The sequence below is a fragment of the Gopherus evgoodei genome, unplaced genomic scaffold (assembly GCF_007399415.2).
Source record: "Gopherus evgoodei ecotype Sinaloan lineage unplaced genomic scaffold, rGopEvg1_v1.p scaffold_45_arrow_ctg1, whole genome shotgun sequence".
Classification (NCBI taxonomy): domain Eukaryota; kingdom Metazoa; phylum Chordata; order Testudines; family Testudinidae; genus Gopherus; species Gopherus evgoodei.
The window spans coordinates 495969-549267 of record NW_022060066.1 but is presented as its reverse complement, the minus strand read 5'-3'; the positions used below and the strand labels follow the sequence as shown (position 1 = coordinate 549267).

The 53299-nt window shown below is 50.2% G+C and overlaps 2 protein-coding genes and 2 pseudogenes across 2 annotated transcripts; 2 read left to right on the top strand and 2 right to left on the bottom strand.

Annotated features, from left to right (window-relative positions):
- The first annotated feature begins 4751 nt into the window (after positions 1 to 4751).
- Positions 4752 to 13091, top strand: LOC115642810 (tetratricopeptide repeat protein 5-like). Its single transcript, XM_030546511.1, has 10 exons — positions 4752 to 4828; positions 7716 to 7848; positions 8258 to 8469; positions 8770 to 8920; positions 9320 to 9411; positions 9520 to 9576; positions 9971 to 10117; positions 10212 to 10426; positions 10865 to 11009; positions 11836 to 13091. The coding sequence occupies exons 1-10, from the start codon at positions 4778 to 4780 to the stop codon at positions 11953 to 11955; spliced, it is 1323 nt and encodes a 440-aa protein (XP_030402371.1). The 5' UTR covers positions 4752 to 4777; the 3' UTR covers positions 11956 to 13091.
- Positions 13092 to 26155: 13064 nt separating this feature from the next.
- LOC115642738 lies at positions 26156 to 27156 on the bottom strand (annotated as a pseudogene).
- A 6308-nt stretch (positions 27157 to 33464) lies between these two features.
- On the top strand, positions 33465 to 39229 carry LOC115642737 (annotated as a pseudogene).
- A 2730-nt stretch (positions 39230 to 41959) lies between these two features.
- LOC115642736 (olfactory receptor 1509-like) lies at positions 41960 to 52575 on the bottom strand (the record flags this gene model as incomplete). Its single annotated transcript, XM_030546453.1, is given in 4 exon segments — positions 41960 to 41981; positions 51107 to 51440; positions 51443 to 51933; positions 52553 to 52575. Coding segments are annotated over 4 exon segments (870 nt in total), but the record flags the coding sequence as incomplete, so codon positions are not given.
- Between the last annotated feature and the right edge of the window lie 724 nt (positions 52576 to 53299).

Genomic DNA, 53299 nt, shown 5'->3' with positions numbered 1-53299 from the left:
AAGCAGAGGTGATGGTGCTGTGGGGGAGATATACTTGTATCACCCCAGCATATCCTGCTCTCCTTTGTCCGTTCTTCTGTGCTAGCAGAATGAAGTGTTTCAGGCCTGCAGCCCTCCTTTGGCCGTTCATAACAGTGCTGCTGCCAATGATGTACCACTCACAGCTTGTCTTCAGAAGAGGTTAATTCTTTAAGTTTCTCAAATTTCTTTTCAAATCCTTGCTTCTTCCTGCTTCCTTTTTCAGGGCATCCCGCTTAGAGGAGGATTTTCCCGGTCTTTATATGCTTTTGAGGCTTGTTGAATCTCTGTTTCTAGCCTGAAGCATTGCTTGAGGTCTGATCATGAACTTTGGTGTGTCTTCATTGATATTTCCAGTTTCTTCTTTTCCCTCTGTATTCTAGCAAAAGGGTGGCTGGGCTAAGGGAAGGACAGGTCTGCAGAGTAACTTTGGGTTCTCCAGGAGCTTGGCTTAAAGGCAAGAAATTAGGTCCACAGCAGCTTAACCCTCCTTTTGTCCTCTCTCTCAAAGGAAATCTGTTGAATGGAGTGCAGACCGAAATCATGAAGCCATCAGTATATATGGGTTTAGGACAAGAGAGTTCAGAGTCTTAACCCATTCGTTACCCTTCCATAGGTACAAGATGGGAGTATTCCAAGCTGACGAACATTTCCCTGATACTGTTTGAAGCCTTATTATCCAGAAGTAAAATGCAGGGTGGCACTTTACACTGTACAGTATATTTACAGAGCACTTTCCATTTCTTTCTTAAACAACATCACATTCTTTGTCCTTCTTACAACATGCAATATACCTTCATGCCTACTTCCAAAACTGTCTTTCCTATTTAAACAACTTTCCTTTTCCATTCTCTATCACTACTCTCTGCTCTTCACTCAAGCCTTCTGCAACATGCTTAAAACCTTCAGCTCTTATTCACACAGTTCTCTTTTAGTAGTCTAGGACATACACAAGCAATTTGACTTGCTGCATTGCTTTAGAATTTACTACAAAATCCATCTGTGAATTTGTCCACCTGCACTTTTACTTGGGGTTCCAGAGGTGGAACAGTCTGCTTCCCAATCCTCTACTTTCATCATAGAGATGGGCCTCCCGTTGGGACACTCGTTTTTCCAGTGTCCCTCCTTTTGGCATACGACACATTGATTTCGGCCTAGACGCCTTTCTTGTGGGCCAGGACGATTTCGCCCACGGTTTTCCATTCCCAGGCCTTGGCCGCAGCCCTGCGGTAGGCTCCCTCTGCCCGCTTGCACTGTAGCAAACATCATTTCTGCCTGCCCCTTTTTCTTTTCTTTCTCCCTGAGGGCATAGGTATAATCCCAGTGGTCCTTGGGGTTCCACTGGGGACCTGCTAAGGGGATCGCTCCTACGGGGTCTGGAACATTAGCTGGGTTCCCTTCATATCTCCGCTGTGCCTCCTCCCTTGCCTTGGGAATAGCTTGATTCCACTCAATCTCAGAGATTAAAGTTTTTAAGAGGACCTGACAATTATGAGTCAGGTGTTTAAGATTTGCTAGGCATTCTAAGCTTACAGGATCAGACTGTATTTGGGTAGACACTTGCCTGGTGGTAGCTTGCTGCGCTTCAATTTCTGGCCTAGCAATCGCAGCTTCAGTAACAAGGGGAGATAGGCCCGTATCTAAGATGGCTGACCCGTTCTGACTATACAAGCTGGCCGCCCTATCCTGACTATACAACCCCTCACAAGATGGCTGACTATGTGTTGCCTCACAAGGTGGCGGAGCTGTGGCTGAACAAGATGGCTGCATGGTAGTAGCCGAAGGGGACACCGGTTCTGGCATTACAGTTCTTAGGGGAGTTTCAGTCACTACAGAAACACTGACTGGCGCTCCAGTCACAACCAAATTACAAGTAGACAACAAATCCAACCTACTCCTTAACGACATAAACAACAATACATACATACACTCTTCCCATTTACCAGCACACTGACAAAACAACAGCAACTGCAGGATCGTGTTGTAATTAAGGGATCCTCCGGGTGGCCACCTCTCCTGTTCCTCGAGTTGATACTGAGGCCAGTCAACTGTACAAAGCTTCTTCAACTGACCTTTCGTGATCACATTTGACTTAAAGATCTTCTACCGCCTGAGAATGCATTCTAGCGGAGTACAACACTGTACCTTCTGCCCCACACCATGCCCTTGACCCATTGTATGACGCTCTATCGTCCAATGGGAATTACAACGACTGGACGTCCCCAGCCTCGGGCAACCACTCCAGATAGCCTGGGACACCAGGAGGCAAACAAGCCAGGAACAAACCAGACTGGCCTTACTTGTCCAAGGGTGGGGGACCGGCTCTATCTCGCTGTACACCCCGCAATCTGGAGGGACCGGTTCTCTACTGACGTCTACCTTCCATAGGGGAACCAATCTACCCTAACTCCCTCTTACTTCTCCACTATATGATTGCGTTGCACCGTTGTATCCTCCGAGGTCGGTCTGACGCGTTTCTGCCGAGACCCCCGGTAAACTCACGGGTGCCAGCTAGGTGTCGGCCGCGACCGCTGTCCGTTGGCCGTCAGAGGAGTTCGGCCAAGGCACAATTTTGCCTCGAGCCCCACGTTGGGTGCCAAAAACTGTTGCCATCACAGAGTGCCCGAGGATGGCAACGGTTGGGTCTGTTGCCCGGTGTGCTTCGCAACCAATTAAACACACCAGGGTGGAGAAGTAACCAACCTTATCTGAGCTCAAATAAGACGCCTGGAGCCACACAGGACTCAGATCAAGCGGGCCAAACAAACAGCTTACCTAACTATTTATACTGGAACCAAAACTGATACACATTATAACATGATCTGCCATTCACACTGTCCCCACCCAAGGCTGAGTCTGCCTAGTAACAGTTCAGTTTCCCGCTTAAAGGTTAAGTCTACCCAGCAACAGAGGAGTAGGAGTAGCCCCTCCCAACAAGGGCAACCTGAGGTCAAACAGTGCAGGAGTAAAACTCAAAATGGAGGAGCTGGTACACTATGGCTCAGAACAAGAGAACTTCATCGGCTCTCCTGGCCTTCCATTCTCCCGAATTACCTGGGTTATGCCAAGTGCGTCCCCAACAGGCTGGGAAGCTGGGGGTATCTTGGCTGTAGCCTCTCTGTTGCTGTTGGTTCGTGCAGTGTTTGGTCAGCCTGCATGTAACTCAGCTGGGTGTGTCCCTGCCTGTGCAAATGCTGGTGAGAGTGTATGTCTGGGAGTGGTCTACAGCTTATCACAGCAGCACAGTGTGAGAGGGAGCCCGGGCTGGTGTGTCAGAGGGCTCAGTGGAACTCCAGTTCCAGGTGGCACTCCAGGGGGAACCCGTCACAGCTTCAACCCCATGTACCAGGAGTCAGCGCACAACGCCTGGAGCAGGGAACCAAGCTCAGCCAGCCCCACAAAACAGGAGTTGCTTCAACCGGGACATGGCGGTTGAGGTCAAAAAATCAAAGCAGGGCAGTCCCACAAAACCCAAGACTATTGGGAGGACTGTAGGGCTGCCACCTCTGAGATGCAAAAACACGGGACAGCTACGATGGTCCTGAGCCCATCATGCTGGACAGCTGGTAGCTCCCAGACGTACTTCCCAGGACGGCTATGAAGGGACGATCCTGGAGAAACATAGACACTGGCAACTCTAGCAGGGCATGGAATTAAAAAGGGATCCCAGGAGTGGGCGAGGTGGGCAGTGTGGGGATCCCAGGCTAGGCTGTAGAGGGCTGGTAAATGGGGGGAGGTGTGGAGACCAATGCCAGCAGTGTGTGTGTGTAGAAATGTGGGGATTGTGTGCGGGGGGGGGGGAGGAATGCAAGGGCTGTGTAGGATGTTGCAATACAACAGCTGTGGTGGGAGGGAGCAATCAGTGCTCTTTGTGTGTGTGCAGAGCAATGCAGAGGCTGTGGAGCCATGTGTGTGCAGAGCGATGCAGGATGTATGTGCGTGTGCTGAGCAATGCAGGGGCTGTGAGGGGAGTGCAGTGCAGGAGCTGTGCGTCTGCAGAGCAATGCAGGGACTGTGGGGGGTGCAGTGCATAAGCTGTGTGTGTGCAGAGCAATGCAGGAGCTGTGGGGGGTGTAGTGCAGGAGCTGTGTGTGTGCAGAGCAACGCAGGGGCTGTGCGGGTGCAGTGCAGGAACTGTGTGTGTGCAGAGCAATGCAGGAGCTGTGTGTGTGCAGAGCAATGCAGGGACTGTGCGGGGTGCAGTACATAAACTGTGTGTGTGCAGAGCAACGCAGGGGCTGTGGGGATGCAGTGCAGGAGCTCTGTGTGTGTGCAGAGCAACGCAGGGGCTGTTGGGTTGCAGTGCAGGAGCTGTGTGTGTACAGAGCAACGCAGGGGCTGTAGGGATGCAGTGTAGGGGCTGTGTGTGTGCAGAGCAACGCAGGGGCTGTGGGGTGCAGTCCAGGGGCTGTGTGTGTGCAGAGCAACGCAGGGGCTGTAGGGATGCAGTGTAGGGGCTGTGTGTGTGCAGAGCAACACAAGGGCTATGGGGTGCAGTGCAGGAGCTGTGTGTGTGCAGAGCAACGCAGGGCCTGCGGGGTGCAGTGCAGGGTGTGTGTGCGCGCGCGCGCACAGAACGATGCAGGGGCTGTGAAGGGGGATATTGCAAGGGAGGGGCTGCGTGCGGGGGGGGGGGGCAAGTGCTGAGTGCCGCATTCCCCCGCCCGCCCCGCTGAGGTCCCTGCTGTCCCGCAGCCCGGCCAGGCTCGCCCTGGCAGCGCGCTCACGCCGAGGCGGGGGGGGGCGGAGCTCGGCGAACATGGCTGCGGAGGGAGAAGGAGGAAGCCGCCAGGCCGTGCAAACCCTGCAGGTACCGGCGGGGCTGCTGCGGCCGCGGCCGGGGGGGCGAACTCTGCGTCTGCCGGTTCCTTGGGGCTGTGAGCGACAGCGACACACGCACAGAGCATTGCACTGATACACTGACCCCCTGATACACACACACACACACACAGAGAGCATTGCACTGATACACTGACCCTCGGATACACACACAGAGCATTGCACAGATACACCGACCCCCTGATACACACACACACAGCTTTGCACAGATACACCGACCCCCTGATACACACACACACACACAGAGCATTGCACTGATACACTGACCCTCGGATACACACACAGAGCATTGCACAGATACACCGACCCCCTGATACACACACACACAGCTTTGCACAGATACACCGACCCCCTGATACACACACAGAGCATTGCACTGATACACCGACCCCCCGATACACACACACAGCATTGCATAGACACACCGACCCCCCAATACACACACACACAGCATTGCACAGATACACCGACCACCTGATACACTCACACACACACACACACACAGCATTGCTCAAATACACCGACCACCCAATACACACACACACAGAGCATTGCAAAGATACAACGACCCCCCTGACACACACACACACAAACACACACACACACACACACACCAATGCATAGATACACCAACTCACCCGATACACACACACAGAGCAATGCACAGACACATCGATACACACAGAGCAATGCACAGATACACCGACCCCCCCGATACACACACACAGCATTGTACAGATAGACATACACACACTGATCCCCATCCCCCGATACACACAGACACACAGAGCAATGCACAGACACTGATACACACAGACACAGCAATGCACAGACACACCGATCCCCACCCCCTGAAACACACACAGAGCAATGCACAGATACACTGATATACATACATGCACAGACACACCGATACACACAGAGCAATGCAGAGAGACACCGATCCCCCGATACACACACACAGCAATGCACAGACACACGGATACACATACACACACCGATCCCTACCCCCGATACACAGATAAATGCACACATATACAGACACACACAAAGGAGTGCACACATACGCACACCAGGCCGTGCACACACACGAGAAAAGCACAGATTCACACTGATGCCTGCACACACAGTGATACATATACTGATCCCTGTGTGTACACTCACCCTCTCTTATCCCTGCACACACACCAGTGCACACTGATCCCTCACGCATACGATGCAGCCACACAATATACACACACACACTAATCACTGTGCATCCACACCAATACACACACTGATCAGTGCACAAACACACAGAGATGCACACACACACACCCACACAGCCTCGCCCTATATCTCCCTTACACTGCCATCTACCTTTGCAATTCCTGTGTCAGAATTAACCTCTCCCTTTTGCCATATGTTTTGCCCTGCACCCTCTCTCTGAGCATCTGGGTGGGTTTAGCCATTTTCCTTTTGCTATTTAAAGCCCCCAGCCCAAGATGGGTGCAAATAACAGGCCTGTAATGGGAAATAGCCTGTAAAATGCCCTGGGATGTAACATTTATACAATGCCTTGATTAACTGTGCACTTGGTTTGTAATTAAAATCATTAGCAGAGGGAGGAGGGAGGGCTTTGACTGAGTCACTGAGACTTGGGGCATTAAGAGGCTGGCTGGGGCACTGGACTTGGGTCCTGTTTCCACTTCCACCATTAAGCTTGGGGAAGTCACTTCCCCTCTGTACCTCACTTTCCCTGTCTATAAAATGGGGATAATGGACATTTCTTTGCCTGTTTAGACAGGGGAGCTTTTCAGAGCAGAGTCTGTCTCCCACTGTGTCTGTGCAGTGCCCAGCACAATAGGGGATCTCTGTAGGGGTCTGTGCAGTGCCCAGCACACCTGAGGGTCTCTGTCAGGGTCTGTGCAGTGCCTGGCACAATGGGGCCCTGATCTCGGTCAGGATCTCTGCAGCATCGGGCACAATGGGGCCCTGATCTCAGTTGGGGTCTGTGCAGCACCCAGCACAATGTGTGCTCTGACATTGGATAAGCGCTACCATAAGACAGATTATTAATAATAACAGTGGTGAAAGCCATGAGAGGCAGCAGTGTGCGACGCCTGTACATCAGCTGGTAGGTCTCATATCTACAGCTTGATCCTCTGGGCACTTTGAGTGACACCTAAGTGTGTTCACGTCCTCACTGGGTACCACACAAACCCCTAATAAGATCAGGGTCCTGTTCTGCCAAGTGCCTTGCAGACCTTGACTGAAGTGAGGGCCCTTGTGCCGGGTGCTGCACAGACCCACAGTGAGCCAGTGCCTCCCTGAAGAGCTTGTCATCTAAAATGGATGAGATCAGAACTGCGTATTGGATTGGGAAGCCCAGTTTCCATTAATTAGCTCTCTGGAACTGGGATGCTGTTCTGTTCTGTGCTTGTACAGCATCTAGCGCAGAGGAGCTCTGGGCCATGACGGGGACTCCTAGGCACTATGGTAAAACATCTAATAATGGGAACTGATTTCCAAATTCCTCAGCCAGCTTTGAAAATCCCAACCTAGGCAGGAAACTGAGGCACAGAGAGATTCAGTTACATGGATTTGGAAATAAGACCAAAGGAGTTAGCCCAGTTGGGTTTCAGTATCATTTGGGGGCCTCATTCCTTTAAAATCCCTAGCCTAGTGACTTACCCAAGGTTACTGGTATAGTCTCTGGTAAAACTGGGCTTTGAACCCTGGTTTCTTGAGTGTTAAGCCAGTGCCTTAACCACCAGGCTATATGCCCCCTTAAGTAGCTGTGGCTGCTAGGGTGTAGTTTACCGATGTGATCGTTCCCACCCCTGCCCCTCTCACCCACCTGTCCCCCATCCTCACAGGAATTGGTCGATGGCCTGTACTATTTCCGGGATCACTACTTTGAAAGCCACAGTGTGGAGGATGCTGGGAGAAAGCAGCAGGATGTGCTGGAGGAAATGGAGAAAACACTACAGCAGATGGGCGAGATAGATGGTAACTGGATATAAGAGGGAAATGCACCCCCTGCCCTAGAGCAGAAAACCTGGTGCCCCATTCCCTATCAGCTAGCCAGACCTTGGACCCCCTGGGGCTGCATTGGAGCTGGAGCCCCCTAGAGGGGAAAAGCTCCATGCCCTATTCCTCACCCCCTGAGCCAACTAGTCCCCCACCCTGGGGCTGGATTGGAGCTGGTGACCCTAGAGGGGAAAGGACCAGTGTTCCATTCCTCACCTCCTAAGCCATCCAGCCCCCTGCCCTGGGATTGGAGGCGAGCTGATGTCCCCAAGAGGGGAAAGGCCCCTGCCCCGTTCCTCACCCCCTGACCAAGCCAGCCCACTGCCCTGGGGCCAGAGGGGATTTGTGCCACAGGCTATGCCCTCCCTTTGTGGCTCTTTCTCTCCAGGCTGTTCCCAAGGCCGGGCTTGGGCGCTGATGCTGAAGGGGAAGGCTCTGAACATTACACCCGACTACAACCCCCAGGCTGAGGAGCTGCTGGCCAAGTCTGTGAAGCTGGACCCAGAGCTGGTGGAGGCCTGGAACCAGCTGGGCGAGGCCTACTGGAAAAAGGGAGACATCACAGCAGCCCATACCTGTTTCTCTGGGGCCCTGGGGCATGTGAGTCCCACCCCCAGGCATCCCGATGGGCAGGTGTGGCCGATCCCGGGGGTAGAGAAGGGAGAGACCCGGTTGTCCGATAGAGGGCTGGGTAGCTGGAGCCAATGGGCCGATCTGGGGGAAGGAGTAGGGGGGCTGATTCCGGGAAGGGGAGCCAGGGCTGGCTGGGCCGAGGGGCCGATTCAGGAGAGGGGAGGGAAGGGGAGCCAGGACTGGTCAATCTGAGGGCAGAGAGGGCGTGGATGAGGAGGCAGGAGGCCGGGCTGAGGTGCTGACCCTGGCTCCGTGTCTCTCCCACAGCGGAAGAACAAGGTCTCACTTCAGAATCTGTCCATGGTGCTGCGGCAGCTGCGAGCCGAGAGTACAGAGCAGCACACCCAGAACGTCATGGACAGTGTCCGGCAGGCCAAGCTGGCTGTCCAGATGGACATGCGGGATGGTCGGTCGTGGTGTGAGTGACAGCCCCTTTCTCTCCTCCAGGCACTGCTCCTGCTCACTCCTTGCTTCAAGGGACACTGGGACCCCACATGGCACCAGCTGGGAGGGGCTCAGGCTTCTCAGTGTGCTCTGCAACTTCCTGCCCGTCATGTGACTCGGGGGAGACTAGTATACCCCAGCGATATCCCTACAGCCAACTCTCCATTCCCAGCTGTAGCCATCCATTCCCCTCAACTATATCCCTCCACCCATCCATCCTCAGCTATAGCCATCCCTCCACCCATCCTCAGCTGGAGTCATCCATCAGTCCTCTATTCTCAGCTATATGCCTCCAACCAGCCAGCTGTTCATCTTCTTTGACGTCCTCTGTCCATTTGTTCTCTGTGCTAACCTCTGTGTCTCTCTGCCGCAGACATCCTGGGAAATGCCTACCTCTCGCTGTTCTTCAACACAGGCCAGAACCCCAGTATCTCCCAGCAGGCCCTAAGTGCGTATGCCCAGGCGGTAGGTACTGCCCTATCTTCTACTGGTTGCAAGTGAGCCTTGTGCTGCAGGGAGCAGGGCAAAATGCTCAGTGGGGGTGATCTGATGTAGATTTCCTCTCCACCCTAGGAAAAGGTGGATCCTACAGCATCCTGTAACCCGGACCTGCACCTCAACAGAGCTACGGTGAGAAGGTGGGAGGGAGGGGAGTGGAGGGTGTGACCAAAAGGTGTCAAGGGCTCAGAAGGGGCACTTTCCCCTGGGAGGCAGTGCCAGCATCAGTTCCCCAGTGTGGTTTTAGGGGCCCTTTGTCCCTGCTGGAAGGCATGAGCTCTCTACTTTCTGGTCTAACCATTAGACACCACTCCCCTCCCAGAGCCAAGAATTAAACCCAGGAATCCCGATTCCCTGCACATGCTACTCTAACCTAGTGGGCTTCCCCCTATACCCCTCACACCTTGAGCCAGGAATGGAAACCAGGAGTCCTGGTTCCCAGCCTCCTCACTCTAACCCTCTAGAGTCCTTGTGCCAATACCCACTGCTAGAACCCTAGCACTGTGCTGTGTTTCTCTTGGGTCAGCTGCATAAATATGAGGAGAATTATACGGAGGCCCTGGAGGGGTTTTCCCGTGCGACAGCCCTTGACCCAGCCTGGCCTGAACCCCAGCAGCGCCAGCAGCAGCTTCTGGATTTCCTGGAGCGACTCACCAGCCTCCTGGAGAACAAGGTAGAGCATCTCTCCTCCTCCCTGCTCTCCCCTGCCTGCCCTACAGGGAGACATGTCTCAGTCAGTGACCCTGCCCTCCTTCCTCCCCCTGCAGGGCAAAGTGAAAGTTAAGAAGCTGCAGAGCATGCTGGGAAGCCTGCGCCCATCCCACCTGGGCCCCTGTGGGGATGGGTGGTATCAGGGGTCCTCAGGCCAGAAGGTGGCACTGGAGCATCGGCTCCTGAGCGCCTTACAGCCGGGTGTGAACTCTGGGGCTGTAGTGCTGGGCAGGGTGGTCTTCAGCCTCACCACAGACGAGAAGGTGCCCTTGTGAGTACCACCTGTCCATCCATCCATCTGTAGTGCTTTCAGTTGATGTTGCCTATCCTCCTGCTGTCCATCTGTCAGTCCTGAGCTATGTTCATCCATCCATCCATCCTGCTACCCATCTGTCAGTTCTGAGCCCTGTTCATCCTGCTGTCCATCTGTCTGTCCTGAGCTCTGTCCATCCTTCTGTCCATCTGTCAGTCCTGAGCTCTGTCCATCCTTCTGTCCATCTGTCAGTCCTGAGCTCTGTCCATCCTTCTGTCAGTCCTGAGCTCCATTCACCCACCCGTGTTTCCTCAGTTCTGTACACCCATCCAACCATTCTCATAGCCATCCATGTGACCTTCGATCCATCCATCTATGCATCCTCAGCACCATCTGTCCGTCCCCTCACCTCCTGTCCCATCACCTTACTCACAATCTCGCCTGGTTTTCTGGCAGCACGTTCGGCCTGGTTGACTCCAAGGGCCCTTGTTTTGCTGTCACTGTCTATAACATGGTCCAGAGCTGGGGTGTGCTCATCGGTGATTCAGTGGCCATCCCTGAGCCGCACCTCCGGCATCACCACGTCCAGCACCAGGGCAAGGTGAGTGTAGCCCAGTCCTCCCTGCCCCAGGCTTAGTGCTGGAGGGATTCCTAGGCCTGGCCCTGCGGGAGAAGGGATATGGGAAGTCACCAGAGATAGATTGATACAGAACTGTAGCCCTTCTTCAGTTTAAGGGTTAATCCCCACTCTTTCCTCATGCCCCTCTCTCCACCTGTTGTTTCTTCCCACCTCCACTGCGGTGGCGAGAGGCATGAATGAACTCCACACTTCCTGTCTGCTAAGTGCATCACTTCCTATGTGAACTGTTAGACCTCAGTTACAGGGCCACGGATGCCAGAGTGATGGGGCCTTTCTCACAGCACGGTGGGGGCGATCTGTCTTTCCCAGCCCCCTTTATATAGGGTAGAGGAAATGCCTTTAAATTGGGGGAGAGGGGTTGCAATTCCCTACCCCAATATTCACCCACACGTCCAGGGAAGCAGAAGCCCACTAGTTGCCCAGCAGGTAAAGAGTTAATTTTGACTCTTTTGCTGGGAGACTGGGCACCTGCTTCCTCACTAGAGCACATCTCAGTCTTCTGCAGGAAGGTGGGAGGGCGACACACTGGCTCTTCAGGTTTTTTACAGCTGCCTAGGGGATTTGGGCTCCTGACACCTGTTAAATTTGGGCACCCAGATCCCCTAGGCAGGTTTGGAAACATCAGCACATGAAATGAAAATCACCATCAATAGGAGTTAACAGTGGAATTTGCCCTGCTTCATAGATGCGTTGGGAAATTTCAATCCATGATGTGCAAACATTCATCATTAGGATTCAGAGCTTACCACCCTTCTGACTGACTTCTCTGTCTCCACGGTACCCCCAGAGCTTCTCCTTCCCTGGGATCCGTGTGGAGACCCCACTCCTGCTGGTGGTGAACGGCAAGACGCAGGGACCTGGCACCCAGGCGGCAGCTACTGTGGCATATCGAGTGCAAAGCGAATGATGCCCTGGGGAAGGAATGTGCAAAGATAGCTTCTTGCCCTCTGATGCGGCTGCTGGAGGGGTCGGACTTGTCCTGCTGTCTGCTGCCCCCTGGGGGATCCCATGAGTATAATGGCTTAGAGAGGCTTGTGGGGCCGGCAGAGGATTTACAACTGGGTATTGGGGCAAAGGATGGGGACTGAGAATGGGGTGATTCCCCCCCTCCCCCCACAAAGAGGGACAGAATTCTCTCTTTTCCCATTCTCTCTCCACTCAACATGGTCGTCTCTCCCATGGAAATGAGCTCTACCCAAGCTCTGCCCCTGGTACCCCAATAAATCACTCCAATGGGCTGATCCCAGGTGTGAAAAAATTGCACTTGGACTAGGAGACCCCTACCAAGCCCACCAATGCCTCCTTCATCAGCACCTGTGCTCTGCCCTTTCTCCTCCTCTCGTTTGCCACACTCCCCCTTCCTGTCTCCTTCCCATGTACTGGAATCACTGGCCCTGATCCCCCTCGGTTTGTCTGGCTTATGACGTGGGGACAGTCAAAGGTGATTAAGGGGTGTTGTAGGTGCCTAGTCCCTGTGGGTTTGGGAGTCGGATTTTTTTAGGGCCCTTTCACAGCGGGTCTGGCCCGAGGCCCTGCTGTCTGTGTGTGTACAGAACGAGTCTGGCCCGGGGCCCTGCTCTGTGTGTGTACAACGCGGGTCTGGCCCAGGGGCCCTGCTCTGTGTATGTACAGAGCGGGTCTGGCCCAGGGGCCCTGCTCTCTGTATGTACAGAGCGGGTCTGACCTGCGGCCCTGCTCTCTGTGTGTACAGAGGGGGTCTGACCCGGGGGTCCTGCTCTGTGTGTGTACAAAGCGGATCTGGCCTGGGGCCCTGCTCTGTGTGTGTGCAGAGCTGATCTGGCCCGGGGCCCTGCTCTCTGTGTGTACAGAGGGGGTCTGACCTGGGAGCCCTGCTCTCTGTGTGTACAGAGCGGGTCTGGCCCAGGGGCCCTGCTCTGTGTATGTACAGAGTGGGTCTGACCTGCGGCCCTGCTCTCTGTGTGTACAGAGGGGGTCTGACCCGGGGGTCCTGCTCTCTGTGTGTACAGAGAGGTGGTATATTTATTTTGGAAGGTTTGTTTTGTTTTATAATTTTATATGTTTAAAATTTGTTTTCTTTCTTTTGTAATTAATAAAACCTGTTATCGATGAGGTTCATGGTCAGTGAGTCGTGTCAGTGCATCCATCCCCCTACACAACCACCTGTCAGTCTGTCTCTTTAACTACTGTTCGATGTTCCCAATGTTTCGATTATTTCTCTTGGGAAGGCAAATGGAGATGCAGCCCCAATTAGCTCTGACTCTGAGCTGCTGGTCAGTCCCCTGGGATTAAGGCAGCCCTATAGGGCAAAGGGAAAACTACTCAGCTAGAAGAAGTGACTCGGGCAGATGCACAGAGAGTTTACGCAGCGAGTAGACATGAGCGGCTGGCCCATGTCAGTCGACTCAGGCTCCTGGGGCTCAGGCTGCGGGGCTGTTTCACTGCTGTGTAGATGTCAGGGCTCTAGGACCCTGTGAGATTGGAGGGTCCCAGCTATCTAGTTGCTGTGTAGACATACTCTTATATCCTCCAAATCCCCCTCAGCCGCTGCCTAACCTGATGGGTCCCTAAACTGCGGTCAGTGGGCCTGCACCAGTCCCCTCAGTCCTGACCCCTTACTCAGTCTAAGCCCTGGAGGAGGAGACGCTTCTGCGTACTCTAGAGCAGCATTTCTCAACCTTTTTTCATTGGCGGGCTCCTAAAAAATTTCAAATGGTGATGTAGACCCCTTTGGAAATTTTGAGTGGCGGCATGGAGTCCATTGGCAATCTATCGTCTGTATATATAGCTTGATTCTGGTCAGTCCGTTTTCAGTCTAAGTCTTTCGGCTACCCTGGATATTTAGTCCATAGGTCCCCCCCAGCACCGGATGGAGCACTTACCGAGGATGGGGGAGACCCCAGTTGAGATCCTCACTGTAGGGCCCTGCCTGCTTGGCAATTAGGAGGTGAGAGGATCATTCTGATCCAGGTCTTTTCTCAGCCTCCTGTGGATGTCAAATAACCAAACAGCCACAAGCTGGTGGGACTGACTCTATAGGCCAGTGGTCAGGGCATCCAGCCGGGAGGGGGAAAGTCAGGCTCAAGACCCCGAGCCAAGGGCTGCATCATACAAAGCGGAACAGCAGAGACCAAGAATCAGCCCTGCTGCACAGCCCAGCACCCCTGCATAGTAGGAGATCTGCAGACAAATATCCTGGAAGTTCCCCCTTAGTGGGTATCAAGGTTCCTCCCCCACTCTGAATTTTAGGGTACAGATGTGGGGACCTGCATGGAAACTTATAAGCTTAATTATTAGCTTAGATCTGGTATCACTGCCACCATCCAAAAATTTCAGTGTCTGGATCACTTCCTGTCCCTCCAAAACCTTCCCCTCCCTGGGCAGCCTTGAGAGGCTTTTTCACCAAGTTCCTGGTGAACACCGATCCAGCCCCTTGGATCTTAACACAAGGAGAATTTAACCATCCCCGCTGCTTTCCCCCACCAGTTCCTGGTGAGTCCAGATCCAATCCCCTTGGATCTTAAAACAAGGAAAAATCAATCAGGTTCTTAAAAAGAAAGCTTTTAATTAAAGAAAGGTAAAGATCATCTCTGTAAAATCAGGATGGAAAATACTTTACAGGGTAATCAGATTCATATAGCCCAGAGGAACCCCCTCTAGCCTTAGGTTCAAAGTTACAGCAAACAGAGGTAAAACCCTCTCAGCAAAAAGGAACATTTACAAATTGAGAAAACAAAAATAAGACTAACACGCCTTGCCTGGCTGTTACTTATAAGTCTGAAACATGAGAGACTGATTCAGAAAGATTTGGAGAGCCTGGATTGACGTCTCGTCCCTCTTAGTCACAAGAGCGAACAACCCCCAAAACAAAGAGCACACGCAAAAGACTTCCCCCCCACCAAGATTTGAAAGTATCTTGCCCCTCATTGGTCCTCTGGTCAGGTGTCAGCCAGGTTTACTGAGCTTCTTAACCCTTCACAGGTAAAAGAGACATTAACCCTTAACTATCTGTTTATGACGGTGGGCTGGCCCCAAGCATCCACCCAGCTCCACAGGGCCAGGCTTCCTCGTCCCAGCTTGAGGGCGACAGTGATCCCTGTCTCTGGGGTTCCCTGGCTGGGCCAAACTCCTGGAGGAGGCTTGTTCAGATCCCTGCAGGGCGCAGTGTCCTCCGGCCTGCTCTGCAGCAATACCACGGAGCCTTTTCAACCCAAGGAGGCCCTTATCAGTCCTCTGGCTGCATGCCGCCAGGCTTTGGGTTAGTAGGAGGGAGGCAGGCTTGGGTTACAGTTCCTGTTAGTAAGAGCCAGGGCCTGTCCATGCCCTGCTCCCCGCACCCCATTCTGCTCTCTTTGGCCCTCAGTCCCAGGCACACAGAGTTACCTAGGTGAGCACAGCTCCCGTTGACACAGTCACCTGCCCCCCCATGTCTTTGTCCTCCAGACACAACCGCCAACACATTCAGCTGGCTCTGCAGTTAGAGGTTCGTCTTCAGTCCCTGAGCTTCCCCGCGTCTGTCTAGGATCTTCCATCCCAATGCGTTGGTTCCAGTCCAGAAGGTCCTAGTGGCTCTGTGAATACCTGGCCTGGTCTGTTGTGGCCCAGGGAGAGATCTGATTCCTTCCCCTAGAGGGCAAGTGCCACCAAGTGGATCAGCACAAAGCCGTACAGATGGTTCGTAAAAGGATTTAGGCAAATTCACAGGTTCATGCTAGATTCCTGCCTCCCACAGAGGAGTGTCAGCTGTGAGAGGTGCCAGCAGCACTTTGGCCGCATCCCTCTCCTTGGCATTTCCCTTTGGTTAGTTTTGGTGGCTCCGAGCTGTAGGTACCTGTCTAGCCCCATGTGTGGTCTATGCAGCCTGGGCACCTACCTAGGGGCTCTGGATTGCAATAGGCAGCAGGAACCTAAATGTCAGGCGCTGCACCACTGGCTGTAAGTTCCCTGTGTGGATCTAGCCCCTTATGTCTCCAGATGTGGGAGGGAGCCTGGTAACTAGAGGAGCGAGGTGTGCAGGAATGACAACAGGGGCATGGGAACTTTTCAAGGAATTTCCTCCCCCTGCTCGTCTTTGTGAGCTGTCAGGTCCTGGGTTCATCCCTGCTGGAGCTCTTATCTCAGATGGGGAGTGAGAGTCTTCCTGCCCCTCAGGATAGTAGCTGACTGTTCTACTGTGCCTGAGGTCTGTTCTACTGTGCCTGAGTGAGACGCGTGGTCCCAGGACGGGTCTCTCACCCCACTCGCCTTGTGCTGGACCCTCATGAACTAGGCCCCCTTTCAGTAGTGTAGCCCCTGCTACACAATCCCCAGCTTCGTGTGCAGATGGCGGAGTCCGCCACGGTGCGCCAGAGGCTGGTCTTGGCGGGAGTCACCAGGGTCGGAGACCTCCTGGACTACAACCGGGGAGACTGGCTGGATCCCCTGACACTCGCTCAGCGCACGGGGCTCTCCAGACCTCGTACTCCCCAGCGTGTACTTCAGGAGGTGAAGGCCGCTTTACTGCCTGCTGCTCGGGCTTACCTCAACCAGGTCCTTCGAGAGGCCACGCGCCGTCCACCCTCCACCCCAGGCCCCGTGGACATTTTTATCGGGCCCCTGCCCCGTGGACCCAATCGGCCCCCTCACCCTTTCACTGCCAGCCGGCTGCATGATCTGCAGCTGGTTCTGTTCCAGACCGCACCACGGAAACATCTGTACACGCTCATGCTCCATACCCTTCACTACCTCACCCTCGCGTCCCGCCCCGATACCAAATGGTGGGACCTCCTGCCACCTCTCGAGGGTCAGAAGCCCCGATGGGCCAGCTTGTACTCTGCCCTGGTCCCGAGGCCTGCCGGGGATATTAGTTGGCGGCTCCTTCACCGGGCCATGAGCACGGGCGTGTACTTGGCGTGGTTCACCTCTGTCCCTAGCACCTGCCATTTCTGTGGCGAGAAGGAGACCTTGGCGCACATTTATTTGGAGTGCGCCAGGTTGCAGCCCCTGTTCCGACTCCTCTTGAATATTTTCTTGTGTTTTTGGTTGCACTTTTCCCTTCACCTTTTTATCTACACACTCCCCATCTGTGGCCCCACGAAGTCGCAGGATCTCCTTCTCAACCCCCGCTGGATGCCAATAGAAAAAAAAACAACCAAATTTGTGCCCAGAGGAACATCCTCTGTGTTTTGAATCTGTTGTCTGTGAGAGTAGCTGGTATGCTAATCTCTCCCAGAAGGTTTTCTTTTACTTTTCTTTTCTTTAATTAAAAGCCTTTTTTCTTAATACCTGATTGATTTTTCCTTATTTTTTTTAGATCCAAAGGGATTGGATCTGGACTCACCAGGGATTGGTGGGGGGAAAGGAGGGGGGATGGTTAATTTCTCCTTGTTGTAAGATCCAAGGAGTTTGGATCTGTGTTTACCGGGGAATTGGTGAAGTCCCTCAAGGCTACCCAGGGAGGGAAAGTTTTGGGGATACAGAGAGTGCTCCAGACACTGAAATTTTGGATGGTGGCGATGATACCAGATATAAGCTAGTAATTAAGTTTAGAAGTGTCCATGCAGGTCCCCACATCTGTACCCTAAAGTTCAGAGTGGGGAAGGAACCTTGACAACCCTGGAGACACAGCTCCTGTGTCCGCCTGGGAATCCCAGTCCTGACCCACCCCGTCCTGACCTACACCCCCACCTATCTCCTAGCACTTGGATTAAAACCACTGGCAATCTCAGCTCAGCTTTTTAATTGGCTCCACCAGCAGCCCAAATCAGTTCAGATATCAAAACAAGCTAATTACGCTGAGGGATTTACAGTCTGGTCCATGTGCTTTAAAGTGGCTCAAACTCCCATGAAAGATAATGGATGGACGCCCCTCAGAGATGGACAGCCCCCATTTATGCCTAAAATTGACACAGCGGGGGTGTGGGTCTAGTGGTCAGAGGGCTGGACTGGGAGCCAGGACTTTGGGGTTCTTTTACCAGCTCTCAGAGGGCAGTGGGGTCCAGTGGCTTACAGCAGGGAGGGATGGGTAGTCAGCACTCCTGGGATCTATCCATTATTCTTGGAGAGGAGTGGGAAAGTGGGATCCAGTGGGTTAGAGCAGGGTCTGGAAGTCTGGACTCCTGGGTTAGAGTTTAAGGCTACAAGGGACCAACAGATCACCTTGTCTGACCTTCTGTAGATCACAGGTCACCAACACCGACCAGCAGCTGAAATTAGACCAAAGTAGGAGAGCCCTCAGGAAGCTAAACTGTTATGTGCCACAGGCAGAGAATAGCAGGGACTGATGGGCACTGGAGCCCCAGCAATAGCAAGGAAAGGGTTAAGTGAGATACACCCAGATAACCCTGATGAATGAGCTACATCCCACACTGCAGAAGAAGGAGCAAACCCCCCAAGGTCACTGCCAATCTGATCTGGGGGAAAATTCTTTCCCTGCCCCACACAGAGCAATCAGTTAGACCCAGAGCATGTGAGCAAGAACCAGCCAGCTGAGCACCTGAGACAGAGAATGCTGGGTGCTACCTCAGAGCCCTGGTCCACCCGACCCGATGTCCTATCTCTACCACTGGCCATCCCTGATGCTTTGAGAAAGAGACAACAACACAGGCAACCCCTTCCATACAAAAACCCAAACTCAAACCAAACCAAAATGGTTTTCTTGGGGGTGGGGTTCCCTTCCTGACCCCCACAGGTGACTGGCTGAAACCTGGAAGCGTAAGCTTATAGGAACATCAGACATGAACCAGAAAGGAGCTTCAGGGCTGCCAAACCCTGCCCTCCTCCCCATCATAAGCAATCCCATCATGCAATCCCACTCATCTATTGGCCTAGTTTTCCCTTAAAACTAATAGTTTACCCCCCTTGGAAAGCTGTTCCTGATGGTTAGAGACCTTCTCATTTCTGTCTCTTGCTATGGGATGGGAGTGGTGACTAGTGGGTTAGATCAGGTGGGCTTGGACTCCCTGGTTCTATCCCTGGCTGTGGGAGGCAATGGGGTTGAGTGGGTTAGATCAGTGGCTCCAGTGCCCATCAGTCCCTGCTATTCTCAAAGTAGTCAACCTTTCCAGACTACTATATCCCTTTCAGGAGTCTGATTTGTCTTGCATACTCCCAAGTTTCACCTCACTTAAAAACTACTTGCTTACAAAATCAGCCATAAAAATACAAGTGTCCCAGCACGCTATTGCTGACTTTCTCATTTTTACCATATAATTATAAAACAAATTAATTACAATATAAATGTTGTGCTTACATTTCAGTGTATAGTATATAGAGCAGTATAAACACGGCATTGTCTGAAAATTTAGGTTGTACTGACTTCGCTAGTGCTTTTTTTATGTAGCCTGTTGTAAAACTAGGCAAATATTTAGATGAGTTGATATACGCCCAGAAGACCTCTGCATATCCTCAGGGTACACATACCCCTGGTTGAAAACTACTAGGTTAGGTCAGGGTGCTAGGATGCCTGGGTTCTTCTTCGAGTGATTGCTCACATCCATTCCAGTTAGGTGTGCGCGCCGCGCGTGCACGTTCGTCGGAAACTTTTTACCCTAGCAACTCCAGTGGGCCGACAGGTCGCCCCCTAGAGTGGCGCCGCCATGGCACCTGATATATACCCCTGCCGGCCCACCCGCTCCTCAGTTCCTTCTTACCGTCGTGTCGGTCATTGGAACTGTGGAGCGCGGCATAGCTGTCCTCCACGTCCCTAGCTCTCCTTGTTCTACGGTTGATAGTTGTAATTAGTAGTTAAGTGTAGTTAGTTATATAGTTAATAATGTAAATAATATTGTAGATATTTGTTAGCCGGTTTGGGCGGTAGCCCTTCCCGGCACCCGGCACCAGGCTCATGCCTGGTTCGCCGGGCTTCAAGCAATGTGCGGCCTGTAAGAAGCCGATGCCGACCAGCGACCCTCACGACGCGTGTCTAAAATGCCTGGGGTAATCGCACAGATTGGACAAGTGCCACATTTGTAAGGCTTTTAAGCCTAGAACAAAGAAGGAGAGAGACCAGAGACTTAGGACTCTCCTCATGGAAGCAGCACTCTACCCGGCAGCTTCGCAGGCCGTCATCTCAGCGCCGGCACCGGATCGCGCCGGCACCAGAAAGACTCCCCAGCACCGACCTTCCCCGGCACCGGGTGCAGAAGCAAGACCCTCGAAGTCTGCAACTCCATCCAGGCAGACTCGAGTGGAGCGCCCGGCACCGACATCTGCCGCAGCGCTACCGGCACCGTCGACTCCAGGCCCGGAGGGTCCGTCGAGTCCGGTCCTGCCGAGCTTCCCCATAAGATCTGGGGTTGAGCTATTGGTCCCATCGACGCCGGAGACCTTCGCCTCGGCACGGGACCTCATTGCCCTGACTGAGTCAACTCAGCCTCCACCCCCGGTACCTCCGGTGCGGGTAGCGTCCAGGGGCAAACCTATGATGAGAGTGCCGTCTCGGGACTCACGCTCGCTGTCGAGGTCCCGACACCATGGTCGCTCAAGATTCCGCCGCCGCTCGCAGTCCCGGCACCGCTCCCCTCGGCGGTACCGGTCGTACTTGCGGCACCGATCGGCCTCCAGATGGTCACGGTCTGGTTCCAGCCACCGATACCGGCACCGGGACTCTAGGAGCCAGTCCAGCCATCAATCAGCGCACCGGTCAACCTCCCGGCACCGAGCTGGTGGCAGATCCCGGTCCCGGTCGACCTCCCGACACCGCGTCGGTGGCAGGTCCCGGTCCCGATCCCGGCACCGAGTCAGTGGCCGGTCCCGGTCCCGATCCCGGCACCGAGTCCAAAACAGACCCCGGTCCCGATCCCGGCACCGGTATGACTCCCGGTACCGGTCCCTGGCACCGAGAACATCTTCGGCGCCAGGACGCGGAGACTCTTACCAGCCGCAGTCGGCCCCTCCATGGCCTTCCAGACAGCCGTCGGTGTCGTCGCAGGCGGACAGTGTATATGCGCTGGGCACTGACAGACAAGCGGCCCTTTTTCAAGACCCTCCGCAACAGGACCAGGGTCCGCAGCAGTGGGGGTTCTGGACACCCTGGGCGTACCATCAAGCCCAGGGCCCCCAACAGCTTCCTCCTAGGCCCGCAACTGCAGAGCACAGGGCGCCGGAGGCGTCGTTGTCTCGCCCCCCTCCCTCCCCGGACGGGGAGGACGGGTCAAAGCAACAAGACCCTGATCTCCCACCTGAGCCAGAGGCGAGGGCTGAGGCGGACCCCCCGCTGGACACTCTCTTGCCAGGGGTCTCCTCATCCTCTTCTCCCGATGAGGCGGTGGCTGGCACTTCCTCTAATAGCCCTCCTCCGCTAGATCTCAGGGCACATCAGGACCTCCTCAGGCGCGTAGCACAGAATTTGAGCCTGCAAGTTGAGGAGGTCTCTGAGATCGAGGACCCCATTGTCAGCATCCTCTCCTCCGATGCTCCCACCAGGGTCGCCCTGCCCTTCATTCGGACAATCCAGGCCAACGCCAATACGATCTGGCAATCGCCGGCCTCCATCCCCCCTACTGCACGGGGCGTCGAAAGGAAGTACATGGCCCCCTCCAAGGGCTATGAGTACCTCCATATTCACCCGACACCATGCTCCCTGGTGGTACAGTCGGTGGACGAGAGGGAGCGTCATGGGCAGGAAGCCCCAGCCCCCAAATCCAAGGAGGCCAGGTGTATGGACCTCCTCGGCCACAAGGTTTATTCAGCTGGGGCCCTTCAGCTCAGGGTTTCCAATCAGCAAGCCCTTCTTAGCCGCTACGCCTTTAACTCTTGGGTGGCAGTGGATAAGTTCAAAGATCTGCTGCCACAAGAGGAGCGTCAAGAATTTGCAGCGATTCTTGACAAGGGCAAGAAGGTTGCACGAACCTCGTTGCAGGCCTCCTTGGACGCTGCAGACTCGGCTGCCCGTACCCTCGCCTCGGGGGTGACGATGCGCCGCATCTCCTGGCTTCAGGTTTCTGGCCTTCCACCGGAGCTCCAATACACCATCCAGGACCTCCCGTTCGAAGGCCAGGGCCTGTTCTCGGAGAAGACAGACCCCAGACTGAAAAGTCTTAAGGACAATCTGGTCTTTATGCGCTCCCTTGGGATGCACAGGTCTGGGACGCAACGCAGACCCTTCCGGCCGCAGCAACAGCAGCAGCGTCGGCCGTACCCCCAGTTCCGCCAGCGGCAGGACCTTAATAGGCGCCGCGGCAGAAATGGCAGGCGCAGGCCATTGGGCAATCAAGGGGGGCAAAACCAAAGCTCTTCTAAAGCCCCACCTGGACCCAAACCTTCGTTTTGAAGGTGCGCCCGAGGGCGTAGTACCAGTATCCCCCATGGATCCTTCCCCCCCGTTTTCCAACCGCCTTTCGTTTTTCCTCCAGGCGTGGTCCCGGATAACATCCGACCGCTGGGTCTTACGCACGGTGCAGACAGGATACCGTCTGCAGTTTGTATCTTTTCCTCCCTCCCGCCCCCCACCCTCGTCCCTCTTCAGGGACCCCTCTCACAAGCAATTCCTCCGCCAGGAGGTACAGACGCTCCTCGACAAAGGAGCTATAGAGGCGGTTCCGGAGAACGAGAGAGGCAAGGGGGTTTATTCCTGCTACTTTCCGATCCCCAAGGCCAAGGGAGGCCTCAGGCCTATCCTCGACCTGCGAGAGCTCAACAAATATCTAGTAAAGTTGAAGTTCTGCATGGTATCCCTGGGGACCATTATCCCATCCCTGGATCCTGGAGACTGGTATGCCGCCCTCGACATGCAGGACGCTTATTTTCATATTGCCATATGTCCACACCACAGACGTTTCCTTTGGTTCGTGGTCGACCGCCATCACTACCAATTTGCGGTCCTCCCATTTGGCCTTTCTACGGCTCCGAGGGTATTCACAAAATGCATGGCTGTCGTTGTGGCGCATCTTCGGCACAGTCGCATTCACGTGTTCCCTTACCTCGATGATTGGTTAATTCGGGGCACGTCGGAGCTGCAGGTCCGCAGCCACGTCCGCAGGATCACCGGCCTGTTTGCTACCTTGGGCCTCATGATCAACGTGGACAAGTCCACCCTGCTCCCCTCGCAGAGGGTGGAGTTCATTGGGGCCGTCCTGGACTCCACCGTGGCCAGGGCCCTTCTGCCGTTGCCCAGGTTCCAGTCGTTGTCGGCGATCGTTCAGCGCTTGCTGGCAGCCCCCCTGACATCGATACGGACATGCCTAACCCTGTTAGGCCATATGGCAGCCTGCACGTTTGTGACCGGGTATGCACGGCTCCGCATGAGGCCCCTCCAGTCTTGGCTCATCGCACATTACCGGCCGGCAAGGCAGTCACTAGACATGCTGATCACAATCCCCAGGGGGTGTTGGATTCTCTCAGTTGGTGGCTAGACCAGTCCATCGTGCGTGCGGGGCTCCCATTCCACCCACCCCAGCCCTCGGTGTCCCTAACGACGGATGCCTCAGATCTCAGCTGGGGGGCCCACCTGGGAACCCTGAGGACACAGGGCCTGTGGTCCCCACAGGAGGTGGAGCTACATATCAACATGCGGGAGTTGAGAGCGGTCCGCCTTGCTTGTCAAATGTTCTGTCACCAGCTTCGGGGTCGTTGTGTCACGGTATTTACCAACAACACGACGACCATGTACTATATCAACAAGCAGGGTGGCACCAGATCCTCTCCCCTATGTCACGAGGCGATGCGACTCTGGGACTTTTGTATAGCCCACTCCATTCACCTCACGGCTTCCTTCCTCCCCGGAGTATGGAACACGCTGGCTGACGGTCTGAGCAGATCCTTCCTCGCGCACGAGTGGTCCCTCCGCCCGGACGTCACCCTCTCGATTTTCCAGAGGTGGAGTTGTCCCCGCGTGGACCTCTTCGCGTCCAGGGGGAACAGGAAATGCCAGGCATTCTGCTCTTTTCAGGGCTGGGAACCCGGGTCTATAGCGGACGCCTTCCTTATTCCGTGGATGACCCACTTGTTCTACGCGTTCCCCCCGTTCCCGCTGGTCCACAAGGTCCTTCTGAAGGTGCGCAGGGACAGGGCCCGCGTGATCATGGTAGCCCCGGCGTGGCCCAGGCAACATTGGTACCCCATGTTGCTGGACCTGGCCATAGCCGACCCAGTTCCACTGCCCCTTCACCCAGACCTGATCACCCAGGACCACGGAACTCTCTGTCACCCGGACCTCCAGTCGCTGCACCTAGCAGCGTGGCTCCTGCGTGGCTGACCAGTTCTGAACTGCGCTGCTCCACCCCGGTACGGGAGGTACTCTTGGGCAGCAGGAAGCCTTCCACTAGAGCGACGTACTCGGCCAAGTGGAAGCGTTTCTCCTGTTGGTGTGTGGAGAAGGGTCTCCTCCCGATGGAAGTTTTGGTGGCCAATATTTTGGACTATATTTGGTCCCTTAAGCAACAGGGCCTGGCGATATCGTCCCTGCGGGTCCACCTGGCGGCTATCTCCACCTTTCACCCGGGTGGGGATGGCCGCTCCGTTTTCTCTCACCCGACAGTGTCTAGATTCCTTAAGGGGCTGGAACGTCTATACCCTAACGTCCGACCCCCTGCCCCTACCTGGGATCTTAACCTGGTGTTGTCTCGGCTCATGGAGCCCCCCTTTGAGCCGTTAGTGACTTGCTCCCTGCTCTATCTTTCTTGGAAGACTGCCTTTTTAGTAGCTATTATCTCAGCTAGACGGGTGTCGGAACTCCGGGCTCTCACGGTAGATCCCCCGTATACAGTCTTCCATAAAGATAAGGTGCAGCTGAGACCGCACCCTGCCTTTCTCCCCAAGGTGGTCTCAGCCTTTCACGTCAACCAGGAGATCTTCCTCCCAGTTTTTTTCCCGAAACCTCATTCTTCACGCAAGGAGCAATAACTCCACTCGCTAGATGTCCGTCGGGCTCTCGCGTTTTATGTGGAGAGGACCAAACCGTTCCGCAAATCCCCCCAGCTTTTCGTGGCAGTAGCGGACCGCATTAAGGGGCTTCCCATTTCCTCGCAGAGGTTATCCTCGTGGGTAGTGTCCTGTATCAGGACCTGCTATGACTTGGCTCACGTTCCTACGGGCCGTGTGACTGCGCACTCTACCAGGGTGCAGGCGTCGTCGCTGGCTTTCCTCGCCCTTGTGCCCATCCAGGAAATCTGTCGGGCAGCAACCTGGTCATCGGTCCACACCTTTGCTTCCCACTACGCCCTGGTCCAGCAGTCCAGAGAGGACGCGGCCTTCGGATCTGCAGTGCTCCATGCCGCTACTTCTCACTCCGACCCCACCACCTAAGTATGGCTTGGGATTCACTTAACTGGAATGGATGTGAGCAATCACTCGAAGAAGAAAAGACGGTTACTCACCTTTGTAACTGTTGTTCTTCGAGATGTGTTGCTCACATCCATTCCACACCTGCCCTCCTTCCCCACTGTCGGAGTAGCCGGCAAGAAGGAACTGAGGAGCGGGTGGGCCGGCAGGGGTATATATCAGGTGCCATGGCGGCGCCACTCTAGGGGGTGACCTGCCGGCCCACTGGAGTTGCTAGGGTAAAAAGTTTCCGACGAACGTGCACGCGCGGTGCGCACACCTAACTGGAATGGATGTGAGCAACACATCTCGAAGAACAACAGTTACAAAGGTGAGTAACCATCTTTTCTATCCCTGGCTGTGAGTGGCAAGTGGGGTTGAGTGGGTTAGATTGCAGGGGTTGGACTCCTGGGTTCTATCCTTAGCTGTGGGAGAGGAGTGCAATCCATAACCTACAAGATAGCATTGCTATGAATTGGGTTCCAGCTATCAGTCTCTGGACATCACTAGAGCTTCTCTGGATGAACAGCAGTGAAAAGGTGGGCAGAACTTTTCCATCTGGCTCTAAGCATGAGAGAACACATTGATCCAGGTAATCGCCTTGACATACAGCTGCACAAAACAGGCAGAGATGCGAGCCAGCTTCCCTGCACATACACACAGTTTGTTCTCCTAACCCCTGCAAACACATACACTGAGCAGGACTTCCTTCCTCCAGCAAGGACACAAAAACACACATACCCTGCTCACCTTGTGTTCTGGCTGTATCAGTCACACAGGCATTTTTTATGCTATGAGGGACCCCTAAAGGTCATGCAAAATGCTGTGTTTGGAAGGTGTGAGCTAGTACCCCTGGAGGAGAAGGGCCCCATATCCCATTGCCACCCCCATTACCAGCCAGTCCCTGCAGGCTGGGGACAGAGCAGAAGCCCATACCACTTCCCCAGCAGCATCCTCCTCAGAGCTTCCTTCCTCTCCTTGTTCCTCAGGCTGTAGATCAGCGGGTTGAGCAGGGAAGTCCCCACTGCGTAGAAGAGGGCTGCGATTTTCCCACTGCCCCCTAAGGCTGCCGGGCTGATGTAGTTGACAAGGCCAGAGCCCCAGAACAGGCCCACAATGGTAAGGTGTGAGGAGCAGGTGGAGAAGGCCTTGTGCTGCCTGGCCCCTGTGGACAGCCGCAGCAGAGCCCTGATGATAAGCCAGGAGGAGGTCAGGGTGAAGATGGCAGCACCAAGGATGACAAAGGGGATCAGGGCATAGCAGGAGTGTTCAGCCTTGGGAGCTGGAGCTCAGGAGACAGCCAGCAATGGGGCTGGGTCACAGACAAAACGATCCAGGGTGGACCCGCAGAAGGAGAGTTGGTTGATGAGGGTGACAGGCACTATGAACCACAGGAAGCCGATGAGCCAGCAGGAGGCAGCCATCACCCAGCACCTCTGTGTGGACATCAGGACAGGGTAGCGCAGGGGGTGGCAGATAGAAAAGTACCTATCCAAGGCCATGACTGAAAGGAAGAGGCACTCAGTGGCCCCCATGGAAAAGAAGATGTAGATCTGCAAAAAGCAGGCCTGGAAGGAGATGGGGACACCAGGGTTTACTAGGTCAGAGAGCATCCGTGGCACCGTGTCCGTGACATAGCAGGTCTCCATCCAGGAGAAGTTCCCCAGCAGGATGTATATGGGTAAGTGTTGGGGGGGGGGTCCCTCAGCACGGCCCACATGATGCACAGGTTGTCTGCCAGCGCCCCGACATAGGTGCAGGAGAGAAGGGCACACAGGAGATTTCGGCTCAGCTGGCCCAGGGAGGGGAAACCCGTCAGGATGAACTTGGTCACTGTGATGGTGTTGTTGGCTGGATTTATCGGGGAACCCCAGAGCTGAAAATAAACCATCAACAGGACACCAAAGTTCTGCCCAGAACTCTGGGAGGGGAGATGGGTCTAGTGGTTACAGTAGTAATGACTAGCACACATACAGTCAGTCAGTTTTTCTCATACATATCTCATCCAAAACTCCACCTCAGAGACCTGGCCCACCTCTCAGTGTCCTATCTCCAGCCATGGGCATCGCCTGATGTTTCATATGAAGCAGATTTAAAAAAAACAAAAAATAAGCCACCAAAAACTCCTCTGAGAATACATGGGGTGCAGAGGTTAAAAATCCCTTCCTGGCCCCTAAATCCTGAAGCATGAGTTTTAGGAACAAAGGATGGGAATATCAAGTAGAGTCCTGCAGGAGTCAGTTCTGGGTCCAGTTCTGTTCAATATTTTCATCAATGATTTAGATAATAGCGTAGAGGGTACAATTATAAAGTTTGCGGACAGTACCAAGCTGGGAGGGGTTGCAAGTGCTTTGGAGGACAGGATTAAAATTCAAAATGATCAGGACAAACTAGAGAAATGGTCTGAAGTAAATAGGATGAAATTGAATAAGGACAAACACAAAGTGCTCCACTTCAGAAGGCACAATCAGTGGCACACACACAAAATGGGAAATGACTGCCTAGGAAGGAGTACTGCAGAAAGGGATCTGGGGGTCAGAGTGGACCACAAGCTAAATATGAGTCAACAGTTTAACAGTGTTGCAAAAAAAGTGACCATCATTCTGAGATGTATTAGCTGGAGTGTTGTAAGCAAGACACAAGAAGCAATTCTTCTGCTCTACTCCATGCTGATATGGCCTCAGCTGGAGTATTGTGTCCAGTTCTGAGTTCCACATTTCAGGAAAGATGTGGACAAATTGGAGAAAGTCCATAGAAGTCAACTGTCATAAACAGATGGCTAAGGGTTAATGTCTCTTTCACCTGGAAAGGGGTAACAAACAACACCTGACCAGAGGACCAATCAGGAAACAAGACTTTTTCAAATCTGAGTGGAGTGAAGTTTTGGGTGTGAGTCCTTTGTTCTTGGTCTATTCTCTTTCTGGGCTCTGAGAGTGACCACAGAAATCTCCAGGCTTTCTAATCTTCTGTTTCCAAGTTGTAAGTACAAGGATAGTAAGACAATAGATTTATATTGTTTTTTTGTATTTACATGTGTGTAGTTGCTGGAATGTTTTAAATTGTATTCTTTTTGATAAGACTGTTTATTCACTTTTTCTTTTAAGCAATTGCCCCTGTATATTGTCACCTTGATACAGAGGCCAATTTTATGTCTTTCTCTTTCTTTTTATATAAAGCTTTCTTTTTAAGACCTGTTGGATTTTTTTTTTAGTGGGGGCTCAAGGAGATTGAGTCTGCAGCTCACCAGGGAATTGGTGGAAGGAAGAAGACAGGGGGGAAGAGAGAATCTCTTTGTATTAGATTTACTAAGCCTGAATTTACATAACCTCTGGGTGAGGGGAGAGAAATATTTGATTTCTCGGTGCGGTGTTTCAAGGACTTGAAGCAGGGAATCTCCTAGAGTACCCAGGGCGGGGAAATCTGGGAGGAGGTAAAGAGAGGGAAGGGAAATGGGTTATTTCCCTTTGTGGTGAGACTCAGGGCATCTGAGTCTTGGGGTCCCACAGGGAAGGTTTTGGGGAAACCAGAGTGAGCCAGACACTGGAATTCTGGCTGGTGGCAGCGGTATCAGATCCAAGCTGGTAATTAAGTTTGGAGGTTTCATGCTAGCTTCTCATGTTCTGAACTCTAAGGTTCAGATCTGAGTAGGACAGTTATGACATCAACAAAAACAATTAAAGGTCTAGAAAACATGAGCTTTGAAGGAAGATTGAAAAAATTAGGTTTGTTAATCTGGAGAAGACAAGACTGAGAGAGGACATAATAACAATTTTCAAGTACATAAAATGTGGTTACAAGAAGGAGGGAGATAATTGTTCTTCTTAACCTCTGAGGATAGGCCAAGAAGCAATGGGCTTAAATTGCAGCAAGGAAGGTTTAGGTTGGACATTAGGAAAATCTTCCTAACTGTCAGGGAGGTTAAACACTAGAATAAATTGCCTAGGGAGGTTGTGGAGTCTCCATCACTGGAGATTTTTAAGAGCAGGTTAGACAAACACCTGTCAGGGATGGTCTAGATAATACTTAGTCCTGCCATGAGTCCAGGGGACTGACTAGATAACCCCCCGAGATCCCTTCCAGTTCTACAATTTTATAGAATATTAACTGGATGTGAATTCCAGGACTGTGGAGTTCTGCCTTGCACCATCACAAGCAGATCCATCATACACTCGCACTCAAACATTTTTCTACATCTCTTTAAACTAATGAAGTTGTGTCCACCCCGACCCCACACCCTGCCCCACAACTCCGACTGGGAGGCTGTTGCAAAACCTTCCCCCATTTGAATGTTAGAAACCTCCTGCTAATTTCCAGCCTGCACTTGTGCATGGCCGGGTTAGTGGTTGGCGCAGGGAGGGGTGGGCAGCAGAACAGCAGCAGCCAGGGAAGAATGGAAACTGTGTGTGAAAACCCACCTGCCTGTGAGATCTCAGCGTCCTCTCTCCGCCTCTGCTGTGAAGGGAGCTGGGCAAGAGGGGGTTGATATCTGCTCTCTGAGCTCCTGGGTCCCTCTTGGTACTTGGTCTCTGGGGTGTGTAAGAGCAGCCAGACCTGGTTTTGATCTCTGGATGAACTGTGGGCACCCAGGGGAATGCCGGGCAGAGTCGCCCCCATGCCTTCCACACAGCCCCAACACAAACACCCCACACCAGATATCCCCTCACACATACTCACTGCCCCCACATTACCCTTTGTCACACACAGCCTTCCACAGACCCTTCCCCACCAGCGCTCCCACATTACACACTCATACAGACCTCCTCACCACATACACAGCCCCCACCCCCACAAACAGGACTTGGCAGGTGTCAATATGAGGACCACATTGAAAGCCCCAGTGCCAGCCCCTTGGGCACATGGCGAATTGTGATCAGAGGGTGGCAGTACTAAGGCAGTGCTCTGTCTTCTAACAGGTGCTGGGTTCTCTCTCTTTCCACACACAGTGCAGGGTTCATTCCCTCCAGCAGGCAGCATCAGGGCCACACCCCACCCCTCAGTGCCAAGTGAGCCATCTCCTTGGGATTTTCTTTACTGGCTGCTCCCCTGCCAGCCTTCCCCAGAGCTAGCTGCATCTCAGCAAAAGATAAACCATCTCCGTGCAGTGTCACTGTGTGGCTGTTACCGAGCTTCCGTGCACCAGAGCTGGTTGCATCTCACTTGTGCTGTGTACATGGTCAAAGGAGGAAGATGCTTTATGAGCCCAGGCCTAGTGTAGCCCTCACATTGCAAGGGGATGATGTGTTTCTCCTTTGCCAAGCGAAGAGAAGAGCAAAACTCTTTATGGGATCTCCATTGTATGGGTCCTATATTCAGCTGGCCCCTCGTTAATCATTATTATTAATTAGCTAGGAGGTTGCACACTTCCCTGTTTCTCTAGATCAAGCTGTTCACCCAGCTGGGCCCTGTCCCCACTCTGGTCAGCCTCCAGCCCCCACTCTGGTCGGGACCCAATGGACAAGGGTGAAAATTGGAAAACTGGATAAATTCACAGTTTAAAATCAGGTTTTTTCAGTTTCTGCCAAAATAAATAGGGTAATCTCCTGGGGGCTGGCTGGAGTGGTGGGCAGGGCCTGGTGGGGGTAGGGCCTGAATGGAATGGGGGTAACAGGCCAGGCTAGGGGGCTGGGTGAAGCTGGGTGATGGGCTGGCGGAAGTGGAGGTGACGGGGACTGGACTGGACTGGGTGGGGTGAGGGGTCTGGTTGGAGAGGTTGGGCAGATTGGGGGTGAGGGTTGTGGCTGGGGGTGTGATGGATGGAGTGGGGGAGAAGAGTGTGGCTTGTGTAGCTATGCTGGGGGATATAGACTGGGGAACTCAGAATATGTCGACCCCCCCACAGAGAGGAACTTGGGCACCTGGGGGGGGGGCATATATGGGGAGCTCAGAACAGAGCTGTCCCCCCTACAGAGAGGGACTGCTGTTTCTGGGATGTGAGGCATAGAATGGGACCTTAGAATGGGATGATCTCCCTTGTCCCATTCTCTGTCTGCTTAGGGTGGTCCCAACTCCCCTTCCACTCAGCTAGACCCAGATTCTTCCCCCTTGTACCCCAATAAACTATCCCAATAGGCTTACCCATGAGGGAATAAATCTCACTGGGATTAGGAGACCCCTACCAAACCCATCAAGGTCCCCTTCACCTGGACCTCTTCCCTGTCCTGTCACCCCAGGGCGATAGTGACACCTCCTGCTCTGTGCAGTAGGTCCCATGTGTAATGAGTGGGTTGATTCCCAGCTGAGCAGGGGTCCATATGAACCTGAGACTATAGCTCTGCTCATTACCTGAGACCAAGAGCTGAATGGATCCTGGAGACTCAGCTCCCTTCTCTGCCCATGGCCTCCCAGTCCTGACCCACAGCCCCCAACCCTGGCATCTGCCCTCAGCTCTCAGGAGATGAGATAACTTTTCTTTTTAATTGCCTGGCTCCAACTTTTCAAGCAGGAGCCAGTGGTAACTTCAGCTCAGCTCTTTAATTGGCTTCACCAGCAGCCCAGGTCATCAATATCCATAGCGAGAAGCATTCAGACATCAAAACAAGCTAATTCCACCAAGGGATTTGCAGTCTGGTCTCTGTGATTTATTAAGTGCTTCTAACCCCCAAGAAAGATACTGGGCAGAGACCCCTCAGAGATGGACAGCCTCTCTTAATGCCAAGAGTTGACACAGCACAGACAGTGGGCAAGGCCGGCTTCAGGCACCAGCGGAGGAAGCACATGCCTGGGGCGGCACATGCTAAGGGGCCGCATTCCCTCCATTCTTGGGGCGGCACAGTCTGAGGGTTGTTGTGTTTTTTTTGCTTCAGCAGTTCGGGCTTTTTTGTTTGTTTGTTTTTGCTTGGGGTGGCAAAAATGGTAGAGCTGGCCCTGGCAGTGGGTGTGAGCTCTAGTGGTCAGAGAGCTGATCTGGGAGCCAGGACTCCTGGATTATTTTCCCAGGTCTCAGAGGGCACTTGGGTCTAGTGCAGTGATTCTCAAACTTTCATACTGGTGACCCCTTTCACATAGCAAGCCTCTGAATGTGACCCCCCCCCTTACAAATTAAAACACTTTAAAATATGTTTGACACCATTATAAATGCAGGAGGCAAAGAGGGGTTTGGAGTGGAGGCTGATAGCTCACAATCCCCCCATGTGATAAAGTTGTTTCCCCCTGAGGGGTCCCCACCCCTGTTAGGGAACCCCTGGTCTGGTGGGTCAGAGCAATTTGGTAAGTGGGTAGTCAGAGCTCCTGGGTTGTATCCATAGCTCTGGTAGGGGACTGGGATCTAGTGGGTTAGACTGGTGTGGTTGGGCGTCTGGACACCTGGGTTAGAGTTTAAAGCCAGAAGGGACTAGCAGATCACATAGTCTCAACATCTGTAGATTTCAGGCTACCAACACTGCCTAGCAACTGAAACTAGACCAAGATATTACAAACCTCAAGAGGCTAAACTGTGAGGTGTTACTGATGGAGAATGGTGGGGACTGATGTGCACCAGTCCCTAAGGCCCCCACAATTGCAGGGAAATGATTAAAGGAGATACACCCAGCTCATCTTGGCAACTGACCTGTACCCACATGCAGCAAATTAACAGGGTGACCAGATCTTCCGATTTTATAGGGACAATCGTGATTTTTGGGGCTTTCTCTTATATAGTCACCTATTACCCCTCACCCCATCCCGATTTTTCACACTTGCTATCTGATCACCCTACAAAGGAAGGTGGAAAACCCCAGGTTACCGCCAATCTGAGCTGGGGAAAAATACCTGCCTCACCCCACTTACGGTGACCAATCTGTAGCCCATGGGACTGGCTTGCCTTCATTATATTCAGCTGTAATGGCAAGGACCCTACAGGCTTGTATCCTGTAAGACATTAGATTCCACAAATTAGCAGAAGTATAGTCCAGAATAGTTGGCCTGTGACATTTGGCATGGATAAATGGCCTGACAGTTACCCTTTGATTTTGGGGAACTAGGGACAGCTTGTTCAATGGCAGGTAAACAGCAACCCCAGAAACGTGGATGTGATAACTGCCAATCTGTCTGAGGAAGAGGTGACGCATAGGATCAGGAGTTAAATGGCATTCATATGTTAATCTCTAGGATCAGTTCACCCTGATATTAAGAGGGCGAGGAAGTTCAATTTGGGCATAGAAGGCTGAGCATTAGCGTGAATATTCATAATGGCGCTCAGGTCCTATAATAGGGCAACCCACCATGCGGATGGGGAGCTTTTCCATCATTGGACCCTTCAGCTCTATTGTTATCTACCATCAGTCTTGGGCATTGAGGAACCTGGACCATCGGCATGCCAAGGACAGGGATGATTCTTTGTCTCTTACCGCCAGGTCCACAAAGAAAGGTGGAGGTATGGAAATCTAAGAGCATATGCAAAGAATGATACACAGATACTTCCGATACTGTGTTATTTCTATCTGTTTATGTGGCTCAGAGCTTTTTTGACTCTATTACTGATTTTAATAAAAACCTCTAAGTCTTTGCTTTGAGCTACACCTTGATGATATTTAATTAGCTGATTTTAGTTCTGTGTAGCCTGATTCTGGAACAAGAACCTGCTGATCCTCAGTTTATTAATCAGGTCAACTAGCAACCAGAACAAGTGTTATTGACCATTGAAAGGATCAGGCAACAAATTAAACCTTGAGCATGTGAGACAGAACTGCCAACCAAGCACTTGAGAGAGAGTTTGGCATCCACCCTATCCAGTGTCCCATCTCCAGCTGTGGCCATGCCAATGCTTCGGAGCAAGAAGACAACAATACAAACAATCCTGCTCCCAAATAGATTTTTTTGGGTGAGTGGAAGTCTCTTCCTCACCCTGCAGGTGAGCAGCTGAAACCCCAAAGTTTTTGGAAACATTAGATGTGAACCTTCAGGGCAGCCAAACCTTTCCTCTCATCTAACTAAATATTGGTACAGAATTGAATCAAGAGGACTTTGAGTTTGGAGAGATCCAAAGACGACATCAGTTGTGGATTAACCCTAAAGTCTCTGCAGAAGGAAAATCTAGTTCGAATATAAAAACATTTGTATTCAAATAGCAATATGATTAAACTCTACAAACAATCCTTACATGTAAAAAGAATGTTTAGAGTCAAATGATAATCATACTATTTATTGATTATTGAATTGTTTATTTATTATTGAGGTAACCCGTAGGAGCCCCAGTCACAGACCAGGGCCTCATTGTTCTAGGAGCTGCACAAACACAGAAGCTAAAAAGAGTCCCAAACAATTTACACGTTATATTTTCCAGATTAGATTAAAATGGCAGATTAAGAGTTACAGTTTATATTAATGTTGAGATTCAGAATGCAAAATTAATAATTGTGTGCTGTGTTAATTCCTAGATTTGATTAAAATGTAAAATTAATAACTATATTATATTTTTGATTAAAATTAAAAAAACTACTGAAGATATCCATTCCTATATTTAATTAAAACAAATTAATAACTGTATATGCTATCCATTTCTACCTTCAACTTAAATAATAAACAAATAATTATATACTAGAATCGTAGAAGATTAGGGTTGGAAGAGACCTCAGGAGGTCATCTAGTCCTCTTTTGATTAAAATAATAAATTAAAAATTATACATTTTATTCATTCCTACATGCAGTGAAAATAGTTACTTATTAATATTGATAAGTTAGTCATTAATATTAAGTAAAGGCTGTATTGATTTCTATATTCACTTCATATGTTAAATTAATATTTACATATCATGTTAATTTCTAGATTTGATTAAAACCTTGGATTAATAAGTAAATATTGTGATGATTTCCAGATTTGTTAAACATGTTACATTAATAAGTATATAGGATATGAATTCCTATTATGCTCAAAATAATGATACAGTCTCATTTTTCATTACCATAGTAAATTTGGAATTATATGTTACTTTTTTACATTTTGTACCATTTTGCTGATTTGATTAAAATACTAACTTAATAATGATACATTATATTTTCCAGATGTGGTTAAAATATTAAGCTAACATTTCTAGATTTTATTAAAATATTCAGTTAACAATTACATATATTTTTAGATTTGGTTTAAATATGACATTTGTACTTGTATTTTTTTAATCTCCAGAGCCAATTAAAATATTGAGCTAATAATTCTATATCAGACAAATTTCCAGAATCAATTGAATATTGGATTAAGAACAATATGTTACACATTTTTCAGGTTGAAATCAAATATTAAAGTAGTAAATATATATTACATTAATTCATTGATTAGATTGGTAAGATTCAAATAGAAAGAATAGAGAAGTTAAATCAATAAAGATATATTTCTGTGTATTTCTAGATTTGATTAAAATAGTCCAACATAAATTCCAGGTCCAGACAAACGTAGAGAAGTATCTGCTCTGATTATCTGAGTTCAGAGAATATACAACAGATCAGAATCTCTTTTTACAGGTGATCTACAAAGGAATTGTAATTTTTCTTTTCTTTTCTTTCTTCTTTATGAAAGTGGGGGGGAAGGTCCATTCAAAATGTTTTAAAACATTTTTCTTTCTTTTGAATTTAGATTTTGTCTATGTGTCTAACTATCTATCCTCACAGTTACTTTTTAAAATATGTCTGTCTGTCTGCCTGTCAGTCTGAAATGTAAATCTGCTTTTTGCTGAAGAATGATCAGGCAGTATAAGAATGTGACCAATTAACAATTTAGGTATCAGCAACTAATATACCGGCAATTTGAATTGGCTTTTAAACTGGTATAATTAAATCGGTATGTGGACACACTTATTTTGGTCTCAAAGAGGCTGATTTCAGATTAGCTTAAACCTATTCCTAATTGATTTCAGCTAAGCCAGAATAATTGAGTTTAAACTGAATTAAGAACATCCACATCACCTTTTGCATTCATTTAACTATATTGGTGTAAATTCACAGCGTGAGGTACACCGGTTGAGGCTGAAATGGGTGAGACTGTAAAGTATGGTCTTCCCTGTTTTTATTTGGTCATTACTGGGCAGACTGGGAGATGTTTAAGAGCACTAACCTGCACCAAAGAGGTGATGGGGTTCTCATTTTAAAACAGAGTATCTTTCTCCACCATGTTAATTAGGCATTTTAATTAAATGGATGTTGGAATTATTATTATTTATGCACGGTATTATCAAAACACTACCTTAGCCATAAAATTGCTCTGAACATGCCTATAAAGCTTAAATTATAAGCAAGTTACTACATCCAAACAATAACAAAACATTTATAAATATTTGATCAAGATCCTTACAAAGAGGCTAATACCTGCTGATCACACTGGAGGTGACCAATATGGTCTAAGCACTCCTTGTGTACCTTACTATGGGCAAACTATGGGCACAAGTTCCATCAATGGCTCGGGCAGCACCATTCTCTCAAAATGGGCTCTGATTCCTCTTAAGCACAGGCTGTAGCCACTGGGCTATTGGGGGAGGGAGATCTGCTCAGTCTCTCCTGTTGAAGTTGTTCCACTCTGGCTAAATAATTACAGAGATATTGGGCCAAAAAGCAAGCATGGGCATGACTCTATATTCTAGTGGTTAGAGCACTCAGGCTGGCTTGGAGAACCCAGGAGGCAGCTCCCCTTTTAACAGTGGCAAGGATCCAGACTGGAAGACAGGTAACGTTGTGACAATATTTAAAAAGAGTAAATGGGACAGCCAGGGGAAACCTAGGCCTATCATTCTGGACATCAATCCCAGGCAAAATAGTGGACCAGCTGATATGGGCCTTGATTAATAAAGAATTAAAGGAGGGTAATATAATTAAAGCCAATCAACATTGGCTTATAGAAAGTAGATCCTGTCAAACTAACTGAATAACTTTTTGATGAGATTACAAGTTTGGTTGATACAGGTAATAGTGTTGATGTAATAGACATGGACTTCTGGAAGGCATTTGATTTGCTACCCAATGATGTTTTGATTAAGAAACCAGAAGAATACAAATGAACCTGATGCACATGAAACGGATTCAAAACTGGCTCAAAATGTAATTGTAAGCAGGGAATCGTAATAGTGAGGGTGTATTTCCTGGGGGGGTCCATCAGAGGTCAGTCTTGGCCCTACACTTTTAACATTTTCATAAATGATCTGGAAAAGAACATAAAACCATCATTGATAAAGATTGAGGGAGTGATAAATACTGAAGGGGACAGGTCACAAATTCAGAGTGATCTAGATTGTTTAGTAAACTGGGCACAAACAAACACAATGTGTTTTAATTCAGCTAAATGTAAATATATAAATCTAGGAACAAAGAAGGTAGGCCATACTTACAGCGTGGGGGACTCCATCCCAGGAAGTAGTGACTCAAAAACATTTGGGAGCCATGGTGGATAATCAGCCGAATATGAGCTTCCAGAGCAATACTGTGGCCAAAAGGACTAACCAGGGGACTCTAAAGTAGGAATAGAGTGGTTATTTTACTTCTGTATTTGGTAGGGTGGAATATTGTGTCCAGCTCTGGTGCCCACAATTCAAGGAGGATGTTGTCAAGTTAGAGAAGGGTCAGAGAAGATCCACAAGAATGATTAAAGGATTGAAAAACCTGTCTTAGAGTGAGAGACTCAAGGAGCTCAGTCTATTTAGCTTAACAAATAGAAAGTTATGAGGTGACTTGATCATAGTCTGTAAGAACTGACCTGTAGAACAAATATTTGAGCTCTTCAATTGATCAGAGAAAAGTGTAACATGACCCAATGGCTGGAAGCTGATGCTAGACACATTTAAAGTGGAAATAAAGTGCAAAATTTTAAAAGTGAGAGCAATTAACCATTGAACCAAGGGCTGTGGTGGAATCAGACCATTTTAAAATAAAGATTGGATCTTTTTTCTTTCTAAATGTGATCCTCCAGTTCTAATGGGAGTTAATTCAGGCAAGTTTGATGGCTGACACAGGAGGTCAGATCAGATGATGGTATTGGTCTCTTATAAAGTATAAATCTATTAATGAGTTACTTGGGGTGGGAGGCTGGGCAGTCAGGACTCTGGGTTCTATCACAGTTTTGGGTGGGGGGTGGGGTTTGGTGAGTAAGAACAGGGGCAAGAATGGAAGCTAGAGCTCCTGGATTCCCTCCAATGTGCTGCCTTCCAATCTCATTATTTCCTCTCTTTTCCAGGCGTTGAGCTGATGAATGGTTCAGTGGTCTCACAGTTCACTCCTGAGCCTGTCCCACTCCCGCCCTCTCCAGCTTCTCCTCTTTGGTCTGGTCTCAGCCTGCTACATAGACAGCCTGCTGGGTAACCTCCTCATTGTGGTGACCATGCAGGTGGACCCCGACCTCCTCCAGTCCCCCATGTACTTCTTCCTGGCCAACCTCTCACTCATTGACATGGCCCTCGGCTCAGTGGCTGCTCCCAAGATGCTTGGCAACTTGCTGAGCCAGGGCAGCACCATCTCTTATGAGGGCTGCATGGCCCAGCTTTTCTTCCTTCACTTCCTGGGTGGCTCCGAGATGTTCCTTCTCACACTCATGGCCTACGACCGCTATGTGGCCATCTGCCACCCACTGAGCTACGCTGAGACCATGCACCGCCACCGCTTCCTGGGCCTCTTGGCAACCTGCTGGGCTCGAGGCTTGCTCCACTCTTCCACCCAGCTGGTGTTGGTGGTGTGGCTGCCATTTTGTGGGCCCAGCAAGCTGGACAATTTCTACTGCGATGTACCCTAGGTGGTTAAGCTAGCCTGCAGTGACACCTACGTGATGGAGATACTCATGGTGTCCAACAGTGGCCTGATCTCGCTGGTCTGCTTTCCTGGTCTTGCTGGGGTCATACGGTGTCATCTTAGTGACCCTCCAGCCTTTCTCCAGCTTGCAGATGGACAAGGTGGCCTCCATCTTCTACACCATCATCACGCCAGTGCTGAACCCCATTATCTACACCCTGAGGAACTGGGAGGTCAAGGAAGCCATGAAGCAACTGAGGCCTAGGCTTTGGCTCCCTTGTTGGACATAGAAGTCAAGTGGGAGCAGAGAGAAAGAATGATTTATTTATTCATTTATTTATTTTACAAGGATCAGTGTAAAATTTTGCACGTGGCGTAAGGACCCATGTGAAAAAAATCATGTGGTTTTATGAATATGTTTGGTTTCTTCTTAGGCAGGTGTCAGGGGGAACAGTGACATGTTTTTAATGAGGATTTCTGACAAATTTGTCATGTGACACTGGGATACTTGCACATTTTGGTTTGAGCATTGGCCTGCTAAACCCAGGGTAGTGAGTTCAATCCTTAAGGGGGCCACTTAGGGATCTGGGACAAAAATCTTGGTCCTGCTAGTAAAGGCAGGGGGCTGGATTCGATGACTCTTCAGGTCCCTTCCAGTTCTATGAGATAGGTATATCTCCATATATTTATTTATTTTTTCATCCTTTGTGTTTCAGTGTCTTCTCAGTGAGTCTCGAAGGTGAATGAGTGGGAGATTATATCTTTTTCAGCAGGATTTGTGAAAAAATTTTCATGTGACATCTGGAGCAATGAAAAAAATATATGTGGCTTTTGGACTCTGTGTTTTTGGTGTCATGCTAAGGTTGGTGGCAGAATGAAATGGTGGGAATGATTTTCACGAGGACTGGTGCCAAATGTCACATGGTAATAATGGGATCAGTGAGGAATTTTTCATGTGGGCTCAGTGCCGTAATTGGTTTCAGTTTGTTGTTAGGAAGGAGATGGAGGGTCACGGAGTAATGGTGAGAAAGATTTGCACAAGGTTAGAATCATGGAGTCATACATGATCTTTTAATGCTTCGAGTTTATTTCATAAAGTAGGTTTGGGCAGTTGCGTTTAAGCTGTTGGCTGTGGACAGGGGAATTAGTGAAAAAGATTTTCACGATGATCCATGCACATCCTTTCATGCAGCATTCAGCTCTGTGTGCCAGTTTCCACAACTCTGCAGGTTCCCTTCAGCTGGGACCCAGTTGCAGTGCATTGTTGGAAAATGGTGGGAAAGATTTCCCTGCAGTTGTGTGTGAAATTTCTCACATGGATTCAAGATTCCAGAACTCTCAAAGGAAAAGAAAGCTTTTGGGAAGAACTGGGGAACATATTCTTCAGGAAGATAAATACAACATTTTTCATATGGCTTCAGAAGTTACTATTTTGGTTTCTCCTTATAAAGGATGTGGGTGTGTCATAAACAGATAGTTAAGGATTAATGTCTCTTTTACCTGTAAAGGGTTAAGAAGCTCAGTAAACCAGGCTGACACCTGACAAGAGGACCAATCGGGGGACAAGATACTTTTAAATCTTGGTGGAGGGAAGTCTTTTGTTTATGCTCTTTGTTGTTGTTGTTGTTGTTCACTCTCGGGACTGAGAGGGATGGGACATCAATCCAGGCTCTCCAAACCTTTCTGAATCAGTCTTTCCTTTTCCAAACTTGTAAGTAACTAGCCAGGCAAGTCGTGTTAGTCTTATTTTTGTTTCCTCAACTTGTAAATGTTTCCTTTTGCTGGAAGGACTTTATCTCTGTTTGCTGTACTTTGAACCTAAGGTTAGGGGGGGTCCCTCTGGTCTATATGAACTGATTACCATGTAAAACATTTTCCATCCTGGTTTTACAGAGATAGTTTTTACCTTTCCTTTCTTTAATTAAAAGCTTTCTTTTAAGAACCTGATTGATTTTTCCTTGTTTTAAGATCCAAGGGGATTGGATCTGGACTCACCAGGGACTGGTGGGGGGAAAGGAGGGGGGATGATTAATTTCTCCTTGTTTTTAGATCTAAGGGGTTTGGATCTGTGTTCACCAGGGAATTGGTGAAGTCCGTCAAGGCCACCCAGGGAGGGGAGAGTTTTGGGGGGGACAGGAAGTGCTCCAGACACTGACTTCTGGATGGTGGCAGTGTACCAGATCTAAGCTAGAAATTAAGCTTAGAAGTGTCCATGCAGGTCCCCACATCTGTACCCTAAAGTTCAGAGTGGGGAAAGAACCTTGACATGGTGAGCAGCGGTTTGGGGATTTTTAGGAACCAAATGCCAGTAGGAATTTTTTCTCCCTCCTTTTTAGCTGCTTGGAAAGCAGCCTGAGGGCAGGTTGTTAAGTTTTTTTCAACAAGAGTGTTTGTTAAGAGGAGGATTCGAATTGTGAGCAAGCAGCCAGCAAAAGAAATTTACAAGCTGAATTGTTTTATTTCTTTCTACCTCTCGGGTATAGCTAGTTAGACAGTCTCTGTTAACAAAGCAGCCCTGAGCTGAGTGCATCCCAGTTTCAGTGAGCTGCAAGGGGGTGTGGCCAGCACAAGAAAGCAGGAAAATGAGTACCAAGGAAGCAGTTAAACAGGAACTGGCTAGGCTGGACGCAGAAGAGAAAGCCAAAGAGGCTGACCACAGGAGAGCTATGGAGATGAAACAAAAAGAGATAGAGATGCAGAGGGAGGCCCACCAGCAAGTCCTGGAATTAGCCAAGGCTAAGCAGGATGGACCAGCCAACCCTAACAACCCTTCTCCAGGTACTGTTTCCCATCCCAGAAAATTTCGCACCTACAAGGCAGGTGGTGATACTGAGGCTTTCTTAGAAAATTTTGAAAGGGCCTGCCTTGTGTACAGCATCCTTACAGACAGGCTATAGAGCGAGGCCACAGCTCAGTGGACCCTTAGCAGAGGTGGCAGCTGAAATGCCTAAGGAACACATGAACAATTATGATCTTTTTCAAACCAAGGCCAGGATCAGAATGGGGCTAACACCTGAGCATACCCGCCGGCGGTTCAGAGCCCTAAGGTGGAAACCAGGTGTGTCATTTACCCGACACACCTACCACATTGGAAACAATTGGGATGCCTGGATATCAGGAGCAAATGCTAACTCTCTGGAAGAGCTGGCCTTCCTAATGCAAATGGGGCCGTTCTTAGAGGGTGTTCCTGAGGAAATGAAAAGATACATCCTAAATGGGAAGCCCAAAACTGTAACCAAGGAGGGGGATATTGGAGCCAGATGGGTGGAAGTGGCAGAAAAGAAAAAAAACTACTAGCAAGGGGAGTGAATATCAGAGGGGGCGAATAGAAAATAAACCCTACCACCGGGGATGACCCATGACCCCACCTACAACCCAAGGAAAGCCCCAGACACCCTATTGTCCCACCTCACCAGTCTCCAGCAACCCACCTTGGCCCAGTGACCAGTCAGCTGGGCAATGTTTTAAATGTAATGAACTGGGACATATAAAGGCCAACTGCCCCAAGAACCCCAACTGAGTACAGTTCATTACACCATCATCACATCAAAGATCCCCAGGCCCAGATGCCTCTCAAATACCCTCGGAGTGAAAGGAAATCTTGAGAGTGAGCGGAAAGAAGGTTATCACGTGGAGAGACATGGGGGCACAAGTGTCAGCTATCCACCAATCCTTAGTGGACCCCAAATTCATCAACCCAGAGGCCCAAGTGACAATTCACTCATTCATGTCAAAATCTTTAAACTTGCCTACAGCTGAATTGCCTGTCCAGTGCAAGGGCTGGTCAGGAATGTGGACTTTTGCAATCTGTGACAATTAGCCCATCCCCATGCTACTGGGGGAAGACATGACCAACCAGGTGAATCTGGTCAAGAGGGTGGGATGGTTACACACAGCCACGCCAGGCAAGCTTCCAGATCCATCACTGTTCCTGAGCCGTCCACAAGGTCCCCATCTGTGTTACCAGAGACCCAGACAGAGGTGGTGTAACCGGATCCCTGTCAACGACTGCAACAGCCATAGTGCATCCAGTCCCAGAACCGGAACTGGAAAAACAACCAGCACCAGAACCGTTGCCAGCACTGACGCCAGCGCTTGCAAACCCATCTACAACTCCAATGCCAGAGGGCGCCAGCAGGCCTGAACTGGCAGAAGCAGCAGACATCCCTACCCAAGAGGCTCAGCCAGAGCCTGAAATATCACATAGTGCACCAGCGGTAAGCAGTTCATAATCAATGAAAACCACCCCATCACCTACATCGCTTCCACAGGGACCAAGTCCAAGTCCACAGTCTAAGGAGGAACTGATGTCTCCGGCCTCAAGGGAACAGTTCCAGGCTGAGCAGGGAGCAGATGAAAGCCTTCAGAAAGCTTGGGAAGCAGCACGGAGCACCCAACCACCTCTCAGCTCTTCTAACCAATCCCAGTTTGTTGTAGAACAAGGACTTTTATGCAAGAAGACTCTTTCTGGTGGACACCAGGAAGACTGGCGTCCTCAAAGACAGTTGGCAGTTCCAACTAAGTACTGGGTAAAACTCTTGAACTTAGCTCATGATCATCGAAGTGACCATTCTGGGGTGAATAGAAGCAAAGACCATTTGGAGAAGTCTTTCCACTGGGAGGGAATGGGCAAGGACGTTGCTAATTATGTCCGGTCTTGTGAGGTGTGCCAAGTGGTGGGGAAGTCCCAAGACCAGGTCAAGGCCTCTCTCCAGCCACTACCCATAATTGAGGTCCCATTTCAGCGAGTAGCTGTGGATATTCTGGGTCCTTTCCCAAAAAAGACACCCAGAGGAAAGCAGTACATACTGACTTTCATGGATTTTGCTACCCGATGGCCGGAAGCAGTAGCTCTAAGCAACACCAGGGCTAAAAGTGTGTGCCAGGCCCTAACAGACATTTTTGCCAGGGTAGGTTGGCCCTCCAACATCCTTACAGATTCAGGAACTAATTTCCTGGCAGGGACCATGAAAAATCTGTGGGAAGCTCATGGGGTGAATCACTTGGTTGCCACCCCTTACCACCATCAAACCAATGGCCTGGTGGAGAGGTTTAATGGAACTTTGGGGGCCATGATACGTAAATTCGTAAATGAACACTCCAATGACTGGGACCTAGTGTTGCAACAGTTGCTTTTTGCCTACAGGGCTGTACCACATCCCAGTTTAGGGTTTTCACCATTCAAACTTGTGTATGGCCACGAGGTTAAGGGGCCGTTACAGTTGGTGAAGCAGCAATGGGAGGGGTTTACACCTTCTCCAAGGACTAACATTCTAGGCTTTGTAAGTAACCTACAAAGCACCCTCCGACACTCTTTAGCCCTTGCTAAAGAAAACCTAAAGGATGCTCAGGAAGAGCAAAAGGCCTGGTATGATAAACATACCAGAGAGTGTTCCTTCAAAGTAGGGAACCAGGTTATGGTCTTAAAGGCGCTACAGGCCCATAAGATGGAAGCATCATGGGAAGGGCCATTCACGGTCCAAGAGTGCCTAGGAGCTGTTAACTATCTCATAGCACTCCCCACCTCAACCCTAAAGCCTAAAGTGTACCATGTTAATTCTCTCAAGCTCTTTTATTCCAGAGACTTAAAGGTTTGCCAGTTTACCACCCAGGAAGGGGAGGACGCTGAGTGGCCTGAAGGTGTCTACTATGAAGGAAAAAGTGATGGTGGCGTGGAGGAGGTGAACCTCTCCACAACCCTGGAATGTCTGCAGCAGCAACAGATCAAGGAGCTGTGCACTAGCTTAGCCCCAATGTTCTCAGCCACCCCAGGATGGACTGAACAGGCATACCACTCCATTGACACAGGTAATGCTCACCCACTTAGAACCCCACCCTACCGGGTATCTCCTCATGCCCAAGCTGCTATAGAATGGGAAATCCAAAACATGCTACAGATGGGTATAATCCGCCCCTCTAACAGTGCATGGGCATCTCTCGTGGTTCTAGTTCCCAAACCCAATGGGGAAATACGCTTTTGCATGGACTACCATAAGCTAGATGCTGTAACTTGTCCAGACAACTATTCAATGCCACGCACCGATGAGCTATTGGAGAAATTGGCACGTGCCTAGTTCATCTCTACAATAGACTTAACCAAGAGGTACTGGCAAGTACCGCTAGATGAACCCGCCAAAGAAAAGTCAGCCTTCATCACCCATGCAGGGTTGTATGAATTTAATGTGCTTCCTTTCAGGCTGCGAAATGAACCCGCCACCTTCCAAAGACTTGTAGATGGTCTCCTAGCAGGATTGGGAGAATCTGCAGTTACCTGCCTCGATGATGTGGCCATTTTTTCTGATTCATGGGCAGAACACCTGGAACACCTGGAAAAAGTCTTTGAGCGCATCAGGCAGGCAGGCCTAATTGTTAAGGCTAAAACTTGTCAAATAGGCCAAAACAGAGTGACTTACCTTGGACACCAGGTGGGCAAGGAACAATAAATCCCCTACAGGCCAAAGTGGATGCTATCCAAAAGTGGCCTGTCCCAAAGTCAAAGAAACAGTTCCAATCCTTCTTAGGCTTGGCTGGATATTATAAGCGATTTGTACCACAGTACAGCCAAATCGCTGCCCCACTAACAGACCTGACCAGAAAAACACAGCCAAATGCAATTAAGTGGACTGATGAGTGTCATAAGGTCTTTACTCAGCTTAAGGCAACACTAATTTCTGACCCTGTGCTAAGGACCCCAGACTTTAACAAGCCATTCCTTGTAACCACAGATGTGTCTGAGCATGGTGTAGGAGCAGTTTTAATGCAAGAAGGACCGAATCAAGAATTTCATCCTGTTGTGTTTCTCAGCAAGAAACTGTCTCAGAGGGAAAGCCACTGGTCAGTCAGTGAAAAGGAATGCTAAGCCATTGTGTATGCCCTGGAAAAGGTACGCCCATACGTTTGGGGACGGCTTTTCCAGCTACAAACCGACCATGCTGCGCTAAAGTGGCTTCATACTACCTAGGGAAACAAGAAAAAACTGCTTTGATGGAGTTTAACTCTCCATGATTTTGATTTTGAATTCAACACATTTCAGGGGCTTCTAACAAAGTAGCTGATGCACTCTCCCGTGAAAGTTTCCCAGAATCAACTGGTTAAAAATTGTCCTTAAAATGTGGAAAATCTTATAGTTTTACATAATTAGTAGTATATGTAAAGGTGCATGTGTTTTATTAATCTATTTATTCTAAAGTTCTAGGAAGAAATCACCGCCAGTGTGGGTCCACACTGTCTGAGATTTAGGGGGGGTGTCATAAACAGATAGTTAAGGATTAATGTCTCTTTTACCTGTAAAGGGTTAAGAAGCTCAGTAAACCTGGCTGACACCTGACAAGAGGACCAATCAGGGGACAAGATACTTTCAAATCTTGGTGGAGGGAAGTCTTTTGTTTGTGCTCTTTGTTGTTGTTGTTGTTCGCTCTCGGGACTGAGAGGGACGGGACATCAATCCAGGCTCTCCAAATCTTTCTGAATCAGTCTTTCCTTTTTCAAACTCGTAAGTAACTAGCCAGGCAAGGTGTGTTAGTCTTATTTTTGTTTCCTCAACCTGTAAATATTTCCTTTTGCTGGAAGGATTTTACCTCTGTTTGCTGTAACTTTGAACCTAAGGTTAGGGGGGGGTCCCTCTGGTCTATATGAACTGATTACCATGTAAAGCATTTTCCATCCTGATTTTACAGAGATTTTTTTATCTTTCCTTTCTTTAATTAAAAGCTTTCTTTTAAGAACCTGATTGATTTTTCCTTGTTTTAAGATCCAAGGGGATTGGATCTGGACTCACCAGGGACTGGTGGGGGGAAAGGAGGAGGGATGATTAATTTCTCCTGGTTTTTAGATCCAAGGGGTTTGGATCTGTGTTCACCAGGGAATTGGTGAAGTCTGTCAAGGCCACCCAGGGAGGGGAGAGTTTTGGGGGGGACAGGAAGTGCTCCAGACACTGACTTCTGGATAGTGGCAGTGTACCAGATCTAAGCTAGTAATTAAGCTTAAAAGTGTCCATGCAGGTTCCCACATTTGTACCCTAAAGTTCAGAGTGGGGAAGAAACCTTGACAGGGTGTTAGGGGAAAAGATGATTTTTTTCCCCACAAGTATCCATGCAAATGTTTTACATGAGCTGGGTGAATAATGGCAGTTCCAAATATGAGAGCCAGGACATTTTTTTAAACCAAACAAAGCTTAGTTTAAATAGAACCAGATTTGCCAAAATTTGTTTTTGAATTTTCAAACTGAAAATTTTTTAGTATGGGTTGTACGAAATGTTTAATTCAATCTGAAACATGTTGTCTCAAGGTGTTTCTAAAGGGCCTGATATGTAAAGTAGCTGTTGGGGACAGCGGTTACTGCCTTTATATGGGTTAGAGGGGTGGTTAGGCCACTGATGTGGGAGACCTGAGTTCAATTTCTCTCTCTGCCTGATGGGGAGAAAGGATTTAAATGTGGGTTTCCCATCATACCCTAGTCTATGGGATTTTTGGAAGTGGTGCTTTCTCTAGGTATGTGATTTGATAGCAGCCTTCAACTACCTGAAGGGGGAGTCCAAAGAGGATATAGCTCGGCTGTTCTCAGTGGTGGCAGATGACAAAACAAGAAGTAATGATCTCAAGTTGTGGTGGGGGAGTTCTAGATTGGATATTAGGAAACACTATTTCACTAGAAAGGTGGTGAAACACTGGAATGGGTTTCTTAGGGAGGTGGTGGAATCTCCATCCTTAGAGGTTTTTAAGGTCAGGCTTGACAAAGCCCTGGCTGGGATGATGTAGTTGTTGTTGGTCCTGCTTTGAGCAGAGCGTTGGACTAGATAACCTCCTGAGGTCTCTTCCAACCCTAATCTTCTATGATTTTACGTACACTGCAATAAAACACCATAGCTGGCCCATGTGAGCTGACTTGGGCAAGGCTATAAAATTGCTATGTAGCAAGGGTGGGCAAACTGTGGCCTGCGGGCTGGATCCAGCCCCTCAGGGCTTTGGATCCAGCTGGTGGGATTGCCCCCCGTGGTGCCAGTGGCCTGGCGCCGCTCTCAGAAGTGGCCCCCGAGCAGGGGCAGAGGGCTCCCCGTGCGTCGCCTTTGCCTCCAGGCACTGCCCCCCGCAGTTTCCATAGGCCTGGAATGGTGTGGGGCCGGGGACAGGGCAGGCGTGCAGGGAGCCTGCCCTGGCCCCGGGGCGCACTGCTGTCCCCCGGGAGCCACCTTAGGTAAATGGTCCTGGGCCAGAGCCGGAACCGCTCGTGCATCTTACACCCCTCCTACACCCCAACTCCCTTCCCTGAGCCTCCTCATACACCCTGCATCCCTCCTGCACACCAATCCCCTGCCCTGAGCCCCCTCATACATCCTGCATCCCTGTGCACCCCAACCCCTGCCCTGAGCCCCCTCCCACAGTCCACACCCCTGCCCTGATCCCCTTCCTGCACTCCACACTTCTGCTACACATCAACCCTCTTCCCTGAGCCCCCTCATATACCTCACACCCCTCCTGTGCCCAGATCCCTTGCCCTGAGCCCCTTCCTGCACACCACACCCCTCCCACAGCCCACACTCCCTGTCCTGGCCCTGCATACAATTTCCCACCCAGATGTGGCGCTTGGCCCAAAAAGTTTTCTCACCCCTGGTGTTGATGTTTTAACTCGGGCTCTGGGACCCTCCCCTATCTTCATATCCTTTCTCCTCCTGAAAAATGCACGATATGTGAATTTAAAACAAATCGGTGAATAGTTTTGGACAATTTCTGCCCCTCCCCACCAACCCTCCAGAACTTAGACAACATTCACAAAATAGCCAGAAAAGGAGCTGAGTATCCTACCACTTAGAAAGGAGATGGCTCCTTCTCTGGTTGTATAGTTTTGGTGCCCAAAAAAGTGCATTTTTCAGTGAATTTACCAGTTGCCAAAATTCTTTTGCCCAGCTCTGTTCAGGACCCATCAGTGTTTTGGGTTTTTCATGATGGAAGAGTTGGGAGCTGGTTCAAGGGTGCTGGGTAGGATGGGGCAAGTTAAAAACAATTTAATGGGAATGGTGCAAAAATGTTCATGACTTATGTATATCCATCCCTGCTTCCATCCACCTCCCAATCCCCTATCTTGTTTATCTCTGTACAGCCTTTTGGAGGGTGGGTTTTAGCAGGGCTTTATTTGAAACATGCCAGTGTGTAAAGTAAGACATACTGTAAATAGTTTATTTCAATACTTTTTAAGATTAATAAATGGATACACACACACACGCACACACATCTGAGTGTGGAAATTTGCACACTCATATTACTGAGCATGGCTAGAGTATCTGCACTTACAAATCAGATTACAGAAAGTGTATCTCCTTAGCCAGCTGTGTAGCTTGTCCCTTTCCAATGGCTGGTGCACATGGAGGATAAAAGCCTACGATTACTATTTCCTGAGGGAATTGCTCCTTTAGCTGAAGTGGGAGTGGGTCATGCAAAGGTGCTGCAGGCCCAAGCTCAAGCTCAGATGATGTCCCTGTTATGGATGCATATGCTGGCAGTCAGTATAATGCTATGATTTTACATTCATAGCTAAAATCTTCAAAGGTACTTAGATATATAAGCATCCAATTTCCATTAATTTGAAGGGGCATCCAAAGCTTTGAAAATCTACAGCAACACCGCATCTTCTATCTAGGGCAAGATGGGTATTTCCAAAGCTGTTTTAAAGGTGGGGAAACTGAGGCACAAGCAGGGAAATGGCATTGCCATTCAATGAGTCAAGGGAAGACCCAGGAATAGAACTTTGGAGGAATTCTGACTCCCAGCCCTGCCCACACTGACCTCTCAGCCCCCACTACTCTCACAGACCTGGGGATAGAACCCAGGAGTCCTGGCTCCCCTTCCTCCCACCCCTGCTGTAACCACTAGTTCCTACTCCCTTTCCAGAGCCAGGGATAGAACCCAGGAGTCCTGACTCCTGGCTGTTGCCACTCTAACCCACTCTGGTGCACTTCTCTCCCAGAGCTAGGGACGGAACCCAGCAGCCCTAAACTCAGGAACACCTGTTTAATGAGGTCACCTGGGATCACCAAGGTTTTGTCCCAGTTCCAGGCTGTTTAGCCAGTTGGTCAGCTGCTCCTTATTATGTACAGAGTACCTGGGTCCCAGCTGCCCCTGTGCTGGAATCCAGAATGGTGTCTCTGTTGGGTTGGGCAGTTATTGCTCTATATCCCAGCCTGCCACCCCACTCCCTGCAGCACTGCGCCCCCTTCCCCCCCCACCCCGAGCACCATGCTGGGGTATTGGGGCATCATGGGCAGAGTGCCCCCTACTGACCCCCATCCTGCTTCCTGCAGCAGAGCGCCCCCTAGCAGTGTAATGGAGCATTTCTGCTCTGCCAGGATCTAAGGGGTTCTGTGCTGCAGGGAGCAGGGCAGAGGGCTCAGTAGGGGAGACCTCTCCTCAGAATGAGCACTGACTCCACAGACACCTAGGGGTGCTAAAGGGAGCTGTGCTGGAGTCATCAGAGACCATCTGGTGCTTGCTTTGGAGGGGCATTAAGTTAGATCCAGTGTCTTTGATAAAGTCTGTTTTCTTTGTGGTTAGCAGCAGGAGGAGAAAATGCAGAAAACACAATTCTTGTTATCATTTATTCATTCACAAAGCTCCGCAGAGTGCCAATTGGTAACTGAGGCCATACCCTCAAAGGTACTTAAGTGCCTAACTGAAACCAATGGGAATTAGGCACCTCCATGCCTCTGAGGAGATGGGCCTAAGTCTATCTGCATTTCCCATCTTAAATTGCTGTATAGCCACTTTTCACATGGTCACTGTTGTCCAGTTGCCCCACCCCAGAGCTGGCTGCATTACAGCTTCAGGTGAGCCATCCCCATGTGGTGTTGCTGTGTGGATGTTATCCAGCTGCCCCACCCCAGAGTTAGCTGCATCTCAGCTTTCAGTGTGCCATCCCCAAGTGGTGTTGCTGTGTAGCTGTTAACCTGCTTCCCAGCCCCACAGCTGTCTGCATCTTCGCACTGAGTGAGCCAACCCCGTGCAACATTGTTGCACAGCTCTTACCCAGTTGCCCCACCCCAGAGCTGGATTTACCCCAGCAGGTGCATGAACCTTTAAGGCCATGGCACTAAACTGCAGAACAACAGCAAAGTGGCAAACCACCCACAGAGGCCGTTAAGTCACTTCTCTGCTCTCACCTGCCTGCCCAGAATCGCCTCATGGCTCCCTTTATCTCCGTGTTCCTCAGAGTATAGATCAGTGGGTTGAGCGCGGGTGTCACCACAGTGGCCAGCAGCGACACCATCTTGTCAGCCGGGATGGTGGAGAAGGGCCGAGTGTAGATGAAGATGTAGGGTCCAAAAAAGATGGCCACCACCATCAAATGGTCCATGCAGGTGGACAGGGCCTTGCGCCGGCCCTTAGCAGAGTGGTGCCACAGGGCGGCCAGGATGACCTTGCAGGAGATCAGCAACACCAGGAAGCAGCCCAGGGAGATGGCCCCGGTGTTGGACACCACCAGGATCTCCATCAGGGACGTGTCAGTGCAGCCACGCGTAGCAGTGGGGCCACATGACAGAAATAGTGGTCGATGCGGTTGGGGCCACAGTGGGGCAATATGGTGGCCAGTAGGGTCTGTACCAAAGAGTGGACCAGGGCCCCCATCCAGGAGCCAGCCACCAGCCTGGCACAGGTGCGGCAGCCCATGATGGTCGTGTAGTGCAGGGGCTGGCAGAAGGCCACATAGAGGTTGTAAGCCGTGGCGGTGAGGAGGAAGATCTTGGTGCATCCCAAAAAGTGCAGGAAGAAGAGTTGGCCCAGACACTGGCCCAAGGGGATGGTGGTACAGCCAGAGAGCAGCCCCAAGGCCATCAGGGGAGTGGTGACCGAAGTGTAGCACAGGTCCACCAGGGAGAGGTTGCCTAGGAGGGAGTACATGGGGGAAGCGGCCAGGCGTGGCTCAGCGCGGATGGTCAGAATGATGGACAGGTTCCCCAGAAGCATGGCTGCATAGAAGAGGAGGAGCAGGCTGGCCAAAGCCAGGCTAAGGACCCAGGGCTATGACAGGCCCAGCAAGACCATCTCACCCACTGCACCTGTGTTGCTAGGTCTCAGTGGGTCATTGGATCTGCACAGAGAAAAGAGCAAAATGCCGTGGCTATTGGGTGTTGGCCTGTTTCCCCGTTGGCCCAGCCATGAGGTCTACAGGGTCTGGCAGGACAGACAACTCCCCCGGCCTTTGCTAGAGAACCAACTAGACAGCCTTTGGTAAGAGCCCCAGACACCTCAGGGATGCAACAGTGTGACAACCTAGAGACAAAGAGAACTAGACGCTGGCAGAAGGTCAGAGCTTAGACAGAGAGATGGTGCTTAGAGAGATAGAGGATAGATAAAGGAATTGATTGATGGGTAAAGAGATCCTTCATGCATCTATCCATCTGCATACTTCCATCATTCCATCCACCCACCCACATCTACCCAGTTATCTATCTGTTCATCCATCTACATATATTCATTCGTTCATCCGTATATATCTATCCATCCATCCATCTGCAACCAACCAGTCATTCATACACTATTTTCCTTACTTCCTGCATTTAAACTTCACCCTCACCCTTTTAATACAAATGTATACACACACACAGCTAAGTTTGGTATCTTACACAGTGAAATTTGCTGAATCCATGGTGCTGAGATGGCAATTTCTTTCCACTGCAGAACTCTGCAATACAGATAAAGATTTTGCTTTTCGGGTATGAATGCTTTAGTAATTAAAGCATTTACTATCCTACATTAATTAATACCAGGACTTAGTCAACGCTGAAGTTGCAGAAGAGCAAATAGCCACCAACACTGACCGATCGATAGATGAACAGCTCCTTAATGCTATCATTGCAGCTATCAATAATGAACAACTATCAATGATGTGTAGCAAAAAAAAATCCCTGTGAAATCACTGAAGATTTCAATTGGAGTAACATAAGCTATGGTCTAAATAATAAGATGGATGAACTAGAATGCCTTGTGATAAAGGAGAAAATCACAGAAACCTGGTGGATTGAGAGCAATCAATGGGACCCAATCATTCCAGGGTACAAAATATATAGGAAGGACAAAACAGGTCATGCGCGGGAGTAGGGGGAGTGGCAATATATGTGAAAGAAAATGTAGATTCAAATGAAGTAAAAATCTTAAGCGAATCCACATGTTCCATAGAATCACTATGGATAGAAATTTCATGCTCTAATAAAAATGTAACATATGGGTTCTATTATTGATGACCTGACCAGGACAGTAATAGTGACAATGAAATGCTAAGGGAAATTAGAGAGGCTATGAAAATTAAGAACCCAAAAATAGTGGGAAATTTCAATTATTCCCATATTGACGGGGAACATTTCACTTCAGGA

Coding starts and splice junctions, on each gene's coding strand:
- LOC115642810 (XM_030546511.1), top strand. CDS start 4,778: ATGGCTGCGGAGGGAGAAGGAGGAAGCCGCCAGGCCGTGCAAACCCTG. Junction 8,470..8,769: donor TCTCTGGGGCCCTGGGGCAT/GTGAGTCCCACC, acceptor TCTCTCCCACAG/CGGAAGAACAAGGTCTCACT. Junction 11,010..11,835: donor ACGTCCAGCACCAGGGCAAG/GTGAGTGTAGCC, acceptor CGGTACCCCCAG/AGCTTCTCCTTCCCTGGGAT.